Source organism: Biomphalaria glabrata, chromosome 1 (genome assembly GCF_947242115.1).
Source record: "Biomphalaria glabrata chromosome 1, xgBioGlab47.1, whole genome shotgun sequence".
In the NCBI taxonomy this organism is placed as follows: Eukaryota; Metazoa; Mollusca; class Gastropoda; family Planorbidae; genus Biomphalaria; species Biomphalaria glabrata.
Window position 1 is genome coordinate 8593305 of NC_074711.1, and position 72089 is coordinate 8665393.

Below are 72089 nucleotides of genomic sequence, written 5' to 3' on the forward strand. Positions count from 1 at the left end.
TGCCATAAGTAGGTTGAGCATGTTTCACTTTCGTATAGCGAAATGCTCATCACACAGGTCCGGTAGACTAGGGCTTTAGTATTGTTAGCCAGCAATATGTTCTCAACAATTTCTAGTGGTTGGCCATTAAAGATTACGTGAGATGCAGTATTTGTGCTCGGAACTAGTATCTTAGTCTTACTTTGACTAATATTTAAGCTGAACTTCTGGCAAGCAGCAGGTAGTTTTGTCAACCAGGGGCTGAAGCTAAATATCGGAATCGGCCACATTTGCTGCATCATCAGCATACATGAGCTTCCTGATAAGTATCTTTCTAACCTTGGTTTTTACCCGCAGCCTTGATACATTATTTCTTAAGGATCTTGAATGGAGAAATACACACCTTCGTTGATGTCGTTGTACGCATAATGCCGTAGGCCGAGAAGAACATGCCAAACAAATTAGCTGCACACCTAATCTTTCATTTACGTACACTATTTTGAAATACGAACAGTATCACAAGCCGCCCCCTAACACTTTAATCTATTAAATAAAACTCTCCCATTATTTCAATAACCATTACAAGCCGTATGTAACTTGTTCTATCGAGACCAATCATTATAGTGGTCTCAATACTGACTTGTGACAATGCAACGACTATTGGTCTACACATGTGTATTGGCTGAAAGAGGCTTACACATTGAAGTCGAGCAACTAGTTTTTTGTATAAAGCGTTTCAATAGCGATGACTGTAACATTCACACAGTTGTTCCCCCCAACCCTTTCTTTTCCCAACTGGTCCTGACAACTGACTGAATCGCATTGCATTGAGAAACCTTAAAGAATGAAATGGAGTCAATTAAAACAATTAGATAGTTATTTTTAAATATTGAGAGCTCTCTTTTTACCTGCCTGGTTGGACCACTTGGGAGGTCAATTTTGAGTTTCTGTTTTCACACAAACTGTCTTTGTAAACTTGTTTAAAGATTTCTTTGTATTTGCAAACTAAACATGATTTTACAAAGCTTATATCAACTGACTGTGTCTGTATGTGTGGTAAATAAAAAAAGGTTGTTCACGCTATTTCTCCCACACCCAATCTCGGATCAAGGTGAACATTCGCACAATTATTTCTTCTACTTGACAACACAAGAATCAATGTAAAAAAAAAATTAAACAGTTACTTAATTAACTATTAGTAATTAGGGCCAACTTTTTTTTATGGTATCAAACAAGGTAAATAAGTTGTACTTGATTAATATGATGCTATATGTTGTTGCTGTCTTGCGTAGTGCATACATGTCACCATACAGTTCGAGAATTTTTGGTTTTTCAGACCTGTCGAGTCAGAGATCAGCAAGTCTGGGGCAGTCAAACAGAATATGAGACACGGTTTCCGCTTCTTCTACGCAGTCACCGAGATTTTAAATTATGCAGTGAAAATATGAGTTAACAGGACAGTGGCCTGTCCTGCACTGTGCTATGATAGATTATTCTGGCCTGGGCAGCCTCCACCACGGTGAAGTGCGGTCATGGCACCTTATGCGCTCCCAGATTCCGCTATATTAAAATTGTGTTCAAATCGTAATGAAACATAGTAAAAACGCGGAAAAGATTTTGAAAAACAAAATAACAAGAAAGTAGAAATGTAGGATTACTGTTACGAAATAAATAAACATGTTCTTTGTGTCACAAAGGTTTGCACCTCACTCCCCATTGATCTCAAACAGACAACATGCGAAACTACATGAAAAAAAACAAACATAACAGAAGGGGTTTAGGGAAAATGCTGAGCTATGACTGACTGAGCTACTGCACGTTTGTCTGGTGTAGAGGATGTGCCAGTCGTAGTCCACAGCTTATTCTGAACTGATCAGCCGACGCGTTGGAGACTATTGAACGGTCAAGCCATTAAAATATGCTTGCTCTAAACTGGTGGTAACAAAAAAAAAAAAAAGGTATATTGCCTCACTCCACTTTCGTGGATTAAACCCTTACGATAAATAAAATTGTTGTTCATCAGACGTCTGTTCCTCGAGACGCACTCGTGCTCCACTTGTTTTGTTCCAACAAGCGATACACAAGAGTGCACCACGCTTCTGAAATTGAGTCCACGGTAGTATCTGTAGTATGTTGTTTCGACGGAAGTCTTTGACCTAGTTATCTGGCGATGGTGGAGAAAGATTTGTTTGCAGCAACTGAACTGGGTCCCGCGATTGTGCATCTACCATAGGATTGATGTTTTGTTTGTATAATGTTTTACATGTTTCGGATGTTTCGGACCATCGATAAATCCAAAACGACAGTCCAGCGCGCAAACCGCACGACCAGGCAGCCATATGACCTCATTGTTTCCTTGAGTTTTATAATAAGGTGTTCATAAAGCATTCCAATGTACATTTTACAATCACACAACGAGTAAAAGGAGGAATCAAGACCCACAGTTAAAATGTAAAATGTTTGACATGTTTCGGATGTTCCTTCAGAGTTGAAGATAGTTTACTTCCTAGTCCAAACCTCCAGCAGGACGACGGGGGATGGGAGCGGGCAGGGTTTGAACCCTCGACTGTCGATAAATCCGAACGACAGTCCAGCGAGCAAACCACACGACCAGGCTTTGTATTCGTTATGCTATGTTTATGATTGAAATAAAGTTTCTATACACCGCACCTTCGCATACCCCACAAAGCTGACACCAGCCGGTAAAACGAGTATAACCCGCGGGTTATATGTGCGGACATGTGAAGAACGTACAAAACCAAATATTCACATCACAAACTCTTAGACTAAAATTTCATTTCTACACTATGCGAATTGACCTCATTCACCAATCGTAAACAAACAACATTTAGCCTCTATCTCTTCTATATAATTTACGATCTCATGTTTAATTTATGATGGTTGTCACGTGACAGTTTTTCCCCTTTGTTTTATCAATAAGATCACGTGACTAAATGTTGTTTCTTTACGATTGGTAAATGGGGTCCATAGAAGTGCAGCTAAAACAAACTTTGATTTATTTATTGTCAGACATCTATTAAGAAGCGTAACGTAACTATTTTACAAAATTTATCTATGGAGAAGGAGCCAAATCCTGGAGAGATTTCATTTTTCTGAAAGAAAAAAAAAAGAGACAAACATTACCAAGACAGTACTGTACATTTTTTTAACAGACTAGAGAAAATATTTGTACTTCAAATCAAAATCACCACAAAATTAAAGCTACAAAAACATTGACATTTGCTTACGTGATTTAAACACACCCTGTTTTATGCACACGCAACATAACATAAAGGATTTATTCACACACATCATAACATAGTGTTCATATAAATACACATCATAACATAGTTGCTTTATATCCTACCATCATAAGAAGACTAGAGATGAGTGCAGTTGTTCACGTCTCCACGCAAACCCAGTTGAGACCAACACAATTGCCCTATTTTGTCCCTACCGAATGACATTATCTATCGTTAGTCTCTAAGTTTTTTTTTATCGTCTGTTTTTATCGTCATATTTGCTCTAAATCCGCACAACACACATCTGAACAGAGCTGCTTTATCGTCACACAGCATAAAAGTTCTACTAGTGATATAGAAATATAAACTAAAGGTCTTCTAGTTCGGTAGAATTTAGGCCAGTTGTCTACTAGTTCTTTGGAAATCTAAACTAGTGGTCTATTAGTTCTTTAGAAATGTAAAGTAGTGGTATATTAGTTCTGTAGAAATGTAAAGTAGTGACCTATTAGTTCTGTAGAAATGTAAAGAAATGGTCTATTAGTTCTGTAGAAATGTAAAGTAGTGGTCTATTAGTTCTGTAGAAATGTAAAGTAGTGGTCTATTAGTTCTGTAGAAATGTAAAGAAGTGGTATATTAGTTCTTTAGCACTTAGACAAACGAAACATTTTTGATAATAACGTTCATTGCTATTTTAAAATCTAACTGAAGATATAAATAAAAGAAAAACGGTTTTGGACCCATGGCGGCCGACTGAAGTTTTGGGAACACACTCTCTGTAATCTATACTCTAGAGTAAGATGCATGTTTATACTTTATACGTTTGTATGTATGTATGTATGTATGTATGCATGTATGTATGTATGTATGTATGTATGTATGTATGTATGTATGTATGCAGGGGCGGACTGGCTATATTGGCATTGGGGCAAATGCCCGGTGGGCTGGTACCCAAATGGGCCGGTAAGCCACCAAAATGACCGCATCAATGCCACTATGTCACATATTAAATTGTTAAAGGTTTTATAATATTCTCTTATAAAAGACCCTCTGAGCGTCGGGTTTAAAAACAACTCTTACACAGACTCTACACTGTCTACAGTGTAATACCATTTTAATTTAACACATTTTTCGAAATAATGTAAGAGCCTTCATTCGTAGACAGTGCTACTAGTAGGCTTCATTCTTTTAGGGCATATACATACTTAGCGAATAAAAAGCAATAGGGCCTATAAGGATATAAAGATATAGAGTCGACTGTATTCATTTATATCTATACATTATCAAACTTAACATTATGATTTTGAAGACAGGTAGGCCCATCAAATGATATACCTTTGGTGGGCCAAATTGTAGAGAAACGCCCGGGCCGATTTCGACGCCCAGTCCGTAACTGTATGTATGTATGTATGTATTTATGTACGTATGTATGTATGTCCCAAATAGAAATCAAAACTCTTTGACCTATCTTGATAAAACTAGGAATACATGTTTCTTAGATCAAGGCGGAGACCGTAGTATATGCTTGACCTCCCTCCCAAAACCGGAAGACCCTACAAATAGACAAGAAGTAGCTAATTGTAGCTCCATAAAAGAACGAAACTGTTTGACCAATCGGGTAAACCCATCCATTTCACACTTTAATTTTAATTTTGAAACAAGAAAAAATTGTGAAAAAAAAAACAACAAAACATTCTCCATGTTTGACATAGATCTAAATCAGTGTAACAGTGTATACTAATTATTTATATTTCAATCTATTTTTTAAATTATTTCGCCCCCCCTTTAGTACGTTGGCCGATTTGGTGGGGGTGCTGTCATGCGTATCTTTGCTGAAAAGGGAGCAAGTTCCAAAATTTGATCCATGACCTTAGGACAGCGTTTAAGATGCAGGGCGATATCTCAACACATTTATCGGCCTCTCTCTCTTTCCTCTTATTCTCTTTGTCTCTACCTTTCTCCCTTTCTCTCCCACCTTCTCTCTTACTCATTAGATTAGAGACCTATCTCTCCTTTCTCTTTCTTTTCTTCTCTGTTCCTTCTCGACCGAGTCTCTTTCTCCCCCCCCCCCACACACACACACTTTTCTTACTTTTTCAGTTCAATTATCTCTACCAAATCAAAAGTTCCTCTGTTAGCTGAGCCTATTCCAGCACGGGCTCCTACATAAAAACAGAACAAACACAAAGTTATATCAAATGAGATCCTACGAACATTTCTATTCATTTTAATTAAATGTGAAACAATCAATGTATGAAATTTTCAATTCTTTGTATAATATTCTCGTCTGCACATTGGGTGCAAAAAGCAGTTAAACTAAAAAGGTCAGAACTACTTATAATGCGTTCTTGAGCAGGGGTGGGCAAATTACAGCCCGCGAAATCAGGTGTGCCTACGATGTATATATCTAAATTATAAAGCAAATATATTATAAATAATGTCTATATAAACTATTGAAACTGTCTCAAGTTTCTTGTTCTTCTTCTTGAAACTGTCAGGTAGAGTAGAGCCTTCGGCTCTTGGAACTCTAGTCCAGCAAAAGTGAACGAGAGCTCTCTCTCTCACCAGCCAGAATGTGAGAGCAGTGTACACTGTTCTGTCTGGCGGGTGGGTTAGACTCGTGGCAAGAGGCCGCGTACACTATGACCCCCGCGATTTTCCTTTTCTATACCAGGCTATCCGTACGGGACACGCCATTTATGTAACGGCCCCTTGAGGAACAGCGCCTGGATTGTGACAAGGTTGTGGGAGCTTTTTTTACAACTCCGCGCAGTGTAATGAGGATGCTCTCGCACCCCTTTAGACACCCCCACGGGAGTCTTGTTTTGCTATGTTTTAGCCTAATCATTTCCTCCTACGATTGTTTATGTTCCTTGAAGGACTTTGACTTTGTTACTAATATTTCTAACGAAGTGTGGATGACAGATTTCACGACCCTAAATGTACACTTCAAACTAGTAGACCCTAATGCCACTAAGCTAAGTCGTTCTTCTAACGACCTTGAAATTCTAGTACTGGAGACCATTAAAGCCGTCAAGCCCAGTGCTATTTTTTCATATACTGTTGGGTCGGCATTGACAGACTTTAGAAGAGCAGGCTATGGAGCCTACATCGACTTTCTTGGCTCTTACATAGTAAAAAATCTTTGGACCATGTGGTAGTATTTGCAGCTTTGATGCGGAGACCATGGCAGTCTGTGAAGCCTTAAAGGTCATTGACTCTCAACTCGTTGAGTGACATTTGAGGTCAACACAGATTGTTGTGGTCACTGACTCAAAATCTGTACTACAGGCTTTGCAAAGCCCTGAACCATGGCCCCCAAATATCGACACTGCCATCATGGCCTCACACAACATAAAGCAGCGCTATGGCACCCCTGTAACAATGTAGTGGGTACAGAATCACATAGTATATGACTGGCAACATCATTGCAGACTCCTTGGCCCACAAGGGAGGGCATATGCAACCCACTGAAAAGGCTGGATATAATTCATAAAACAGAAATTGAAAAGTGGTTTGAGTGCTGGGTCAAGTCCCTAAAAGCCCTGGAGTCTAGGAGAACATGTGGTGGAGGATGTCCAGGCCTGTGCAAGCTATTATAGCACAGTCTATGGCCAAATTTCTATTTACGGTGCCCCCCCCCCCCCAGCTGCTGGGAAGAAGTGGAAACCGTGCCTCATATTCTGATTGACTGCCCTAGACTTGCTGATCTCCGCCTCGACAGGTCTGGGAAACCAAAAATTCTCGACCTGTATGGTTACGTGTAGGCACTACTTAAGACAGCAGGTTTTTTTTCCCAGGGCTTTGCAAGAGAGGATTTAAGCCTCTCAAGCCCTCACTCAAATGAAGTTTGATGATGATGACGTTTTTCTTGATTACTACAGCAATGGACTGTTTGCACATGAAATATATGTGAATATTAATTATTTTCAAACAAGGTTTTCACATTTTTCCAGGCAAACAAGTGAAACAGATTTTGTCATATTCCATTGCTGAAATGTGAAACTATTTCTATTTTCTATACAGTTGTTTACCGCTGCAGCAGTTAATCTTTGTTTTTATTTCAAGTGAAATGGCTAAAATGACACGATTTATTAGCAAATTTTTAGAATTCAAGAGCAAGTTTTTGATATCACCAGCTCACCATTTAACACAGAAGCTAATTCAGCTCCAGAGGACATAACTCCAAGCAAATAATGAATTGAAAGAGAAGTTCCAGTCATTACTTCTGATTAAATTTTATGAGTGCTAGAAGCTGTATTTCCACACTTAGAACAAACTTATTAGCTAAAATTTCTCATCATTTGGGTCCACATACATCAGTAAACAAGTTGTTTTTGTGTGTGGAAACTAAACAAGTGTAACCACAGGTTGATGCTAACTGATTGGCGTAGCTAGCCTATTATGTGAGGTTTGTGAGAGCCGCACGGGGCATCCAGTGGTGAGGGACATCAAACTCAGAACAAACTTTCTCCGTAAAACTACTCATAGTAATTACATAAATAAAAACCAATGCATTTATTTGTTTTGATAATTTTTTATGTCCTATATTCTTTCTTAAATGAAATTAAATAGAAGCTATAGGAAAGCTTGAATCAAAATGTACCTGACATTTGTTGGGGAAAGTAAAGACGGTGGGTCGTTGTGCTGGAAGCATGACATCCTCGTTAACCGTAGGCCACAGAAACAGGTGACCTTCACAACCTTTGTCCTATAGATCGCAAGCTGTAAAAGGGGAACTACGCCTTACATCTAAAATATGGATCCAAATTTTATGGTGCATTGTCTCGCAGAGCCCCAAAGACGTATTGACCACAAACAAAATAAATAAATTGCCATGCGAAAAAAAGAGGAAGATTTTCAATTAACAGACGAGAAAGAGCCACTGATGGAAATACCTTTATTGGACCGACTAGTTCATAAAATAATAACTCCATAAGAACAATGTCATGATAAATAACAATTTTAGTCGCCTCTATTGAATCCTTAGATGGAAATCAATCTCGATGGTTCTTCCAGCGACATAGATAAAAACAAATTTTTGTCTGCAGGCTTTAAGTAATTGTCGCAGTTTCTCAAAAAAACTCCGAACTTCCAAAACAAGAATCTTTTGAGCTTTAGAGTTTTATAAAAAAAAAAGTGTCAGTCCCCGAATAAGGCTATCTTGATTCCCATATTTTCTTTTTCTATTCTGGTAAGTGTGGCTACGCGCAAATGAATTTTTTTTCCAAACATACTTTGATGAGGAAATACTAACAATCAACGATGACGAATTTACGACTCACTAATTTTGCAACTTTGTCTATTAAACAATACCTAGTGGAAAAAGTGATTTAAATACTAGTATCGAAAATGTGCCGGCAAGAAAGCACGTGAGATTCAATTGTACTTTTTTTTTTGTAAAATATATTCCTAGCGAAATAAAAATGCTTAAATAAGGAATACATTATATTTAAAAATAAGAAACTTTTCTCGGTTTTTTTTTTTTTTTTTTGTTGGAGGGCCTCATGACGAGCTGCCGCACAGAACATCAAATAGCCTAGCTACGCCACTGCATTGCCGTCATAAACCTCATCACAAATAAAAGAAACTGTATACTAATTTGCGCCTGTTGCTGTTGCCACTTAGAAACATTAAGCCGTACATACAATCTTAAAATATTATCACGTTTCCGGCGGCTTCAGTGACGAGAAAAGCCGCGATTAGGTTTGTCCATCTGTCCCTCTGTAAATAACAAATCTTATTTCATCAAGCACTGTGGCTTGCAAAGTTTAGGTGCAACGGCTTTTTTTTTTTAAAAAAAAAGCAAACAGTTTAGTTTATAAAATTAATTATGCAAGCGATAACAAGAACACTATTTAGAATCGTTTTTTTTAGTGGCTCCCAAAAGGGGAATAGACGCTATTAGTTTTGTGTGGGCTGTCTGTTGGTCCATCCGTCTCGTTTATATAGAAAACACAGTAAAAATCCGACATCATAATATTTTAGACCGTTTAAAGTTCTGATGCCACAGATCCTTATTCATTTCTGAAAGCTGAAAATGTAATTTAAAAAAATCAAATATGCAAACATGTTTTTTTTTCATAACAATACACCCTTATTACAACTATTTACTATTGACACATTTATGCAAACGATTAAGGATTTTTGTCAATAATATCCTTTTTTTTTTTTTAAATTTTAGTAAATTCATTCATACTAACTACTACATTTACAAAGAAATGCTGACCTTTTATGAAAAAAAAATCTATGTAGTATGCATAATTTAAAACAACAATTAATAAGTAGTCTTTCATATTACTGCGTTAACTGCAGCTCTGGATTACCACAATGGAACACTTAACTAAAGGATTTTTTTATGGAAATTTTTTTTATTAAGATTTTGAATAAGAGTTTTACAAAGCAATCAGTTAAACCAAGTTCACATCTAACTTCACCTTCACTTTTTATCTCATGGTCTCCTGGACCTTTGGGGCACCACACAAGATCTGTCAACCTTCTTTTTCCATTCTTCTGTCATTTGTCTTTGTCTTTTGTCTTTCATTGTGAAGTTCTTTCTGAAAATTTTGAAACATGCCTATTTACCTGCCTGGGTGGACCACTTCGGGGGCCGCTTTTGAGTTTGTGTTTCCACACAAACTGTCTTCGTAGCCTTGTTTTTTTTTTGTTTTTTTTTTGCTGTTGTTGGTTTTTTTTTTTTGCGCTTAATTTTTGTGTTGTCAATTCTAAACGTGACCGAGTTCTAGATCACCGGGCATCCTATACTATATATAAACATTAGCAGCTTTTCACTATGTAAACAAGTTCCTTTTTTAAACACTCTGGTCTATAGGGAAATAATGTTAAGTTCATTTGTTGTTTTATTTGCCCCCGGTTATCGAGAGCGTCATGTGACAATCGCAATGACCAACCAACTTACGTACCCATTACAGCTGGGTCAACTAAATGCCTCTAAAAAAAAAAAAAGCTGAAATAAAAATTTTGTAATGAATAAGATTTTAACTATAAGTACCTGTGGTTCTATCAAAAGTAGTAGTTTCTGTTTTCAAAAACCTTGCACGATAGCTAAGTTCAACAAACCAATATTCTAACATTCCTTTCTCGTTATGAAACCATTTCATATTTTCTTTTGCGACGTAACGACCCATTTTCAAGAGCACAAGCTTCGTGGCATTTTCTATCTTCTGCCAGCGATCCAGAATATAGTGCGTATAATCGATATTGAAGGATTCGTCATTAGGGTCCAAGATGTTAGTGATGAACTTAAGATTAATTAGCACAGTTGGGGCGTTTCTTTTCAACATCTCCGGAACCTGAAGAACAAACCTCGTCAAGGTTTTGTACATCCTGGCGTAAAAGGACTTGAATTGTATAAACACTTCTAAGTTGAGGAAGAAAAGAAAATCGTACTCGATGTAATAACAATAGGCAATGTAGTGATGTAGTGACCTAATTTAGTTACAAGCGAAACTAACCTCTAGACCATCGGAATGTTTCTCTTAAAATAGTGACATGTAAATGGAGCTATTGGAATGTATATTGAGAAGGCTAAAGTCACATTTTGCAGCTATGGCGAATGAATTTATGTATTTTTTTTTAAAAACAAATTTAAAGGTTAATTTGATTAAATAATTAAATGTATGGACTACATTGCATACGTTCGTGTGTTAAATTTAAAAAAAAACTATCTTTGCGAAGAGGAGATCTAGCCTTCTCAAGACTTTAATAAAATACTCTGAAAGACACAAAGATAAAGGCACATTCCTCGTCCCATATGCTAGGACAAATTTGTACAAATACTCCTTCTTCGCAAGTGCTATTAGAGCATGGAATGGGTTGCCTGCATGACTAAATGCATGACGCGTAGGACGTAATCATCTTCTTTTTTGAAGTAACGTCTGTATTATATAAGAAGATAAGATAAGACTTTCTTTCTGTGCATGCGTTAAGTCTTTGCTCTGCTCATGCGTGACCTGTCGGTCTTATCTCATGTACACATATGATCTCAGTCCAAGAAATAGTAAACCTTTCATAGAGTTGGGCACATTTATTTTGAGGGTTTTAAGTTTTTTTCCTGGCTACTTTACATCTGTCACTGTTCCAGATAGTATTCAAGAAACCTTTATTCTAAGTTTTATTAAGATTTGTCCAACGGTTTTGATGTCTATTCGGGATGTATATACATAAATACATACATACGATTTACTTTATACTTTATATTATAGATTTATTACTTAGTAGACATAAGGTCATTAAAAACATACCTACTTTAATTAGAGAATACATACCTGTTCTTCTCTCTAGGTTTGCTACAAACAAAAACACAAGCAAACTATAAGAAGTATTTTTAAAAAGCTTTTTATAAAGGGGAAGAACTACGACTTTAAATCTATAACTACCAATAATATACACTTTTTTTTTGCTTATTAGATATAAAATAAATAATAAATTTCCCATAAATTATTGACTAATTAACCCATATGTACCCAATTTCTTACAATTAGTTCAATACAGTATCAACTTGATCGGAGAATGCGCGGTACGTGACTTTTTTGGGCCGCCGTTTTGGCGCCGCCGTTTTGGCCCCGCCGTTTTGGCGACGGGACGTTTTGGCGCGAGCCGTTTTGGCGACGGGACGTTTTGGCGAGATATCATTTGACGATAATTTAATAATCACGTAGCTTTTATAACAATGTTTATTTCACTCTACCATAATATTGTATGTATAGTATGAATTCTAACACCGTTCAGCGAATTGTTGGTTTTTTTTTTTAATTATAAAGGTTTTGCCTATTTCATGAATATAGGCCTATAATAAGTCAGATTCCTGAATGGTAATGACATGCTATATGTGAGTTCTGCTAATCGCACTGGATGAAATTTTTGGATTTCTTTCCAAAAGATTTTTTTTATTTGACAATAGTGTAATATACGAACTAGCTAAGTGTCACACTTTAATATAACAAAAACAATGTTAACATCTAAAGCTCTATTACGCTGAATGACGACAATAACTCCACACATAGTAAAGATCAAGACACGGAATGTGGTCAGTACAAACTCTAACGTTAATAGATATATTTTGAGAAATTGGGTAGGGGTGATTTGGGTGACACATCTCGCATTGACGCAGGTAGAGTTAAACAAATGAAGACAAGACCAGCACCGAGCACTGGTCGTTGGCGTCATGAGTCTGGCGATCACCTCCTTGGGAATGGTCATTACACCTATCCCGCCCCCCCCCCTCTTCTGCTCACATTTCACTCCTTGTATATACTCTTTCCTCCACCCCTCCCCTCTGTCACGCGATTTTTGTTTTTAATTTTAAAGTAATATCTTTAAAAACTTTTTGAAAATAAAAGTGTGCCTCTTAATAAGCACACATACACAAGCCAAAATGTTTATTCAAGAAAATGATGTGAAAAACAAACACACATTTACATTTAGTACGTGAAAAATATGTCATAACACAAACACTCATTCTTTTAAAAGAAATAATACAGTAAATGTACATAATGTATTTCACGCCAAAACGTCCCGTCGCCAAAACGGCTCGCTCCAAAACGACCTTCGCGCCAAAACGGCGGGGCCAAAACGGCGTCGCCAAAACGGCGGCGCCAAAACGTCCTGCTTCGAGAATGCGTGAGGGAGAAATAACGTGAACAATTATGTAAGGGGTCTAAACCCAACCAATTAGTCATATCTGTGAATACTGAAGATATAGATTACCTTTTTGCTATTGAGCAATATAATGAACAGCCAGTAATTAATTATCTGATTGGTTAATTTTTTTTGTATTGATTTGTGTCTTATCTGCTTCAATGCATAGCTGGGTGTGGGGGATATAACGATTCCATACTTTTTACCATACAGACAGACAGACAAACAGAGTGAGTTTCTATATAATATTAGTGAAAAATATATAATAACAATATATAAAATAAAAAAACATTTTTTTTTCTGTATCTGTAAGGACCAAAGCCGCTTTAGTCGTAATCTCAAAAAATCAACAAAATATTTTAAAAGCGCTTTTACTTTAGCTATTGGCATCTCGTCTTTACATTTTCATACATGCCGTTAGTTTATAAAAATGATAATAGTAATAATAATACAAGAAGTCCAAGAGTCTATCCTAGTCTACACTTCACCGAACGGAAAGGTGATTGACAGACGTTCTGTGATAATTGACAAAAGTTATTTGACATTCTTAGATATTGACGTCATACTAACTCTGCAGGAGGTCATGGCCGTCCAGTCAAACAGAGTGCTATCAGAGCATGGAATGGGTTGCCTGAGCTAGCCAGGAAAACCAGTGACTTTGCAGAATTTAGCTCATTGGTTAACATGCATGACTGAATGCATGACGCGTAGGACGTAATCGTCTTCTTTTTTGATGTAACGTCTGTATTATAAAAGATAAGATAAGAAGAGGACACGCCCATTTAGTCCTACAAAGCTTATATGAACTCACTATGTCGGTCTGTCTGGTCAAAAGTTTGTACACATTATTTGTCCGACAATTGATCTAGGATCAATCAAAAATTTTGCACAATAATTTATTTTATCTGACAAGTATCAATTGTAAAAATTAACTAATTAGTTTAACATGAAATAGAAACAATAGATAACAGATATACAATCTTCCTAGTAGAGTGGTTACCGCGTTGGCTTGAGAAGCCTGAGAAGACTTTAGCTCACAAGTTCGAATTCAGATCTTTCCCTTAAAAAATAACATTTAAAATCGATCATCCAGATACCCCGCTATTTGGAAGTTAGCTTAAATAACAATAACATTGTTATATCAACCGAGGGGATATTGACAACTGACCTCACAGATACCTTAAAGGCCCTTAACATTTCAAGGAACATTCTCGTCAGAAGGCGGTACTGATGCAGACCTGCCACACCATCAGAAAATACTTTAGTGAAAGATGTTAAAGGGACTACAATGAATTTTGTTTCTCTTTAGCGAAACTCGAACCTGGCAGCGCCAGAGAATGAATACTTATTCGTGGAGATTAAGCGTTTATGGAAATTATATAAGATAACAAAATACCCCATTGTTATATCAACCGAGGGGATAATAACAACTGACCTCACAGATACAGGCAACGAGAATGTTTCTAGTAATGCCAAGGGCCTTGAAGGTATCTGTGAGGTTAGTTGTTATTATCCCCTCGGTTGATATACCGAAACTCGACCCTGGCTTCGCCAGAGAATGAATACTGCTTCTTTTCTAACATAATAATAATAAAAATAACTTTTTTATCATAAAGGAATTTTTTTTTTTTTTTTTTTTTTTTGCAAATTGTGCATATCACATAACAAATCATTATTTAAAAATCAGGTTTATCCACATTTTCATTCAAACAATATATCACATCGTTTGAGAGTTTTTAATGATTTAATTGGAAAGAACGAATTAATGACTGCAATAGTATCTTACTTTTCATCAGTTCTTCCGCCAATGTAACCCTCAATCGAAGCATATCATTTTGCAGCTGACCATATTCTGGTTGACTATATATAAAAGTTAGAAATTTATCAAGTGCATTCGGATACAATTCCATATCTGTCAGGTCCGTCCATTCCTCTTCTAGCCATTGCCTTTCCGTTTGTCGCCATACTTCTCTTCCGCATCCATTTGTCCTACAGACTAATGACAGATAAAGGTAAATACTACTGTAATATTAATGCTATAAAATAGTTCTTTTTTTTATTTCAATAAATCACATTCAAATGCACCGGACACAACATCAGCGCTGTTGGGAACCATTTTGCAAAACATGAATTTTAATCCCTGTTTTATCATCAATCTTTAAAAAAAAAACAAGGTTGGAAAGACAGCTTGTGTGGAAACATAAACCAAAAATTGGCTCCCAAAGTGTTTTACTCATCCAGGTAAAAAGACTGCTTTCAATATTTTGAGAAAGAATCTCAGAAACAATGAACTACAAACTATCAAAAACTATAACCCCATTTTGGTGCATACAAAAAAAAAGAGACGTGTTTTTGTCGAAATTCTTGCCGACTCTCTTGTATTGTTAATTCGACTAACGACTTATGCCTCAGAATATGGATACAAATTTATTTTATTATTATTGCATTGTTAATAATTATATATATATATATTCAATGAACTGAAAGTTATGAAGATACACTTAAATTCTAGGTGTCCCTTACAAAGACCGCAGCACGAATGATAGATGAGAAGCAAAATTTATGCAGCAATAATAACCAACGATAACCTGCTAGCTTATATAAAAAAAACATTGTAAAATCAAACTGTGGCTACATCACAAGGTCCTCAGGGCTCGCAATGACCTTAATTCAGGGAATAAAACAAGAAAAAGGTAAATAGGAAGACAGAGAAAGCGATGGGGAGACAACATCAAAGGCATGAGTGAATGAAATTCTATCAAAGGCAAAAGACAGAGACTAAAGGATAAAGATCGTTGACAGATCTTGTGTGGTGCCCAGACATTCTAATGAATAAATGAAGGTGAAATTAAAAGTAAAAGTGGCCAAGCAGCTGAATACTGCAAGCACAAACAATTCTGATGTTCCCATCAAATTTACAAACATATGAGAGGAAGCTTTCAAAAACTTCTCAGTGACTGAGGTAGAAAAAAGCTGGACGTTTATACGTGATGCTATGTACCAAATATCATCACTGGTCTTAGGGAGACAACACAAAGAAAAATGAAGACTGGTTTGAAGCAAGTCTGCCAGAAATGGAAATAGCCACTAGAAACAAGAGAGTAGCCATGCTTAACAAGAAGGAGTCTTCTGTTAGATCTTCATACAGAATGTCTTGAGGAAGTCGACCTTGTGGCATTCTATGAACGCGGTCAAGCCAGACAAGGCGTCTGCTGTTGATAACAGCGCGGATGTCCTGGCAGCTTGCACTTCGCTGCACTTCCTCATTGGTTATTTTATCTTGCCACCTTATTTTATAAGATCCGCGTCAGGCATTCACATTATTTATAATATAACAAGGGGCCTAACCAGTTTGAACCGTACCGACTGTTTTGTTTGTTTTAAAATGTTTTACATGTTTCGGATGTTTTTTCAGAGTTGAAGATAGTTTACTTCCTAGTCCAAACCTCCCGCAGGACGACGAGGGGTGGGAGCGGGCAGGATTTGAACCCTAGACCATCGATAAATCCGAACGACAGTCCAGCGCGTAAACCGCACGACCAGGCAGCCATACATCGTCTGTAGAACTTTTTTTTAAAGCATTTTCATCATGGTATTATGTAGAGGGAATATTGATAAATTCCATTAAAGTTCGTCAAATTCTGTATTTCAAAACTGATTATGTCATTCTATTTAGTCTAAAAATTATTTTTTTTAAATGCATAGTGTATATCAAAATATAAAGTCATGGTAGAAATCAGACAAAACTTACCCAAATACATGGTGAACGGAATCAGTAGTAGCACACTTCGCGGTATCATGTTGTACGTGTGATTTCTTCTGTTGTGAATTTCTTAAATCAGTATGGTGTCACAAACTGGGTTCCTTTAAGTAGCATTCTCATGACAGGCCATTAATTGAAGGCATTGATTTGTAGTCGAATAACGCGGTCAGCTCAGAAGCGTATACACTTTAAGTTTTCATGGATGTAAACATATAAATTAGATATATCTTTACTTCATTATCAGTCAGAGTGTTTCAACGTAATACGTCGACACAAGAGAGTAGTACATTAAGCAATGGTTGTGTGTTGGAGTTGGTAATAACTCTTTATCTCCGAAATAGATCTCATTCACCAATCGTAAACAAACAACATTTAGCCACGTGATTCTCTATATCGTCTATGCAAATTATGTAATCCATTAAGGCTGTAACGTGATCCGTATTTTTCATGGTTTTATCAATATTATGACGTGGCTAAATGTGTTTATTTACGATTGGTGAATGTGGTCCATTGATTTTCCTCGTTCCGATAGTATTATTTATTCTGCTTTTTGCATTTAAAGATTATAATTCAGTGTTTTATAAATAATCGCTACTTTTTTTTTAGTCTTCTCTTATGAAGGCTTTCTAAATTTAATAATTTGTAAACTTAGTTTTAAGCTAAAGGAAAAATAGATGAAAACAATAAAAGAAAATTATTCATTCAATTCATTAAATATTTTATTGATTACTACATTAGATCATACAGAATATTAAAAAAATCATAATGCATTTCAAAAATACTATACACTAAAATTTGGAATTAAATATATTCAGTAAATAGTTATACATGTAACAAAACATAATTTTAATGCTTACAAAAAAAAACATCAACTAATATTTTATCACATATTTAGTAGTTCAAGTATTTCACTATCTGAACACAAACATTCAGCGGTATTTCCATCCTCGTCTCTCAGATCCACATCTGCATTGTAAGATAATAAACTCTCCACGGCTTCTATGAAACCATTTTGAGCTGCTATCATCAATGCAGTCGTTCCACTCTTGTGGATTGGCTTTCTATAGTTCACGTCCGCGCCGTTTTCCAGCAAAATATTAACTGTGTCACAACAGTAGGACTCTATAGCCAAAATTAGGGCGCTCTTTCCGTCAAAGCCACTGACCTTGTTGACATCAGCGCCCTCCTGAATTAAAGTTGAGACAACTAAAGGCTTATTGAACTGAGCAGCCAACATGAGAGCTGTATAGTCCCATTGGTCTGTGATGTCTATGGCTGCTTTATATTTCAGAAGCTGTCTTACGATGTAGACATTGCCTGCAATAGCTGCGTGCATCAGGGGAGTCATCCCATACCTACTGTCCACGCTGTTGACATCAGCGCCTTTCTTAATAAGGTGAGTAATCACAGCATCCCTGTTGGAAGAGGCAGCAAGTGACAAGGGCAGGTAACCGTTTGCACATTTCTGGTTAACTGATGCCCCATGGTCAATCAAAAGTTTTATAATTTTTGTTTCAGTTAGGAACTCGGCGTCCCATCTTTCTGAGCCAATGACAAGGCTGGGGTGAAATCCTCCCTTCAGCGCCACATGAAGCACGTTGTCTTGTGAAGGCTTAGTGGGAGTTTTGGCACTCGCTTCACATTCCAGCAACAGCTCAACAGTTTGGTAAGAATTAGACAGAACAGCAGCCTTGAGTGGTGTGAAGTCTTCAATGGACGCCTCGTTGACGTCAGCTCCATTACGTAGCAGCAGACACACGATACGGCTATCGCCTGCCAGGCAAGCCTTAATGAATGCCTGCTTCATGATCTTTTTGCCATAGTATGTTGTCCTGCGTATCTGTGTACCAATAATGTTGGCCACAGTCACGTGATCTCCTCTTTCAATTGCTGCATTTATATTCTCCATGGTATATTTCATTTGGTCCTTCAAACACTTGTCGCTGCAGAAAAGAAAACAACACATAAAGTCTTTCAATTAATTACTTTTATTTTATTAGTAAATGTATAAACCTATTCATATAATACATTTTGGCAGAGAAACAAAATTGTTGATCCAAAAATTTAATTTACATATGTGTCAATTTAAATATTCTTAAATCAAATAAGTACTGAAGCGACTATGGGTAAAACTTGTAAAGTACTATGGAGCAACTCATAGAGGACTATGAATCAACACATAGAGCAAGAAGATTTCCCTTTCAGGCCTAGCGACAAATGGGGCAGATGATGTAATGGTAATTTGTTTCTGTGGTTTGTAGTTAACAAGGTTTTTATGTGGTCAGCACAACGACCAACCGCCATTACTTTTCGGCAGCTAATGTCAGGTACCCATTTAAGGTGGGTGCACTCAGAGGCGCCCTAAAAATCCCGAAATAAAAAATCCTAGTATTTACCAGGATTCGAACTCGAGTCCCCAGGTTTGCGAATAATAATTTCAATGAAATTATATTTTTAATTTTTTATTTACTTAAATGCAACTAAAATATGAAAATGTCTATTAATTAAAGAATCAAATTGCTACTGTTATTTTATTAACAACAGTAGTGTGAGAGAATCAGACGATTATTTGGAATTGATAGAGGGATAATTAAGTGTGAAAAACGCTTAGACTTTAACTTTTTCTTTTATTGTATTAGTTTCCTGACTATATTTTATGATTATATGAGAAAAATATGATTAACTTACTTGTCCGAAGCAGAAAATTCTCTTTTCAAGGCTCTAGATTTGTGCAGTGTTGAGTTTAAGCTTTTCTCCATGATATTATCTGCAAAATTAAGAATAAAAATATATTTTAATTAAATTTGAATTTAGATTTCTTACACACTTGCAAACATAAAACAAAATGAATAAATAACATTAACATCGATTATAAAAATAATCGCAGAGGAAAAAAATTTTTTTAAACAATTTCATCTTGGTATAACTTGAATAGTATATTAATCTTGGAATAATCATCTTAAAAGTAATAGCAGGGAGTTTTACATTTAGCAATATTGATAATAGTTTTCAATATTATAATAATATAATAATTTTCTTAGGAAAGTTTGTAATTTATAAGATAATATTATAAGGGGGCGATGTGAGTGAGCGGCAATGCGCTTGTATTTCGAACTGGCGTTCCAGGTTCGAATATTAATGCGGACTAGGATTTTTAATTTCGGGATCTTTGGGCGCCTCTAAGTCCACCCAGCTAGAATGAGTACCTAACATTAGATGGAGAAATGTAAAGGCTAACCACATGATACCCTCGTTAATCGTGGGCCACAGAAACAGATGACCTTTACATTATCTCCCCACAGATTGTAAAGTCTGAATGGGGTAACTATTATACTATATATTTATCTTTTACTGATAGAACACCGTAACTACAACAAACTTTTAAAAATTTGTCTTTTATTTTTGGTCAACACTTAGCAAGGTGACACATCTGCCAGCTAGCTTCTAATTATTAATTTTACAATATAACTAAAGTCATGAAATTTAACTATTGAAAAATAAAAAAAAATGTATATATTTTTAAAATTTTACTTACCAGTGTGAATTTTGATGTTTAAAACTCGGAGATCGTTTCTTAAGCGAGAAATAATTTCCTAATTACTAAAAGTCACAAAAACAATCCAGTACGAATAACATGCGCTGCAAGTCAGAGTAACGAATTGAAGTGTGTTAAAGTCTACACCCGTTTATATAACAACTTTGGTTGTCTACGTCATACCCTGTATTTTTTTGCGCCTTTTAATCACACTGACCACACTGACCAATCCTAATGCTCTATAGAGATAAGACAACAAAAGACAAAGTGTCAAAAGCGACGACTTATGTCATTGCCGCGGTCACAACTCAGGGAACAAAAGATCGCCGCGGTCACAACTCAGGGAACAAAAGATCGCCGCGATCACCACTCGAGGAACAAAAGATCGCCGCAGTTACTGAAGTCCTGTGAGGTCCAGTGCACAATACCTACACTTCAGATACACGGGAAGATTTGTTTATGCAGCTATCAAAATAAACTGACTCTCCAACCCTGGACAATAGAAGGAGCGGCATATAAAAATAAACTACTTGTACAACGTTATACTACAGAACAAAAGCTTATCAGTGAAAAGTTGACATTTGTTTGTGCAGCTATTTAAATAGAGTGGAGTTATCAAACGCGTAGGAAAACAATGAAACAAATTCATAAATTCCACGTCCACAGTGAAAAGTACATAGTTGTGTTTTTTTTTATATTTAAACCAACACAAAACCAAGTAAACAGTTAAACGTCTTTAGGGGTCCGAAAAGAATAAAAAGTTACAAGACTGTCGAACTAGAAAAAAAAATGCAAACCTTATATTAAGAGTAATTGTATCAAAACGTTTGGATCAGTCATTTAATTATTTTGTGATACTTATAGATTTAGACTAACAATTATAAATATGTGAGATTAAATATAATTTTACCTATTGTTTTTGTTTAGCGCAATGTCATGCCTTTTAGCTTTCTCAATGTTTTTATATCCTATCATTAGTTTGGACCAGTTGGGAATAGTAAAGAGGGGGGGGGGGGGAGAGAAAGTGGCAACGGTTATGTAGTTAAATGTAGTTTATAAAGAACAAAATTATGGTACGATTTGAATTTAAACTCTAGGGCTTACGCCTCCTTAAGCCAATACACTAACCACTTTACCAGTTTTAAATGCTTATGAAAAAATAGAATGTTTCTTTTCCTGTTGTCAGTTTCAAACTGTAAAGCAACAATTTAATTCTTTAAACAAAGTATAAAGGGGGACTAATTTAATTTGTACCGACACATTAGTCAATTGCAATATATTTCCTTTGTTCAATACCTTTGTTTTGTTAGGTAAAAGAAATAATTGTGCAAAAATTTCAACTTGAAACAAAATTGTGTGTTGGAGAAAAAACATTTTAAAATTTGTATCAGACAAACAGATAGACAGACAGAGTGAGTTAATTTTTTTTATTCTTTACACATCAGAAAAATATTTATAAAAACTAAATCTTTAAAAAATCCAATGTAATTGTTAGAAAATATTTATCGAACTTGAAATAACATTGACGTGTTTAGATTTGAAACATTTTTAGAATATTTAAAATACCTTGAACACGCTCAACAACCAATTTTATACAGAAGTGAATTTCATTGCTACTGCCTCCATTTTTGTTAATAATGTTGATGATCATTAAGTCTACAAGTCCAAATGTCATCTCTGTCTGTGGTTCCTTTCTGGGAGAATAGGTCACCAACCAGTGGCGTAGCCTCTTTAGGAGCCCATGTATTTGACATTGGCATTGGCGTAATATATAATTTTAATGTAAAAAAAAAAGGTTTCGAGTACTCATTTGGGGGCGCCCCTCTAGTGGGGGCCTAGGGTGATTTTCAAATTCTCCCCCCCCCACCATAGCTACGCAAATGGATCTAAAAGTCAGATAAAGTAAAGCTTATCTGTTTCTTTGGCTGAGGGTTAAACGTCGTGTCATATAGCCAGCACAACGAACTTTATTTTCCTTAACAAAAGATTTCAAAATCCCAGCCATCAACCGAGATCCTTATATAATACAGACGTGACTTCAAAAAAGATGATTACGTCCTACTCGTGATGCTTGATCCCTGGGTCACCTACCGCTTTACCACACTAAAAAAAAAGATTTAGGTTCCACCGAGATTTGAACTCGGATCGCTGGATTCAGAGTCCAGAGTGCTAACCATTACACCATGGAATCGGTGCACATACGGCGTGGAAGATCAGCAAAATCTATAACATTGTCTAATTCTGTGATGACTACAAGAGTGTTTGTGAAAGAATTTGATTATCAAATGATTGTTGATCAATTCACTACCTTCCAGACTTGATTGAAATTTCAGGAGATTTCTTTCTTCGTTGAGCGTTTGAAGAAAACTTTGAATAACATCAATGACTTAAATTCTGTCAAGTCATTGTTTTTTTTCCTGGATGACACAGGCAACTTATTCCATAATAGCACTAGGGAAGAAGGAGCATTTGTACCAATTTGTTCTAGCATATGGAACAAGGAGTGTGCCTTTATCTTTGTGTCTTTCAGAGTATTTTATTAGATTTTGTTTTTGTATTTGAAGATTATGGTTTAGTGTTTTATATATATTGCTTCTTTACTTTTCAGTCTTCTCTCCTGAAGGTTTTCTAAATTTAGTGTTTTTACTAAAGGTGTTACTCTAGCTACATTTAATATTCGTTTGTTATGAATCTCGCTGCTCTATTTTGTGTCTCTTTCAGTTTCTTGATGTTTTTTTTTTTGTTGGGGGGGGGGGGGTAGTTGTCGGGTCTCAAACATAGGATACATACATACAATTCTATTATTGGTCTAACCAAAGTTGAATAACATTTTAGTTTTATGTTCTTATTTGATTTGTAGAAATTTCTTTTATATAAAGTTCCTTAGAGAATTATTTTTTTTTATTAACGAACTGCAAATCAAACCACGTTACTTTCTTCAACCAATCTCGGGTACCCATTAGAGTTGGGTGGACCCTTCACTGAGATTTAAACCTGGGATCAGATCATCAGGACACGATTTAGAGTTGATAAGACCCTAAGCTAAGTTGAGATTTGTAATCATCATAAATTTATTCCTTTGCTTTTTGTTTCTTCAAACAATATTTGGGAGGCCACCAGACAAGTGTTGTGCGTGTGTGTGTGTGTGTGGGGGGGCTTTGCTACAGCTTATGTTGGTAATAGGTAAATTCAGCACTGTCCTCGACCACTCAGTTCGGAATTCAAGGGCATTACCATTAGGCCACCACGCCACCCCCCCTCCCGTTGTGTAAATAATAATTATTATTATTATTGAAAACTTTTAACTACTTGACATTAGTGTAGCTCTGGCACAGTCTAGATTTGTTAAACAAAGACTAAATTCATTGTCAACTGAAAACAAAATGTCAATGGTTATAATGGGCAGGTCCAAAGCAGTACAGCATTCTGACATTTCATAGAAGCTTCTATAAATATGGTTAGTATCAGGGCTTTAAATGTGTTGTGTTAGTTGTCAGACTCCTCTGCTTAGGTATACCGCAATTTGTTATATTTTAAGTTTAGTCCGCTTTCATAGTTGCTTTATCTATTAGTTGTTTTTTTTAACGTTATGACGTTACGATTCTAATCTATTTAAAAGGGGCTTAGCTGGGAATTTTCCATCGTTTGGGGGCCCTAGGGGCTTAACATCTTTTGGGGCCCCTGCATTTTGCGTAAAATTTAATTTTAATGTTAAAGTGGGGGCCTGGGAAGATTTTCAAATTCTCCTCCTCCTCCCCCCTCCCTAGCTACGCCATTGCCACCAACAAGCTTCCTTCAGGCGTGTCGGTTCTGGGCGTGTCTCTCCAACTGTCCCTACGTCCCAGCTGCTTAGCGTCTTCTTCCAAATCGAGACACCCCACCATGCATGAATGGGCCCCAAGGCGTAGTTAGGTGGGGTGGCGGTCTGAATTTGAAAATCTACCCTGGCCCTCATTGGAGGGGACCCCATATGAGGAGTCGGTCCGAAATTTTTCAACATTAATTTTTTTTTTAATGCCATGTTATGTTGCTATTCATTTTTTTTTTTTTGTAAAATACTGGCCATGTTGCATGTATTCCACACATTAGAATTATACATTTATAAAGCACATTATCGTATGTCATGATATTGAATGTCAAATGTATGGCCCTTAAAGAGGCAGAGCCCCCCGCCTCCCGCCCCCCACATCCCCGCTTCCCCAATTTCCTTCCTACGCCATTGACTGGGTCGTCCTCTCAAAATTTAAAAACCAAACACAATTCATTAAGCTCATATTTAAAAGAGTTTCAATCGATAATAAAAATCTAAATAATGTTCTATAAAACAGACTAAAAATGGTTATTTGAAGATATTTTAAAATTTCTCATAGCTTGTTTGTTTTTTGTTTGTAAAATGTCTAACATGTTTCGGATGTTCCTTCAGAGTTGTATTATTATAGCTTTTATATACGCTACTTTCAATCTCATTTGTGGACCAGTGGGTGGAGGGGGTATCTAGGAGTTGGTTTTCCGTGCTGCCTTTAGGCGCTCAGTAAACACATCTCTGCCCGAGTCGGGTGTCGAACCTCAAGCATAGTTCAAGCGCACTTGGCCTCTCGACCACACTTCATACTAATAAAGCGATATTAGAAAATGAAGCAGAAATATAATGAAAGCTAAATAAAAAAAAAAGACTAAGAAAATGAAACAAAAAATAATTTAAAACAAAAACTATGTCAAATACGCCATATAGAAAGATTACTGTTAAACATATTTTCGAATAGATGGTATTTTGATTTTTAGCGGCCCCCGAAAGGGGAAAAGATGCTATTAGTTTTGTGTGAAATGTCTGTCCATCTGTGCGTCTGTTTGTCCGTCCCGTTTAGATCTCGTAAACTAGAAAAGATATTGAAAATCCGACATCACTATATTTTAGACCATTCAAAGATATGATGCAACGGCTACTTTTTTTTTCTGAAAGCGAAAAATCTAATTTTTAAAATCAGTTATGCAAGCAGTTTTTTAAAGATAAAAAGCTAATTAGTATGCATTATAAGTTAGACCTAATTTAAAACGAATAGCAATCTTGTAAATGTCATTTTCGATTAAGAGAGAGATTGTATTATCCGATCATAATTAGATCAGTTATGCCAGGGGAGGTGCGGTGGCTGAGAGGTAAAGCGCTTGGCTTCCGAACCGGGGGTCCCGGGTTCCAATCCTGGTGAAGACTGGGATTTTCGACTTTGGAATCCTTGTGCTCCTCTGAGTCCATCCAGCTCTAATGGGTACCTGACATTAGTTGGGGAAAAGTAAAGGCGGTTGATCGTTGTACTGGCTACATGACACCATCGTTAACCGTAGGACACAAAAACAGATGAACATCATCTGCCCTATAGACCACAAGGTCTGTAAGGAGAACTAGTTAGGCCAGGTTCACATCTAACTTTACATTCACATTCACCTATCCCTTGATCTGCTGGACCGTTGGGGCCCGACACAAGATCTGTTAACTTTCTTTCTCCATTGTTATCCCTCATTTGTCTTTGATATAATTTCATTCGGATGTTCTTTCTGAAAATATTGAAGCCTGCCTGGGTGGACCACTTCGGGGGCCGATTTTAAGTTTGTGTTTCCACACAAACTGTCTTTTGTAACCTTGTTTTTTTCTGTGACCCTCATTTTTCATAGCTTCTCACAACGTGAAATAATTTGTGGTACCACTACTTAAAGTGTGTAGTATTTATAAAGTAAATGATATAAAATGTGTCTCCAGATATTATAGGGGGAAAAATTCACTACATTAAACTAAGTTTCTAAAATAATTGTTCAACTAAATGTGTTTTTCAAACACTTATCTTTATTTCAATATACCACCCCCATTGGCTTAATTAAAAACAAAATTCTGATAATAAAAGATATAATTAATAATTTTGGTAAATAGCTATAATTTAGAGTCCCAATCTCTTGTATTTAATTATAATACAACAGAAGTCTACACAGATTCGTCTTTTTTCCCTATTAAAGTGTGTGTCCGTGTGTGTGGTGAGCTATGCTAGTTTGAAATTTTATATGATTAACTTCCGAGTTGGACTTTAGTGTGGGAAACTACACACAGGTTAAGTGTACACTTTTTTTAAACTCCAACTTTCTTTTTTATTGGACCTTGTCATTATTTTCTTTTAGTTCTTCTACTTTGTACTTTAATTTTACTTTTCATTTCTGTTTATTTTTTTTTTATGTTTATTAATTTAAAAGCAACTTATGTGATTAGAGTAAGTGGTAATCATTTATTAAATTAATGATTGGGTTACCTTTCTTCGATCTTGGGAAATATATACGTTTGATAGAAAAAAAACTTTGTGTCTACAATAGCTTCATTTGAAAGTAGATGAGGTCCTAAAGCAATACCAAGTTTGATGACCTGAAGATCGTCACAAAATGGTCCCGCTCAGTCCCCACCCGAGCCAATCAGGTAATTTAATACCCAAGAGGAATTAGCATTATTAGCTCAAGATTTTAAATAAATTTTAAAAAATTTAAATTTGCAAACAAATATTTTATTAAAATAATAAGTATTTACAATTTTACAAACAGAAATGAATTAATTTTTAATTAGTTTAAAATGCATCAAAATAAAACGTGTATGCCATTATCTGGCTGTTAATTTAACCAGTGCTTACTTATACACGTCACTCACTATACATTTTTTCACAACAACACCTACAACATTTTTTTACGAGAGACATATTCATCATTTCAACAATCTCAGTATTTAAACTTAAACACACCGCTGTATGTCCATCTTCGTCTCTCAAATCAATATCTGCATTGTAGTAGAGTAAAGTGTCCACGGCATCTTTAAAACCATTATGGGCCGCTATCATCAAGGCGGTTGTGCCGCGCTTGTTGAAAGGTTTGCTGAAGTTTACGTCTGCGCCATTTTCAAGTAGAATATTAATTGTGTCGCAACAATTAGATTCTGTAGCCAAAATTAGGGCGCTCTTCCCGTCAAAGCCACTAACCATATTTACATCAGCGCCTTCTTGAATCAAGGCTGAGACAACTAAAGGCTTTTTCAACTGGGCAGCCAACATGAGAGCCGAATAGTCCCCATAGTCCAGAATGTCAATCGTTGCGTTATATTTCAGAAGCTGTCTTACAATGTAGACATTGCCTGCAATAGCTGCGTGCATCAAGGCAGTCATCCCATACCTACTGTCCACGCCGTTGACATCAGCGCCTTTCTTAATGAGGTGAGTGATGACTGCATCCCTGTTGGAAGAGGCAGCGAGTGACAAGGGAGGGTAACCGTCTTTACATTTCTGGTTCACTGACGCTCCATTGTCAATTAAAAGTTTGATTATTTTGGTGTCAATGAAGAAGCTAGGGTCCCATTTTTCTGAACCTATATTGTTGCTATCGTAAAATCCTCTCTTTAGCGCCATATTCAGTACGCTGTCTTTTTTTGGTTTTGTTTGAGTTTTGACCTTAGCTCTACATTCGAGCAAGAATTCAACCGTGTCGTAAGAGTTAGACAGGACTGCAGCCATGAGAGGCGTCATGCCCTTTCTGGACTCATTGACGTCAGCTCCTTTACGGAGCAGAAATCGGACGATGTTTATGTCACCTGCCTCACAAGCTTTCATGAAAACCTTCTGGATAATTTTTCTGCAACTGCAAGTTATCACGTGAATCTGAGTATAAATGATTTTGGCGAAGGCCACATGATCTCTACTTTCAATGGCTGAGAATAGACTTTTCTGCACACTCTTTGCGTTCTTACGATATTTTTTTTCACTGGAAAGAAAAATTTAATTTTAAAATTAAATTTAACAGGTTTTGATATAATGTTATAAAATTTTAGTGTTAATATTTATTTTAAATTTTATAATTATAAAAGTTGAGATTAAATCATTGTTTTTTATTGAGCTCTTTGTAAGATAATGTGCCAACGTTGTTTAGATATATAGACGTTTGGTAGATATACTATTTCAGCTTTTTATGAGTATAGCTTATGATGAGTATAGCTAATGTTTCTAAAAAAGTTTTGAGCATACATGACTAAACTAACACAATAGAAGAAAACACATATTTTTAGAGATTTGTTAATTAAAACAAAAATTAGTGTTTTTTTTAATTCGTTTGACTTTAAAAAAAACGGTGCGTTGCACCAACATGAAAAGTAGTTTTTTTGTAGCTAACTCAATTTAGGCTTTAACAAAAGTAATAAGTTTTATAAAATATAATTAGAAAAATGTTGACATGTCTGACATATTTATTGGTAAAGTTTCTAATAAAGAATTATTTGATATAGATAAAAGAGCCTTAGAGAGAGCGAAAACAAATGATGCTTGGTCTCTAATCCCATTATTGAAATTGGATATTTGTATCAATAGACAATGTTACACATTATTTTTATGTTTTCCCATTTTAAGACTGAACTTTCATAAGAAACCAAACTTACTTGTCTGAAGCATCCAACTCTCTTTTCATGGCTTTGGACTTGGACGGTGTTGAGCAATCACTTTTCTCCATGATATTATCTGCCAAAGATAAATAATTGTACACTACAATACTACATAAAAGACTTTTTTTTCTAAATATTTAATATATATGTAGTTGTTTTGTGTGTGTGTGTGTGTTTTACATTTCTATATATACTGTGTGATAATTTATTTTTAAGTCTATGCCTAATTTATTTTGATATTTTGTAGATCCCTAAGGCTCAAACTAGAACTTAAAAAAAACGATTTGATAAAATTACAGCAACAAAACAGACATATTTTTTTACTTTCTAATGAACGAAAAAATTAGAACTATTCATTTAATTGGTGTAAATTTTTTATCATTTTATAAATACATTATTAAAACTAAAATTTAAGAAAATAAAACAGACTTATAATGTAAGTTTATAAATCTAGGTCCGAATTTACGAATCGTGGGGCCCAATTTTATGTTAGGCCCCTGTTCTTATTTTGTGTACACTATCAACTTTTAGTTAGATCATTATACAAACATTTTGTTATACAACATGCGTAGGATGCAGCTCAATCACAATAGTTGTCTTCATTAAAGTTCTATCAATCGTACGACAGGCCTAATCTAAAGATTTTCCCCCTTTAAGTCCTACACCATTTAAAGCCAGTGACAAGAGCCATGACTGATAGTGATAGGCCTACTCTCTACAGTCTAATGAACATTGTAAATATAAGATCTGAACAAAGACTTGTAGGAGTGAATGGAAAAAAATGCTCATTAAGTTGTTTATCTTACATAAAAAAAAGTGTATATCGTGACTATTGGACAATAAGTAGAAGATAGAAATATTTTAATGATATTTAGATATATTTTTGTCACTTAAATAAAAATACAAAGCTGTTTAACAAAAAAAAATATTATTCTACTTACAAGTTTATTTATTTAATAAGGAAAATCCTAATTATCACCAATCAAGAAAACGTCTAAATTAACAATAAATTACGGCAACTGAACATTACAAGCGCAAGGAAAACTGACGATGTGAAAGTCCAGAAGTCTGTCTCGTTTTATATTGAAGAGCCCTTTGTCTACGTCACACCCTGAATTAAATCACCCTGACCAAACTGACCAATCCTCATGTCATAGAGCGGTAAAATAAGACAACAAAAGCCTAAGTGACCGATTCAACGTCATCGCCGCGGTCACAACTCGAAGAACAAAAGATTGGCGGCGGTCATTGAAATCCTTTCCCCTCAAACTCGCAATACCTGCCCCCCCCCCAAAAAAAAAATGGGTAGATTTGTTTATGTAGTTATCTAAATAAACCGCATTGATCAAACGCAGAAGTCTCGAACCGCGGACATTAAAAGTTGTGACATAAAAACAATATTTCTACCATGTCATGGTACACAACAATGGGCTCATCAAGTAGACATTTGTTTGTTCAGCTATTAAAATAGAGTGGGTTTATCAAACAAATACGAAAACAAAGAAACGAAATCATGGAAGCCACGCACCCACCGTGTCAAGTACATAGGTTTTTTTTTCCTTTACATAACCAAATATTTTAAATTAAAATTTCTAATGTACATTTTAAAAATGATATTACTGGCCAAAATAAATTATCACCATTACAAAATTTGAAGGTTATAAGTCTTTGGTGTCTTTGATAGCTTACGTTTTATTTTATTATACCAATGGAATCAATAAAGTTTACAATTACAAATTTAACTAATAAGAAAATACATTTGTATCTCAACTACGTCAAGCTGATAAAGACTAACTTAAGGATTTCTACGTATTATTCCTAAAATAAAGATTAATATTTTAACGTTCTTCCTTTGAAAAGTAATTTTCATTTTTTTTTTCAAACTCTTTTTCTTATTTAAATGGCGACATTCAGTATTTCAAATGATTTTGTCAGTCCCCCTGCCCTCCCACAGTTTGGTAAAAAAAAATAGTATCGACCAATGATTTTTGGAGACCCCCGAAAGGGGAGTCGACGCTTTTTGTGTGTGTGTGTGGTCTGTCCGTCCGTCCATCCCGTTTAGATCTCATTAACTAGAAAAGATCCGACATCATGATATTTAGACCATTCAAAGCTCTAATGCAAAGGCTAAATATTTCTTTTCTGAAAGCAAAAAATTTTTTTTTTTTTAAAAATAAACAATGCAAGTAGTTTTTTTCATAAAAAATACACCCATTTTACAACTATTCACTATTAATATGGGATATGTATTACTTGAGGCTTTAAATAAGAGATTGAACCATTACAGAACAATTAGATTAATTAGATAATTATTATATGACATATGTAAGGCCAGGTTTACATCTAACTTCTACTTCACTTTCACCTATCCTTTTGTCTTCTGGACATTCGGGGCACCACACAAGATCTGTCATCCTTTTTTTTTCTCCATTCTTATTTGTCATTTGCCTTTAAAGAATTTCATTCTGATATTCTTTCTGAAAATATTGAAACCTGTCTTTTAATCTTCCTAGAACCGATTTTGAGTTTGTGTTTCCACAGTCTTTGTAACCTTTTTTTTATCTAAATGGCGACTTTCAGTATTTCAAATGATTTTGTCAGTCCCCTTTCCCTCCCACAATTAGGTAAAAAAAAAAGCGTGCAGTCTCACAGTGTCTGTCTGTATGTGTGCTAAAAAAGTTTGTTCAAGCTATACCTCCCACACCCCATCTCGCATAAGTTGAAATTGTGCACAATTATTTCTTCTACTAGACAACTCAAGATTCAATGTAAAAAAAAAGTTACTTAATTTAATATTGATAGTTACTTATTTAGTATGGCATCGAACAAAGGAAAAAAATATACTTGATTAATGTGGTGATATAAGTTGTTGCTGTTTTGTGTAGTGCATACATGTCACCATACAAATAGATAATTTTTGGCTTCCCAGACCTGTCCAGACGGAGATCAGCAAGTCTGGGGCAATCAAACAGAATTTGAGGCACGGATTCCTCTTTTTCCTCGCAGTCACCGTAGTCGAAATTTGTCCAAAGCCGTGAAAAATATAAGCCAACAAGACAGTGTATTGTCCTGCACTGTGCTATAATTGATTGCTCAGGCTTGGACAGCCTCCATTACAGGGAAGTGTGGTCAGGGTGCCTCATGCGCTCCGCAATTAAAGACATATGTTGAAAACGTTATGAAACCTAGTTAAAACGCCAGAATTTTAAAAGAGAAAGATCGGAAAAGATTTGGGAGAAAAAAAAACAAAGAAAGTAGAAATGTAGAATTACTGTTAGGAAATAAATAAAAATGTACTTTGTGTCACAAGTGTCACAGGGCTAAATAACTCTACACTCTTGTGAGTGAACCACTAATCTATAGGATTTTATTAAAATATTTATTTTATTTCTAGTTCCTTATTCTGCTAATGCCCTTGTATCTCAACCAGCTGACTAGTCCGTATGTCCTCCAGATAACATTGCGCTCAATGGACTAGTAAGTTTTTTGGCAGTGCACTGAGCAGAGGTTTGGAACTCACTCCCCATTGATCTCAGACAGACAACATACGAAACTACATTAAAAAAAAATGTAAGACCTTTCTGTTTCAAACTTTTTTAGATTAGTTTGTCATTTTAACTCTCGTGTTTATGTTTGTTATGTTATCACAGCGCCTTGTGCCTGCGTTTTGTTTGTTAACAGTGCTCTATAAATTACATTATTATTCATATTCTGTACACCAAAATCATAATATTCTTGCACTTTATGGATTTACCTCTTAATTTGCACAACATGACTTTCGCATTTTACACACTTACATTGAGAGTTCTAGTTGAGTGTTTGTGTGTGTGTGACTGCTAACAGTTAGCATTGTAGCTTCTTTCAAGGTTTTTACTAATGGACTGTGTTATAAAATATGCTGGCAGTTTTCATTTAATTTTGCAAGTTTTATAGTATCTAATTTCTATATCTATTCCATCAAAATTACTGTTTTGTTAAGTTGAATTTTAAATTTAAATTAAAATTTAAGTCTGAGCTATAGTATCATTAGATTTTTTAAATTATAGATAAAATTTGTACAAAAAAACTTCGTTGCCGGTTTCGACCATCCTAAAACGTTCGATACAAATTTACTTTTTTTTAGCAAAATTATTTCTTTAAAAACAAATCTGCATATTTGCAGCCAATATGTATCGTTAATTAAATAGTTATTTCCCTATTTAATATCAAAGAAAACTTATTATTAAATTACTACTAGTTAATTACTTAATTAGCTTTATGTTTTTTATTCGTCTTCTGTTAGGGACAATGAACAATTGTTCAAAGTTTCAACTTGAACCGAAAATGACATGTGGAATCTGTAACTTGAAAAAAATGTGTAATCGACAGATAGTCGGAGTGAGTATATATAAGCTTTGTCAAAAGTAGAAAAGAAAAGTCTACAAAATATCATTATAATTTATTTTTTTTTGTACAAAGTGTGTAATGAGGGAGGGTTAATGGTAATAGGCAATCTTTGAAGACTAATTTGAGATTAAGATGAAAATGTCGATGACGACACTTTACTCGCAAATAACAACAAAATTTTTTGTAACCATAAAACCACTTTTTTAATATTATTTTATATATATATATATTTTGTTTTACTTTTATTTTATTTTTTTTTTTGCATTCTCGTTGTGTTTAACGACTTAGAATTGTGTAGCAACTTAAAAAAAATAGGCTGCAAGTTGGTCATTAAATTATTGTCCATATTTCTTTAAAAATGTTTTTGGTTTTTAGAAATGCATTGATCTACTTTTAGAATACCTGCCTCTATGTTTTAAAACTGTTAAAAAGATGGCTCAAACAATTCCTATGTTGTACAAAAACAATACTTATAATGCAGACTATAAAAATTGGAAAAGGTCTTGAAATTTTGATCACTTCAATCTCGTGAGCTTTCCCTCCACATCAAGCCTGACCCAGGTAATAAGTACCGGCTATAAATTTTATCTAATTCTCTAAATCAAATGGCCTTTACATCATCTGCCCTATAGACCAAACGATCTGAAAGGGGAACTTCAATAAATTGTATGCGTTGCATTAATAGTTCAATGTGGAAAGAAAAAAAAAAGATAAAAGCTTGCAAAAAAAAAAAAAGAAATTATTAAGTTTCTCAAAATTATTTTATTCATTAATACATTAGCAAAAATACAAAAAACAATGACATAGAAATAAAACATAGGAAATTGTGTTATAATGCATCTTAGAATATGTTTGTACCATCATGTGTCTGTTAGTGTTTGTTATACATGTAAAAAAAAACAATATAATACTAACAATATATACAACATCAAATTATCTATTGTGACATGTTTATCATTTCAACAATCTCATCATCTGAACACAAACACACAGCTGTCTTTCCATCCTCGTCTCTCAGGTCAACATCTGCATTGTAATATAATAAACTCTCCACAGCTTCTTTGAAACCATTTTTGGCGGCTATCATCAATGCAGTCGTGCCACGCTTGTGGATAGGCTTTCTGTAGTTCACGTCTGCGCCGATTTCCAGTAGAATATTAATTGTGTCACAACAATTACACTCTGTAGCCAAAATTAAGGCGCTCTTCCCATCAAACCCACTGACTTTGTTGACATCAGCGCCCTCTTCAATTAATGCTAAGACAACTAAATACTTTTTGAACTGAGCAGCCAACATGACAGCCGTATAGTCCCATTTGTCTGTAATGTCCAAATCTGCGTTATACTTCAGCAGCTGTCTCACGATGTAGACATTGCCTGCAATAGCTGCGTACATCAAGGGAGTCATCCCATACTTACTGTCCACGCCGTTGACATCAGCGCCTTTCTTAATGAGGTGAGTGATGACTGCATCCCTGTTGGAAGAGGCAGCAAGTGACAAGGGCAGGTAACCATCTGCACATTTCTGGTTAACTAAAGCTCCGTTGTCAATTAAAAGTTTGATTATTTTGGTGTCAATAAAAAATTTAGGGTCCCATTTTTCTGAGCCTAAGACATTGCTATGGCGAAATCCTCTCTTCAGTGCCATATGTAGTACACTGTCTTGTGTAGGTTTTATTTGAGTTTTGACTGTAGCCCTACATTCAAGTAAGAATTCAACAGTATCGAAAGAGTTAGACAGAACAGCAGCCATGAGAGGCGTGATGTCATCGCTGGACGCCTCGTTGACGTCAGCTCCTTTACGGAGCAGAAATCGGACGATGTTTATGTCGCCTGCATGACAAGCTTTCATGAAAACCTTCTGAATAATCTTTCTGCCACTGCACGTTGTCACGTGGATCTGTGTCTCAATGATTTTGGCGAAGGCTACGTGATCTCTACTTTCAATGGCTGAGACTAGACTCTGCTTCACAATCTTTAAGTTATCCTGATATCTCTTTTCACTGGAGGAGAAACAAAGCGCATAAATGTATTAAAATTTAAATAGACATTGATATAATAGTACAAAGGGTTATAATAAATAGTTATACATACTACACATCTAAAGGCGGTAATTGGATATAGACATTTAAATTTAAGCAGTAAATCTTTATCTAGTATAAAGTGCTTCTATAAGATAGTATTTCTTTCAACTAAACATGCTTTTAAAACCCATATGCCACAGATCTAGATGCTCGAGTGCAAATCAAGACTTGTGAGTGAGTTGTTTGTGTTAGGGGAGAGCAGCCCTAAATAATGAGCACCGCCTTCCGCCCCCCCCCCCCCAACTGTTACATAGAAGATGTGGACTATAACCTCCGTGAATGTGAATAACATAAACATGACAGTTGCAATATAGAAAAGCAAGACAGACAGACAGATAGATAGATAGATAGATAGATAGATAGATAGATAGATAGATAGATAGATAGATAGATAGATAGATAGATAGATAGATAGATAGATAGATAGATAGATACATAGATACATAGATACATACATAGATACATAGATAGATAGATACATAGAAATTGCAGCTTCAAAGCTTATATTCTTCTCTTTTTTAAGACTGGGTTTCGATTAGAAAAGTGACTTACTTATCTGAAGCATCAAACTCTCTTTTCATGGCTTTAGATTTGGGTGGTGTTGAGCAAATACTTTTCTCCATGATATTATCTGTGAAAAAAATTATTATTATAATAATTTATTAATTAATAATAAAAATACGTGTACACTCTACTACATCAAAACACTTTAAAATTGCATAAAAATAATAACATAAATTTCATAAATAATTTATATAAATTCTACGCCTTTTTCGAATGATTTTTTTTATCTCTAATGGTAACACACAAATACACCTTTGTGAAATCATCAATAAAAACAAGATGTTCCATTTTTCTGAATGGCTAGAACACTATTGGCACCAATAAATGACTGATGTAGCCTTCACTCAAGAACTATTTAGTTAAAGGCTTGTCTATAAAATTTCTCAGATAGAAGCAATCCCAAAATAAACAATTACTAGGTGCTAGTCATTACTTTACGTAGCAAACGAAATGAATTCTTACATATTTTTTAGAAATTTATATTTATATAATTTTTCAAAATTGAATTTAAAAAAAAATATTTGTCATAAATCTAATGCCTTAAATCTTATCCGTTACAATCTTACAGACTTTGTAACAAATTTGTTGTAAGACATATACTATCGGGAGTGGGTGGATGACTTAATGAATAAGTTTCTATTTCTTACTTTAAGTAAAACATATATCGTGACACTCGAGGGAGAGGTTCAGGTGGTAGAATTATTTTTTTTTATTTAAAAAAAAATTTCCCTATTATGGGAATGCGGATGCCAAAGCAAAAGTAAATTAATTTAAGTTTTTTAAAAGTATTATAAGGAAAAAAAATATCTACTTACCAGATTATTTCAGAAGCTGTTCACTAAAAATTTCAGAGTCTGTTGGTCACTAAACAAGTACACTTATTATAGTTATCCAGAAACCACATCAATAATTCCGCACTATATGTTGTATTGCAAAGCAACTTTGTGATATGGATGACCAGAAGTCTGTCAAGCTTTATATAGGAGTGTCCTTTGTCTACGTCACATTCTATATTTTTTCTCCCCGACTGAACTGACCAATCCTCATGTCATAGAGCGGTAAGATAAGAGAACAAAAGACCAAGTGTCAAAGACGACTTCTGACGTCATCGCCGCGGTCACTACTGAAGGAACAAAGGATGGCGGCGGTCCTTGTAGTCCTGTCAGCTTCAGTGCACAATACCTGCTCATTACAAACACGGGGAGATTTGTTTATACAGCTATCAAAATAAACTGAATTTATCAAACACCTACGCTTGAAATCATGGACAATAAAGAAGCGTCATACAACACGACAAACATTTATCAACGAGAAGTTGTAATTTGTTTGTGTTACTATCATAATAATGTAATTTATAGAAACAGGTAAGCCCATACCCAAAACAATAGATGACTAGGGAACATAGAGTTTGTTAAGATGATTAAGAAATTTAAGTATCTCTTTCAGTTTTTTTCGATCTATGGGGCTGGTGATGTAAAGGTCAAATGTATATGTGAACAACATTTGACGAGGATGTCGCGTGGCCAGCACAACGACAATTCGCCTTTACGTTCCTCAACTATTTTTAGATTATCATTAGAATAAGTCTCAGTGGCCGTTATAAAAATCCTTAACTTTAAAGTGTAACTTATCACCGAAATTCGAAACTTAGACACGAGGGGGGGGGTGCAGGAGGGCTTACTATATAGGCATTCGGACAAATGTCATGTGGGCTGGAAGAGAATGGTCCTTGCTGTAGCCGATTATTGGATCAATGCTAACGAAAATAAGTCTTTACATGATTTTATATATTTCCTCTTTATGTTAATGGTTATTGACAAGACAATAAATTAATTTGGACACAATCATAGACGATGTATCACGGACTAGTTTGTTGATGTGTATGGAAGGAATACGTTTTTTTGTGTGCCTCACCTTCATTAAGTGTTAAGTCTTATGTTTTACTATTGAGTCATTTCCAATCATTTTAAAATCATGTAATTAAACTTATTTATATACATGTGCGCTTTTGGGTTTTTTGCATGGGGGTACAAGTTTTCAACAATGGCTAAAGACGTATCGCCAACTCTCTTGTTACGGAGAATAAATAAATAAAAAACAGGTGCTTCTTCCCCTTCATGCCTATGTGATATTAAATGCACTGTAAAAATATTTTAAATAGCTTTATACTATATGAAGGTATTGTACATTGTTTCATGAAATAAAAAAAAATTAACATGTAAACAAACAACCACATTGTAAAGTTTATCCGTGCAACACGTCCTTCCATAAGGTTGATCAACTAAATACAAAAGAGCAACTGCAAACTTCAACTGTAGCTGCTACAATAATTTAACTAAAGCTTTTCGTCGCCATGAACAAGCTGGAGATGAAAGCTTATCGTGTAGAGTGCTGACACTCTTCTTCACGTTCCAGCTTTTACACAGCTTTAGGGATGAAGACAAATCAGACGTTAATGAAGAAACTAACAAATTGATGTAAAGCGGTGCTGTATAAAAAACAACAACATGGGTTTTATTCGGTGCGTCAGTCGACTGCCAATTCTCAGTAGCATCAGCTCAATTCCAAATTTGTCTGCCAGCAGTCTCACCTTACTTACAAGAAATAGTTTTCATGTTGATACTAACAGCATTACGTTTATCTGAAAAGTCATTTAGGTCATTGGTAACATGATTAAGTTTCTGAGGCGGACGAAGGCTTCTTAATAATTTATTTTTTACAAATCCTTGTCTGAGCACAGTTCTAAAAGCTAGCCATCACAGGGAAGTCTTGGCAGAGTAGTGTGTCCATAATGTATTCTTTGACACTAGACCCAAGACAGTGTTTCTCTCTGAAAACATGGACAATGTCAATGAAGTCTTCTCGAAGTCTTCTCGAATACAATCTCCAACAACAAAGCAAAGCCCAAAGACACGGCCTGAAAGATATGCAGTTTCATCAACAAAATACCCAGCAAACGCAGTTAATTCTTTATGATGATGTCCTTTTTTTTTACTTTTTGCTGCTGCCAATGCGCCTTTTGACTCCTACGACAGTTAAAAAAGTTCTTATACCTTCTCCCATCGTAAGTTCTATAGAGCGCTAACACGAACCTCAACAATCACCAACAACGAACCAAAGCCCAATGACACGGCCTGAAATATCTGCAGTTTCATCAACAAAATACCCAGCAAATGCAGTTAATTCTTTATGATGATGTCCGTATATTTTTTTTTACATTTTTCTGCTGCCAATGTTCCGTTTTGACTCGGACGACGGTTAAAAAAGTTTGCAAACCCTCTACCATCGTAAGCTTTATAGAGCGCTAACACGAACCGTAACTCCACAAGACCTACATACATTCTATAAAATGACTGAACTCTTCACTATTGTTCAAAGAAATGTAAAAAAAATTATCAACATTGAAAGACAGCTGGCATAGATTTCTCTTCCATGGATAAAAAAAAATATTTATCATATTCTAGGGCTTTAATTAAAGGCGCGGTGGCTGAGCGGTAGAGCGCTTGACTTCCGAACCGTGAACCGGGGTTCGAATCCTAATGCAGCCTGGGATTTTTAATTTCGGGATCTTCAAGCGCCTCTGAGTCCACCCACCTGACATTAGTTAGGGAAAAGTAACGGCGGTTGGTCGTTGTGCTGGCCACATTACACCCTTGTTAACCGTAGGCAAAAGAAACAGATGAAATCATCTGCCCTATAGACCACAAGGTCTGAAAGGGGAACTTTAATATTTTTAGGGTTATCAATTAATGATAATACAAACTATAATTATATGCAAATGAAAGCAGTCGTCGCGACTTACGTGCTATAGAATATTTCACTCTCTAGTGCAAAGAATTGAAGGGCCGTAATATAGCGTACATGGTTGGCCATTAACATTTTAGCCTTTTCTTTTCAGAATCCAAAAGTGGTGCACGTACATTCTTTGCCATCAATTCCTAATAAGCTAAAACTATTCCGCTACAAAATTAATTTATCATTACTTCAGTGGAGGCACTACTTGTTCAGTTGTTACTTAGAAGATAATTGATTTGATGGTGCAAAAAAATTACTTGAATTTCACTACTCAGAATCCAGGAAGGTGCAAGTGCATCCACTTTCACTCCCAAGCGGGCGCTCATGATTTTCTACCTCATTAAGATTACAATTGTACTGTAGATTTGTTTTTTTTTAGATTTTATAGACCCTCCTAATCAATACCTTACGTCAACTAGCGTATGCACGAGCTCAGTCTTTGAAGCTTTATCAAGCATTACATATTAGGAAGACAGATACCAAGGGATACCTATTATGGCTGTCAATATGTGAACTGATTGTAAGAAATGCCAGGGCCGATTTAGGCACCTAGTCCGCCACTGCATCGTACAGTTTGGGAATAAAAAAATGTGCCTAAAAAACATGCCTAATAGACTAAAGATTATAATAAACATGATAATTCAAAATTAACTGCTAATTTTCTAGTTTGTTTTTACAAAGCGTATATAAACTTACTCTGTCTGTCTGCTCTAAATCATTCCCTTACTTCAACTAGCGCATGCACGAGCTCAGTCTTTAAAACTTTATAAAGCTTTACATATTAGGACGACAGATACTAAGGGATACCTATTATGGTTGTCAATATGTGGACTGATTGTAAGAAATGGCAGGGCCGATTTAGGCACCTTGTCCGCCACTGCATGGTACAGTTGGGAAATTTAAAAAAATGTGCCACTCAGCCAACATGCCTAATGGACTAAAGATTATAATAAACATGATGATACAAAATTAACTGCTAATTTTCTGGTTTGTTTTTACAAAGCGTATATAAACTCACTCTGTCTGTCTGGTAAAAAGTTATACTTGTTATCTTTTCGACACCCAATCTCGAATCAAGCTGAAATTTCTTTGCAATTATTTCTTTTACCTGATAACACAAGAATAATTTTAAAAAAATAGTTCATTTGCTCTCGAGCATTGGAAAGAATTTTTACTTTACTGAAGCCTATTTAGTCATCTTTATAGGTCGACTCTCTAAATTGTAATTAACAATTAATAACTATACAATCTTCATTAGGTGTAAATACCTCACTAGGAGAGTCGGCCCGAGGAGGCGTTAGATTTCAGGACGCTCACCTTAAAAAAAAACAATTCCTGTAAAATCCACTCCCTTAATTTAACTCCTCCCTTATTTTTCAAGCTGGTCCAGATAAGTTGTAGGTACATAGCATTGTGGGAGTGGTACGTAGGAGAAGGTATTCAGCTCAAGTCAATAATTTAACATTTCAATTCGTTATTTTTTTCAATAATAATGCAAAAGAAGTATACATAGATTCTTCTTTTTTTTCTGCAAAGTGTATGTGTGTGTGTGTTTGTGTGAGAGAGGGGGGAATATCCTAGTAAAAAATTGAATATGATTAACTTCCGAGTTAGATTATAGTGTGGGAGAGTACACACAAGTGAAGTATACACTTTTTTTTTTAACTTCGACTTTCTCTTTGTCGGACCTGGTCTTTATTTTCTTTTATTTCTAATGGTTTTATTTTAATTTCATTTTCATTTTTTTAAGTTTTATTTTATTTAACAGAACATTTGTGTGATATAGAAGGGGGTCGTTTTATGCATCCGTTAAATCTATAAGATATGGTCAGATTATATATCGAATCATTTATTACATTTAATTAATTAGCAAATTGGTTGATTTTCTTTATTAATATTGATTTTTGTTCTTCTCAGTTAAAAGAAAAAAGTGCAATATTTCAAATAATCCAATTTGTTTATAATAAGTAAACTGTTGCTGGGAGTATTACTGACCTACAAGTGCCGACTAAAATGTTTGTCTGTTGTTATATTATTTTTTGTTTTAGATATTTTTTCTGTTTCAAATTGTGTTTTAACACATCATCAGTTGTGTTTTAATAAACCTTATATCAACTCACCCTGTCCGTCTGTCTGTCTGAAAAAAAATGTGCACACGTGATTTCTCTGTGCGTATGAAAAAATTGTGTACATGAGATTTCTCAGACACCCAGTCACGGATCAAGCTTAAATTGTGCACAATTAATATTCTTTTAATTGACAACACAAAAGCAATTTTTTTTAAATTCATTATGTATCGGTATTAACTTTTTTGTTTTGTATCTAGGAAAATAAAAAGCAATTATAATATTTTCTTGTTATAATTTGTTCAAAAAAAGAAAGAAATAATAGCATTATGAATTTATTTAAGAAAAATTGCAGACCAAAAGAGTGGCTAATAGTCGAAAAGTCCTAATGATTTTAACAATTTTGTTCTTGTGAATTAAAACCAAAGCTACCCTTTCTCTTCTAGCCTCTCTCAGATACTTAAGTACCAGTCTTATCTTATATAATACTGACCTTACTTCCAAAAAAAAAGAGGATTACGTCTTTTGTGTCATGCATCGAGTCATGCATGTTAACAATTGACTTAAATTCTGCCAGGTCACAGAATTTCCTGTCTGGCTCAGTCAACACATTCTATGTTTTAATAGCACTAGGGATGAAGGAGTATTTGTACAAATTTGTCCTAGCATATGAAACGAGAAACATGCCTTTATCTTTGTGTCTTTCTGAGTATTTTATTAGATTTTGTTTTTGTATTTAAAGATTATGCTTCAGTGTTTTATAAATAATTGCTACTTTACTTTTGAGTGTTCTCTTATAAAGGCTATCTAAATTTAAATATTTGTAAACTTAGTTTTCAGCTAAAGGAAAAATAGACAAACAAATAAAAACAATAACAGAAAACTATTCATTCATTTAATTAAATATTTTATTGATTACTACATTAGAGCATACAGAATAAAAAAAATTGCATTTCAAAAATTCATAAGATAAAAAATTTGGCATTTTAATATATTCTGTAAATAGTTATAATTGTAACAAAACATAAATTTATTGCCTAAAAACATCAACTAATTTATTGTCACATATTTAGTAGTTCAAGTATTTCACTATCTGAACACAAACATTCTGCGGTATGTCCATCCTCGTCTCTCAGATCCACATCTGCATTGCAAGATAATAAACTCTCCACGGCTTCTATGAAACCATTTTGAGCGGCTATCATCAATGCAGTCGTCCCACTCTTGTGGATTGGCTTTCTATAGTTCACGTCCGCGCCGTTTTCCAGCAGAATATTAACTGTGTCACAACAGTAGGACTCTATAGCCAAAATTAGGGCGCTCTTTCCGTCAAAGCCACTGACCTTGTTGACATCAGCGCCCTCCTGAATTAAAGTTGAGACAACTAAAGGCTTATTGAACTGAGTAGCCAACATGAGAGCTGTATAGTCCCATTGGTCTGTGATGTCTATGGCTGCTTTATATTTCAGAAGCTGTCTTACGATGTAGACATTGCCTGCAATAGCTGCGTGCATCAATGGAGTCATCCCATACCTACTGTCCACGCTGTTGACATCAGCGCCTTTCTTAATGAGGTGAGTGATGACAGCATCCCTGTTGGAAGAGGCAGCAAGTGACAATGGCAGGTAACCGTTTGCACATTTCTGGTTAACTGAAGCTCCATGGTCAATCAAAAGTTTAATAATTTTTGTATCAGTTAGGAACTCGGCCTCCCATCTTTCTGAGCCTATGACAAGGCTGGGGTGAAATCCTCCCTTCAGCGCCACATGAAGCACGTTGTCTTGTGAAGGCTTTTTAGGAGTTTTGGCACTAGCTTCACATTCCAGAAGCAGCTCAACAGTTTGGTAAGAATTAGACAGAACAGCAGCCTTGATTGGTGTGAAGTCTTCAATGGACGCCTCGTTGACGTCAGCTCCATTACGAAGTAGCAGACACACGATACGGCAATCGCCTGCCAGGCAAGCCTTAATGAATGCCTGCTTCATGATCTTTTTGCCATAGTATGTTGTCCTGCGTATCTGTGTACCAATAATGTTGGCCACACTCACGTGATCTCCTCTTTTAATTGCTGCATTTATATTCTCTATGGTATATTTCATTTGATCCTTCAAACACTTGTCGCTGGAGAAAAAACAACAAATAAAGTATTTCAATTAATTACTTTCATTTTATTAGTAAATGTAAAAACCTATACATATAAAAAATTTGGCAGAGAAACAAAATTGTTGATCCTAAAAATATATTTACATAAGTGTCAATTTAAATATTCTTAAAACAAATCAGTTCTGAAGCGACTATGTGTAAAACTCATAAAGTACTATGGAGCAACTCATAAAGGACTATGAATCAACTCATAAAGGACTATGAATCAACTCAAGAAGAAGTTTTCCCTCTAATGCCTTGCGACAAACAGGGCAGTTGATGTAATGGTAATCTGTTTATTTGGCTTGTAGTTAACAAGGTTTTCATGTGGTCAGCACAACGACCAACCGTCATTATTTTTTTGCCAGCTTATGTCAGTTACCCATTAAAGGTGGGTGCACTCAGAGGCGCCCTAAAAATTCCGAAAAAAAAAATCCCAGTATTCACAAGGATTCGAACTCGAGTCCCCAGGTTTGCGACTAATAATTTCAATCAAATTATATTTTTAATTTTTTATTTACTAGAATGCGAACTAAAACATGAAAATGACTATTAGTTAAAGAATCAAATTGCTACTGTTATTTTATTAACAACAATAGGGTGAGGGAATCACTCAGACGATTATTTGGAATTAATAGAGGGATAATTAAGTGTGAAAAACGCTTAGGCTTTAACTTTTTCTTTTTCTTGTATTAGTTTCCTGACTATATTTTATGATAATATGAGAAAAAGATTAGTAACTTACTTGTCCGAAGCAGAAAATTCTCTTTTCAAGGCTCTAGGTTTGTGCAGTGTTGAGTTTAAGCTTTTCTCCATGATATTATCTGCAAAATTAAAAATATAAATATATTTTAATTAAATTTGAATTTCGATTTCTTACACACTTGCTAACATAAAACAAAATGTTTTGCGTGAATAAATAACATTTTTTTTAACAATTTCATCTTGGTATAACTTGAATAATATATGAATCATGGGATAATCATCTTAAATGTAATAGCAGGGAGTTTTACATTTAGCAATATTGATAATAGTTTTCAATATTATAATAATATAATAATTTTTCTAGAAAAGTTTGTAATTTATAAGATAATATTATAAGGGGTCGATGTGAATGAGCGGCAAACGCTTGTCTTTCGAATTGGCGTTCCAGGTTCGAATATTAATGCGGACTGGGATTTTTAATTTCGGGATCTTTGGGCGCCTCTAAGTCCACCCAGCTAGAATGACTACCTAATTTTAGATGGAGAAACGTAAAGGCTGACCACATGATACCCTCGTTAATCGTGGGCCACAGAAACAGATGACCTTTACATTATCTCCCCACAGATCGTAAAGTCTAAGTGGGTTAACTATTATATTATATATGTATCTTATACTGATAGAACATATTAACTACAATAAACTTTTAAAAGGTTTTCCTCTATTTTAGGTCAACACTTATCAAGGTGACACTTTTGCAAACTAGCTTCCAATTATTAATTTTGCAATATAACTAAAATCATGAAAGTTAACAATTGAAAAATTTAAAAAAATGTATATAACATTTTACTTACCAGTGTGTATTCTGATATTTAAAACTCGGAGATCGTTTCTTATAAGAGAAATAATTTCCAAAATACTAAAAGTCACAAAAACAATCCAGTACGAATAACATGCGCTGCAAGTCAGAGTAACGAATTGAAGTGTGTTAAAGTCTACACACGTTTATATAACAACTTTGGTTGTCTACGTCATATCCTGTATTTTTTTTTTGCGCCCTTTTCATCAGACTGACCACACTGACCAATCCTGATGCTCTATAGAGATAAGACAACAAAAGACAAAGTGTCAAAAGCGACGACTTATGTCACTGCCGCGGTCACAACTCAGGGAACAAAAGATCGCCGTGGTCACCACTTCAGGAACAAAAGAGAGCCGCTGTCACTGAAGTCCTGTGCGGTCCAGTGCACAATACCTACACTTCAGATACACGGGAAGATTTGTTTATGTAGCTATCAAAATAAACTGACTCTCGAATCCTGAACAATAGAAGGAGCGGCATAAAAAAAATAAACTACTTTTACGTTGTTCGACTACAGAACAAAAGCTTATCAGAGAAAAGTTGACATTTGTTTGTACAGCTATTAAAACAGAGTGGATTGAACAAATGCATAAGAAAACACTGAAACAAACGCATAGATTCAACGTCAACAGTGAAAAGTACATAGTTATGTTTTTTATATTCAAAGCAACACAAAACCAAGTACAAAATTAAACGTCTTTTATGGTTCGAAAAGAATAAAAATTCCAAGATTGCCAAACTAGAATAAAAAAAATAGCAAACTTTATATTAAATGTCTTATCTTATCTAATACAGACGTTACTTCAAAAAAAAAAGATGATTACGTCCTACGCGTCATGCATTTAGTCATGCATATTAACCAATGACTTAAATTCTGCCAAGTCACTGGTTTTCCTGGCTAGCTCAGGCAACCCATTCCATGCTCTAATAGCACTAGGGAAGAAGGAGTATTTGTACAAATTTGTCCTAGCATATGGGACGAGGAATGTGCCTTTATCTTTGTATCTTTCAGAGTATTTTATTAAATTTTGTTTTTGTATTTGAAGATTATGGTTCAGTGCTTCATGTATTATTGCTACTTTACTTTTGAGCCTTCTGTCCTGAAGGCTTTCTAAATTTAGTGATTTTACTAAATGTGTTACTCTAGTCAAATGTGAATATTCGTTTGTTATGAATCGCACTGCTCTATTTTGTGTCTGTTCTAGTTTCTTAATGTTTTCTTGAGTTGAGGGGTCCCAAACAGAGGATGCATATTCTATTATTGGCCTAACCAAGGTTAAATAACATTTTAGTTTTATGTTCTTATTTGATTTATGGAAATTTCTTTTAATAAATCCTAATGCTTTGTTTGATTTTTTTGTAGTTTCATCAATATGTGGATTCCATGACAGTTTTTCATTTATTATAACACCTATGTTTTTTGCGTTTTTAGTCTGTGTTACTGGTTTGCCATGAATAAGATAAGTGGAATTAATTTGTTTTAGTTTTTTTGTTACTCTTAACAACTGACATTTTTCTGGGTGGAAAGACATGCTCCAATTTGATTCCCATTTCTGTAATTCATCTAATTCTCTTTGTAAAATATCTGTGTCTTGTGTTGTTTTTATTGTTCTATATATTATGCAATCGTCTGCAAATAATCTGACTTTTGTTCCTGAAGTAATGCAATTTGGTAAATCATTTATGTAAATTAAAAATAGTAGTGGACCCAAGACTGTTCCTTGAGGTACACCTGAGTTTACTGTTATCGGTGTTGATTCAGAGTCATTTATTATTACAGTTTGTTCTCTCCCTATCAGAAAGTCTTTAATCCACTGATGCAGTGGACCATTAATGCCGAAATATTTTAATTTTTTAAGCAAACTATGGTGGTGAACTTTGTCAAAAGCCTTAGAAAAATCTAGTAAGATAGCATCTATTTGTTCACTATTATCTAAACCTTTTGAAAAATCATCAATTAGTCCTATTAGTTGTGTTTCACATGATCTATATTTCCTAAAGCCATGTTGGTATGGTGTGAGGACATTATGTTTGTCTAAGTGGTTTATGATGTTGCTACATATTATGTGTTCTAGGATTTTACATGTGATGCTGGTAAGTGATACTGGTCTGTAGTTTCCTACATGTAATGTAATTGTATCAAAAAGTTTGGATCACTCATTTAATTATTTTGTGATACTATTACAATTGCAATATATTTCCTTTGTTCAATACCATTGTTTTGTTAGGTAAAAGAAATAATGGTGCAAAAATTTAAACTTGAACCAAAATTGGGTTTTGGAGAAAAAACATTTTAAAAAAATATGTATCAGCCAAACAGATAGACAGACAGTGTGAGTTGATTTTTTTTATTCTTTACACATCAGAAAAATATTCATAAAAATTAAATCTTTAAAAAATCCAATGTAATTTTTAGAAAATATTTATCGAACATGAAATAACATTGACTTGTTAAGATTTGAAACATTTTTAGAATATTTAAATTAATTAAAATACCTTGAACACGCTCAACAGTTTATTTTGTAAAGAAGTGGGGGCCTAGGGTGATTTTCAAATTCTCCCCCCCCCCCACCATAGCTACGCAACTGGATCTAAAAGTCAGATAAACTAAAGCTTATCTGTTTCTTTGTCTGAGGGTTAAACGTCGTGTCATGTAGCCAGCACAACGAACTTTATTTTCCTTAACGAAAGATTTCAAACTCCCAGCCATCAACCGAGATCCTTACAGACGTGACTTCAAAAGAGAAGATGATTACGTCCTACTCGTGATGCTCGATCCCTCGGTCACCTACCACACTAAAAAAATATATTCAGGTTCCACCGAGATTTGAACTCGGATCGCTGGATTCAGAGTCCAGAGTGCTAACCCTTAAACCATGGAACCGGTACACATATGGAGTGGAAGATCATTAAAATCTATAACATTGTATAATTCTGTGATGACCACCATAGTGTTTGTGAAAGCAATAGATTATCAAATGATTGTTGATCAATTCACTTCCTAAAAGACTCGATTGTAATTTCAGGAGATTTCTGTCTTCGTTGAGAGTCGTTAAAGAAAACTTTGAATAATGTTAAATTTAAGAAATGTTATACATACAGACGTTATTTCAAACAAGCGTATCCCTATGTCAATCTAGCCATGACATTGTTTTTTCCTGGATGACTCAGGCAACCCATTCCATGATAGCACTAGAGAAGAAGGAGCATTTGTACCAATTTGTTCTAGCATATGGAACAAGGAGTGTACCTTTATCTTTGTGTCTATCTGTGTATATAAGTGGGTGTTATTGTATCTTTAAATTATGATTCAGTGTTTTATATATAATTATATATTATTATATATAATTGGATTTTTTTCTCCCCCGCCCCCTCCCCCCCCTTTCGCGAAAAAAATTTTTGTATGTATGTGTGTGTGTGTTCATAATCTGACCCTTCATTCTTTTGGAACACGTTTATTGTGCCCTAGAATAGGTTCTTCCTGGAGTTAGTGAAAAAATTGTTGACTCCCCGCCATTGCCAGCAAGGGGCTCTGGGGGAGCTCTAGGAGCTCACCTTAGAGCGGGGCGGAGCCCCGCCGCCAAGCACTATTTCTGGCATAGAATGTCAACAAAATGCATATTCTGAGGTATCTACGGTGCATTTTCCTGCTATTAAAAAGTCTTATTTCAAAAATGTATGGGCTGTTTTTACTGACTAAGACCCTGCCGCGCCGTTCGGCGCATTTGCCGTCAAGCTGTTTCCACAAAAATCTGTCACTGGTAATTTCTGAAGCCTCTTCCCACCTGCTCCGAGGACCTCCATGAATGTGTAGCGCCAAGTTGTACTAGGATGTCATCGCAACTCTTATTATGCGTAATTTATTTTGTCGGAGAACATGTCCCGCAAACTTCATGCGACGCTCTGTCACAATTTTACTAAGGGGTCGACTCCTAGTTCGGCATAGGATTTCCTTGACTTAGACCCGGTCTCAATAACTAACTCCTAAAATCTGTCTTAGCCATCTTTGTTGAGCCACATTTAGTGTTTTTCAATTTCGGCAGATGACTATTCACTGTACTTTAATAATGAAGCCCCGCCACTGGTAGAAATGTAACCTCTCTTGGATACGCTCTTGGAATTGGGTGAATGTAGTTTGCTTTAGATTTCATATTGAAAAGTGAAGTTTTATCGTCAAAATCATCTGTTAGAGGTTTTAAACTAAAAATCTCAGGACTTTGTTGTAGTTTTTTAAATTCAAAACCCCATTTAGCTACTATCATATAATTTGGTAACTGTAGTTTGCTTTAGAGTAATATTGAAGATAGAGGTTTTCCACCTCAAAACGCTCTGTAGGCGGATTTTAAACTCAAAACCATCTGGAGGAAAGGAGTTTAAACTCAAAATCGCTTGGCTACGCTCAAAAAATTTAATGTGTAATTTGCTTTTTTTTTATATTAAGAGGTATTTTTTAGCATCAAACCCCTGTGAAGGGGGATATGAACTCAAAACCCCTTTTGGCAACGCTCAGAGCATTTTGAGTGCGTAATTTGCTTTTTTTTTACATTGATGATGTATTTTTTAACTTCAAACCCCGCTGTCGGGGGTTTAAACTCAAAACCCATATGGCTACGCTCTTAGATTTTAGAGTGTATAATTTGTTTTTTTTTTAATTGAAGATGTATTTTTTAGCTTCAAACTCCACTAGAGAGGAGAGTTTAAACTTAAAACTGAGTCAAAACCCATTTAGCTACGCTCATAATATTTTGAGTGCATAATTTGTTTTTTTTTCATATTGAAGAGGGGGTCTATCGTAAATTTTGGATGGGGTTTTAAAATCAAAATCTTTCTTAACTGTGCACTTGGAATTTGGGGATTATCATTTGCATATTTTGTGTGTTTTGTTTTATAGAAGAGGGGATTTAACTACAAAACCCCTGGTAAGGGGGTTTCAAACTCAAAACCCCATGGTAGGGGTTTTAAACTCAAAACCCCTTGTTAGAGGTTTTTAACTCAAAACCCGTGGTAGGGGGTTTTAAACTCAAAACCCCCTGTTAGGGGTTTTAAACTCTAAACCCCATGTTAGTATTTTAAAACTTAAAACCCCTTTAGCTGTATTGGGGCAAGTGATGGATTAGTATTAAAATATCACCTAAAATTAACAAAATCAAAGCAAAAAAACATGTCACTTAAGTCCGTCTCCCCCCCCCCGGTGGTAGGGGGTTTCAAACTCAAAACCCCATGGTAGGGGTTTTAAACTCAAAACCCCTTTGGTTTTGGTTATGCTGGGGCAAGTGATGGTTTAGTATTAAAATCTTACCTAAAAAAAAGAAAATCAAAGCAAAAAATCAGTCACTAAAGTCCGTCTCCTATGGGGGGGGGTTCATTTCGGGGGGGGGGGGGTTTGTACCCCACCCCCCCCCCCTGGCTACGCCCATGATAATTGCTACTTTACTTTTTGTTACTCTAGTCAAATGTGAATATTCGTTTGTTATAAATCTCCCTGCTCTATTTTATGTCTGTTTCAGTTTGTTTTTTTTTTTTTTTTGGGGGGGGGGTAGTTGTAGGGTCTCAAACAAAAGATACATAGGGAATTCTATTATTGGTCTAACCAAGGTTGAATAACATGTTATTGTTATGTTCTTATTTGATTTGTAGAAATTTCTTTTATAGATAGTTTCTTAGAGAATTATTTTTTTTTAAATTAACGAACATCAAACCGCGTTACTTTCTTCAACCAAACTCAGGTACCCATTAGAGTTGTGTGGACTCTTCACTGAGATTTAAACCTGGGGTCAGATCATCAGGACACGATTTAGAGTTTATAAGACCCTAAGCTAAATTGAGATTTGGAGCTCCATGTAATCATCATAAAGCACTTTATTCCTTTGCTTTTTTTTCTTCAAACAATATTTGGGAGGCCACCAGACAAGTGTGTGTGTGTGTGGGGGGGGCTAAGCTACAGCTTTTGTTGGTTATAGGTAAATTCACCACTGTCCTCGACCCATCGGTTCGGAGTTCAAGGTCATTACCATTAGGCCACCACACCTTCCCCCGGTTGTGTAAATAATAATTATTATTATTGAAAACTTTAACTACTTGACATTAGTGTAGCTCTGGCACTGTCTAGATTTGTTAACCAAAAACTAAATTCATTGTCAACTGTACACAAAAATTTCAATGGTTATAATAGGGAGGTCCACAGCAGTACAGCATTCATAGAAGCTTGTATAAATATGATCAGTGCTTCTCTGCTAAGGTATATCGCAATTTCATATATTGTAAGTTTAGTCCGCTTTCATAGTTGCTTTATCTATAAGCGTTTTTTTTTTAATGTTATGACGTTACGATTCTAATCTATTAAAAAGGGGCGTAGTTGGGAATTTTCCATCGTTTGGGGCCCTGGGGATTTACCTCTTTGGGGGCCCCTGCATTTTGCGTAAAATTTAATTTTAATGTAAAAGTGGGGGCCTGGGAAGATTTTCAAATTCTCCCCCCACTCTAGCTACGCCAATGTCACCAACAACCTTCCTTCAGGCGTGTCGGCTCTGGGCGATTCTCTCCAACTGTCCCTAAGTGCCTGCTGCTTAGCGTCTTCTTCCAAATCGAGACACTCCATGTATGAATGGGCCCAAAGTCGTAGCTAGGTGGGGGTGGGGGTCCGAATTTGAAAAATCTCCCCTGGCCTCCATTGGAGGAGATCCCTTGTGAGGGTCCGACATTTTTTAACATTAAATATTTTCTTAAATGCCATGTCATCTTCCTATTCATTTTTGTTTTATAAACTACTGGCAATGTTGCTTGTATTCCACACTTTAGACTTATACATTTCTAAAGCACATTATATTGAATGTCAAATGCTTGGCCCATAATTTTTTTTTAATTTGTCAAATACGCCATATAGAAAGATTACTGTTGCAAAAGAAATAATAAAACTTTATTTGTGCTACAAGCGACAGTGGTTACAAAATCTACAGTGTTGAATAATGCAGAAAAAAAAATTAATAGGACGTAAATGACACTCGTTAAACCTTAAAGTGCTGAGCTTTTTTACAATGAGTGCATACAAAATGGATTTACAATGTTAGAGTTTAGAGACTAAATTACCAGACGCTTCTAAAGGGTTAAAAAAATAATTCATTATAACTACTTCCGTTTTCTGTACACAAGATATGCCACAAATAAACAGAGCTGAAGGAAGTAATGAGATTTAAAAGATAACCACAAGCCCGATAACCCGACAACCAATCGGTCATAGTTGGATTATCTAAAAATAAAAAAAAACTATAAAGAGGACTAATTCAGCTTATACCACCACTTCAGTCAAGTACAATTTATTTACCTTGTTTAAGACACCAAAGAAAATAATTGATTATCTATAGTTAATTTAACTAATCGGTAATTTTTTAAATTGATATTTGTGTTGGCATGTAATTGTGCAAAATTTTCAGCTTATGTTGGAGAAATAGGTGTCCAAACCTTTAACCCAACAGACAGAGTGAGCTGGTATAAGCTTTGTAAAAAATAAGGGACTGCACCGACCTGGTTCGAACTAACCGGAGACGGAGTTTGCTTGGGCTTGTGACCATTGACTACTGGGGTGTTAATGGCGCACTGATGAAATACTTTCGATCAGGACATCTCTACGGTCTGGAAGGTTGCTTCTCTTGGTAATGTGTTGCTGCTTGACGATGTTGCCGTTTCCCGGGCCGCTGGTTTTCATTATTTTCGTCACATTTAAATTCATTATTTTCTCTTTCATAAAAGTTTCATGTGTCTGTATTACTAACATGAGTTTTATATGTCTGTAACATGAGTTTCATGTGTCTGCATTACTAACATGAGTTTCATGTGTCTGTAACATGAGTTTCGTGTGTCTGTATTACTAACATGAGTTTAATGTGTCTGTAACATGAGTTTCATGTGTCTGTATTACTAACATGAGTTTAATGTGTCTGTAACATGAGTTTCATGTGTCTGTAACATGAGTTTCATGTGTCTGTATTACTAACATGAGTTTCATGTGCCTGTATTACTAACAAGAGTTTCATGTGTCTGTATTACTAACATGAGTTTAGTCTCTCATTCGATACTCATGTTAATATTACTTTAAAAGCACATATCTAAAAATTATTTTTAAACATATTTTCTGAATGCTGGTATTTTGCTTTTTTTTTCTATGACCCTCATTTTTCAAAGCTTCTCACAACGTGAACAAATTGTGGTACCGCTATTTAAAGTGTGTAGTATTTAAAAAAGTAAATAATATAAAATGTGTCTCCAGATATTATAGGGTAACAAATTCGCTACATTAAACTAAGTTTCTAAAATAATTGTTCAACTAAATGTGTTTTCAAACACTTTTGAATTATTTCGATATACCACCCCCATTGGCTTAATTAAAAACAAAATTCTGATAATAAAAGATATAGTTAATAATTTTGGTAAATAGCTATAATATAGAGTCCCAATCTCATATTTAAGAATAATGCAAAAGAAGTCTACTCAGATTCGTCTTTTTTTTCTCTTTAAAGTGTGTGTTCGTGTGTGAGGTGGTCTATCCTAGTAAGAAATTTTATATGATTAACTTCCGAGTTGGACTTTAGTGTGGGAAACTACACACAGGTGAAGCGGACACTTTTTTAAATATCCAACTTTCTTTTTTATCGGACCTTGTCATTATTTTATTTTAGTTCTTCTACTTTGTATTTTAATTTTTCTTTTCATTTTTTTTTTATGTATTTTAATTTAAAAGCAACTTATGTGATAAGAGTAAGTGGTAATTATTTATTAAATTAAAAATTGGGTTACCTTTCTTCGATCTTGGGACATATATACGTTTGGAGCAAAAAAAAAATGTGTGACTTCAATAGCTTCATTAGAAAGTAGATGTGGTCCTAAAGCATTACCAAGTTGGATGACATGAAGATCGTCAACAATTGGCCCCTCCCAGTCCCAACCCAAGCCAATCAGGTCATTTAATACCCAAGAGGAATTAGCATTATTAGCTCAAGATTTTAAATCAATTAAAAAAATGTAAATTTGCAAACAAATATTTTATTAAAGTAATAAGTATTTACAATTTTACAAAAATAAATGAATTTAATATTTTAATTAGTTTAAAATGCATCAAAATAAAACGTGTATGCCATTATCTGGCTAATAATTTAACAAGTGCTTACTTATACACGTCACTCACTATACATTATTTCACAACAACACCTACAACATTTTTTTACGAGAGACATATTCATCATTTCAACAATCTCAGTATTTAAACTTAAACACACCGCTGTATGTCCATCTTTGTCTCTCAAATCAATATCTGCATTGTAGTAGAGTAAAGTGTCCACGGCATCTTTAAAACCATTATGGGCCGCTATCATCAAGGCGGTTGTGCCGCGCTTGTTGAAAGGTTTGCTGAAGTTTACGTCTGCGCCATTTTCAAGTAGAATATTAATTGTGTCGCAACAATTAGATTCTGTAGCCAAAATTAGGGCGCTCTTCCCATCAAAGCCACTAAATATATTTACATCAGCGCCCTCTTGAATCAAGGCTGAGACAACTAAAGGCTTTTTCAACTGGGCAGCCAACATGAGAGCCGAATAGTCCCCATCGTCCAGAATGTCAATCGTTGCGTTATATTTCAGAAGCTGTCTTACAATGTAGACATTGCCTGCAATAGCTGCGTGCATCAAAGGAGTCATCCCATACCTACTGTCCACGCCATTGACATCAGCGCCTTTCTTAATAAGGTGAGTGATGACTGCATCCCTGTTGGAAGAGGCAGCAAGTGACAAGGGAGGACAGCCGTCTTTACATTTCTGGTTCACTGACGCTCCATTGTCAATTAAAAGTTTGATTATTTTGGTGTCAATGAAGAAGCTAGGGTCCCATTTTTCTGAACCTATATTGTTGCTATCGTAAAATCCTCTCTTTAGCGCCATATTGAGTACGCTGTCTTTTTTTGGTTTTGTTTGAGTTTTGACCTTAGCTCTACATTCGAGCAAGAATTCAACCGTGTCGTAAGAGTTAGACAGAACTGCAGCCATGAGAGGCGTCATGCCCTTTCTGGACTCATTGACGTCAGCTCCTTTACGGAGCAGAAATCGGACGATGTTTATGTCGCCTGCCTCACAAGCTTTCATGAAAACCTTCTGGATAACCTTTCTGCAACTGCAAGTTGTCACGTGAATCTGAGTATCAATGATTTTGGCGAAGGCCACATGATCTCTACTTTCAATGGCTGAGAATAGACTTTTCTGCACACTCTTTGCGTTCTTACGATATTTTTTTTCACTGGAAAGAAAAATTTAATTTTAAAATTAAATAAAACAGGTTTTGATATAATCTTATAAAATGTTAGTGTTAATATTTATTTTAAATTTTATAATTATTAAAGCTGAGATTAAATCATTGTTTTTTATTGAGCTCTTTGTAAGATATTGTGCCAACGTTGTTTAGATATATAGACGTTTGGTAGATATACTATTTCAGCTTTTTATGAGCATAGCTTATGAGTATAGCTAATGTTTCTAAAAAAGTTTTGAGCATACATGACTAAACTAACACAATAGAAGAAAACACATATTTTTAGAGATTTGTTAATTAAAAGAAAAATTAGTGTTTTTTTTTAATTCGTTTGACTTTTAAAAAAAACGGTGCGTTGCACCTACATGAAAAGTAGTGTTTTTTTTTGTAGCTAACTCAATTTAGGCTTTAACAAAAGTAATAAGTTTTATAAAAATATAATTATAAAAATGTTGACATGTCTGACATATTTATTGGTAAAGTTTCTAATAAAGAATTATTTGATATAGATAAAAGAGCCTAAGAGAGAGCGAAAACAAAGGATGCTTGGTCTCTCATCCCATTATTGAAATTGGATATTTGTATCAATAGACAATGTTACACATTATTTTTATGTTTTCCCATTTTAAGACTGAACTTTCATCAGAAACCAAACTTACTTGTCTGAAGCATCCAACTCTCTTTTCATGGCTTTAGACTTGGACAGTGTTGAGCAATCACTTTTCTCCATGATATTATCTGCCAAAGATAAATAAATGTACACTACAATACTACATAAAAGACTTTTTTTTCTAAATATTTAATATATATGTAGTTGTTTTGTGTGTGTGTGTGTTTTACATTTCTATATATACTGTGTGATAATTTATTTTTAAGTCTATGCCTAATTTATTTTGATATTTTGTAGATCCCTAAGGCTCAAACTAGAACTTAAAAAAAAAAACGATTTGTTAAAATTACAGCAACAAAACAAAAAAATTTTTTTTTACTTTCTAATGAACGAAAAAATTAGAACTATTCATTTAATTGGTGTAAATTTTTTATCATTTTATAAATACATTATTAAAACTAAAATTTAAGAAAATAAAACAGACTTATAATGTAAGTTTATAAATCTAGGTCTGAATTTAGGAATCGTGGAGCCCAATTTCATGTTAGGCCCCTGTTTTAATTTTGTGTACACTATCAACTTTTAGTTAGATCATTATACAAACATTTTGTTATACAACATGCGTAGGAAGCAACTAAATCACAATAGTTATCTTCATTAAAGTTCTATCAATCGTACGACAGGCCTAATCTAAAGATTTTCCCCCTTTAAGTCCTACACCATTTAAAGCCAGTGACAAGAGCCATGACTGATAGTGATAGGCCTACTCTCTACAGTCTAATGAACATTGTAAATATAAGATCTGAACAAAGACTTGTAGGAGTGAATGGAAAAAAATGCTCATTAAGTTGTTTATCTTACATGAAAAAAAGTCTATATCGTGACTATTGGACAATAAGTAGGAGATAGAAATATTTAATGATATTTAGATATATTTTTTCACTTAAATACAAATACAAAGCTGTTTAACAAAAAAAAATATTATTCTACTTACAAGTTTATTTATTTAATAAGGAAAATCCTAATTATCACCAATCAAGAAAACGTCTAAATTAACAATAGATTACGGCAACTGAACACTACAAGCGCAAGGAAAACTGACGATGTGAAAGTCCAGAAGTCTGTCTCGTTTTATATTGCCCTTTGTCTACGTCACACCCTGAATTAAATCGACCTGACCAAACTGACCAATCCTCATGTCATAGAGCGGTAAAATAAGACAACAAAAGCCTAAGTGACCGATTCGACGTCATCGCCGCGGTCACAACTCGAAGAACAAATGATTGGCGGCATCATTGAAATCCTTTCTCCTTAAACTCGCAATACCTGCCCCTCCCCCCAACCCCAAAAATGGGAAGATTTGTTTATGTAGTTATCTAAATAAACCGCATTAATCAAACGCTGAAGTCTCGAACCGCGGACATTAGAAGTTGTGACATAAAAACAGTATTTCTACCATGTCATGGTACACAACAATGGGCTTATCAAGTTGACATTTGTTTGTTCAGTAAAATATCAATTGTAAAATAGAGTGGGTTTATCAAGCAAATACGAAAACAAAGAAACGAAATCATGGAAGCCACGCACACACAGTGTCTAATACATAGTTTTTTTTTCTTTACAAAACCAAATATTTTAAATTAAAATTTCTAATGTACATTTTAAAAATGATATTACTGTCCAAAATAAATTATCACCATTACAAAATTTGAAGGTTAAAAGTCTTTGGTGTCTTTGATAGCTTACGTTTTATTTTATTATACCAATGGAATCAATAAAGTTTACAAGTACAAATTTAACTAATAAGAAAATACATTTGTATCTCAACTACGTCAAGCTGATAAAGACTAACTTAAGGATTTCTACGTATTATTCCTAAAATAAAGATTAATATTTTAACGTTCTTCCTTTGAAAAGTAATTTTCATTTTTTTTTCAAACTCTTTTTCTTATTTAAATGGCGACATTCAGTATTTCAAATGATTTTGTCAGTCCCCCTGACCTCCCACAGTTTGGTAAAAAAAATAGTATCGACCAATGATTTTTGGAGACCCCCGAAAGGGGAGTCGACGCTTTTTTGTGTGTGTGTGGTCTGTCCGTCTGTCCATCCCGTTTAGATCTCATTAACTAGAAAAGATATTGAAAATCCGACATCATGATATTTAGACCATTCAAAGCTCTAATGCAAAGGCTAAATATTTCTTTTCTGAAAGCAAAAAATTTATTTTTTTAAAAAATAAACAATGCAAGTAGTTTTTTTCATTAAAAAATACACCCATTTTACAACTATTCACTATTAATATGGGATATGTATTACTTGAGGCTTTAAATAAGAGATTGAACCATTACAGAACAATTAGATTAATTAGATAATTATTATATGACATATGTAAGGCCAGGTTTACATCTAACTTCTACTTCACTTTCACCTATCCTTTTGTCTTCTGGACATTCGGGGCACCACACAAGATCTGTCATCCTTTTTTTTTCTCCATTCTTATTTGTCATTTGCCTTTAAAGAATTTCCTTCTGATATTCTTTCTGAAAATATTGAAACCTGTCTTTTAATCTTCCTAGAGCCGATTTTGAGTTTGTGTTTCCACAGTCTTTGTAACCTTTTTTTTTATCTAAATAGCGACTTTCAGTATTTCAAATGATTTTGTCAGTCCCCTTTCCCTCCCACAATTAGGTAAAAAAAAAAGCGTGCAGTCTCACAGTGTCTGTCTGTATGTGTGCTAAAAAAGTTTGTTCACGCTATACCTCCCACACCCCATCTCGCATAAGTTGAAATTGTGCACAATTATTTCTTCTACTAGACAACTCAAGATTCAATGTAAAAAAAAAAGTTACTTAATTTAATATTGATAGTTACTTATTTAGTATGGCATCGAACAAAGGAAAAAAAATATACTTGATTAATGTGGTGATATAAGTTGTTGCTGTTTTGTGTAGTGCATACATGTCACCATACAAATAGAAATTTTTGGCTTCCCAGACCTGTCGAGACGGAGATCAGCAAGTCTGGGGCAATCAAACAGAATTTGAGACACGGATTCCTCTTTTTCCTCGCAGTCACCGTAGTCAAAATTTATCCAAAGCCGTGAAAAATATAAGCCAAGAAGACAGTACATTGTCCTGCACTGTGCTATAATTGATTGCTTAGCCCTGGACAGCCTCCATTACGGGGAAGTGTGGTCAGGGTGCCTCATGCGCTCCCAGACTCCGCAATTAAAGACATATGTTGAAAACGTTATAAAACCTAGTTAAAACGCCAGAATTTTAAAAGAGAAAGATCGGAAAAGATTTGGGAAAAAAAACAACAAAGAAAGTAGAAATGTAGAATTACTGTTAGGAAATAAATAAAAATGTACTTTGTGTCACAAGTGTCACAGGGCTAAATAACTCTACACTCTTGTGAGTGAACCACTAATCTATACGATTTATAAAATATTTATTTTATTTCTAGTTCCGTATTCTGCTGATGCCCTTGTATCTCAACCAGCTGACCAGTCCGTATGTCCTCCAGATAACATTGCGCTCAATGGACTAGTAGTTTTTTTTGCAGAGCACTGAGCAGAGGTTTGGAACTCACTCCCCATTGATCTCAGACAGACAACATACGAAACTACATTAAAAAAAAATTTAAGACCTTTCTGTTTCAAACTTTTTTAGATTAGTTTGTCATTTTAACTCTCGTGTTTATGTTTGTTATGTTATCACAGCGCCTTGTGCCTGCGTTTTGTTTGTTAACAGTGCTCTATAAATTACATTATTATTCATATTCTGTACACCAAAATCATAATATTCTTGCACTTTATGGATTTACCACTTAATTTGCACAACATGACTTTCGCATTTTACACACTTACATTGAGAGTTCTAGTTGAGTGTTTGTGTGTATGTGACTGCTAACAGTTAGCATTGTAGCTTCTTTCAAGGTTTTTACAAATGGACTGTGTTATAAAATATGCTGGCAGTTTTCATTTAATTTTGCAAGTTTTATAGTATCTAATTTCTATATCTATTCCATCGAAATTACTGTTTTGTTAAGTTGAATTTTAAATTTAAATTAAAATTTAAGTCTGAGCTATAGTATCATTAGATTTTTTAAATTATAGATGAAAAGTGTACAAAAAAACATTGTTGCCGGTTTCGACCATCCTAAAACGTTCGATACAAATTTACTTTTTTTTAGCAAAATTATTTCTTTAAAAACAAATCTGCATATTTGCAGCCATATGTATCGTTAATTAAATAGTTATTTCCCTATTTAATATCAAAGAAAACTTATTATTAAATTACTACTAGTTAATTACTTAATTAGCTTTATGTTTTTTATTCGTATTCTGTTAGGGACAATGAACAATTGTTCAAAGTTTCAACTTGAACCGAGAATGACATGTGGAATCTATAACTTGAACAAAATGTGTAATCGACAGATAGTCGGAGTGAGTATATATAAGCTTTGTCAAAAGTAGAAAAGAAAAGTCTACAAAATGTCATTATAATTTATTTTTTTTGTACAAAGTGTGTAAGGAGGGAGGGTTAATGGTAATAGGCAATCTTTGAAGACTAATTTGCGATTAAGATAAAAATGTCGATGACGACACTTTACTCGCAAATACCAACAAAATTTTTTGTAACCATAAAGCCACTTTTTAAATATTATTATATATATATATATATATATATATTTTGTTTTACTTTTATTTATTTTTTTTTTTGCATTCTCGTTTGTGTTTAATGACTTAGAATTGTGTAGCAACTTAAAAAAAATAGGCCGCAAGGTGGTTATTAAATTATTGTTCATATTTCTTTGAAAATGCTTGTAGTTTTTAGAAATGCATTGATCTACTTTTAGAATACGTGCCTCTATGTTTTAAAACTGTTAAAAAGATGGCTCAAACAATTCCTGTGTTGTACGAAAACAATACTTATAATGCAGACTATAAAAATTGGAAAAATTGCCGCTGACAGTGGGAAAGGTCTTGAAATTTTGATCACTTCAATCTCGTGAGCTTTCCCTCCATATCAAGCCTGACCCAGGTATTAAGTACCGGCTATAAATTGTATCTAATTCTCTAAATCAAATGACTTTTACATCATCTGCCCTATAGACCAAAAGATCTGAAAGGGAAACTTCTATGAATTTTAGGCGTTGCATTAATAGTTCAATGTGAAAAAAAAAAAGATAAAACCTTGCTAAAAAAAAAAAAAGAAATTAAGTTTTTTTTTTTTATTATTTTATTCATTACTACATTAGCAAAAATACAATAAAACAATGACATAGAAATAAAACATAAGAAATGGTGTTATAATGCATCTGAGAAGATGTTTGTACCATCATGTGGCTGTTTTATTTTATTTATTATTATTATTATTTATTAATTATTTTATTCATTACTACAGTAGTAAACCAAGAAATCAGAGACAGGGTTACTGTAGCGATCGGAGCTCATGACGACCTGCTTACTATTGTGAAAAAACGAAAGCTTAAAACCTTTGGCCACATTACAAGATCTACGGGGCTCGCAAAGACCTTTCTTCAGGGAACAGTGCCAGGAAAAAGAAGAAGAGGCAGACAGAAAAAGCGATGGGAGGACAACATTAAAGAATGGACAGGCCTGCCATTGAGAGAGGTTCTGATCAAGGCAAAAAAAAGGGAGGAATGGAGAAAGACGGTCGACAAATCTTGCCTGGTGCCCCAACGGTCCAACAGACTAAGGGATAGGTAAAGGTAAAGGTAACAGTAGCAAAAATACAATAAAACAATGACATAGAAATAAAACATAGGAAATGGTGTTATAATGCATCTAAGAAGATGTTTGTACCATCATGTGGCTGTTAGTGTTTGTTATACATGTAAAAAAACAACAATATAATACTAACAATATATACAACAATAAATTATCTATTGTGACATGTTTATCATTTCAACAATCTCATCATCTGAACATAAACACACCGCTGTCTTTCCATCCTCGTCTCTCAAGTCAACATCTGCATTGTAGTAGAGTAAAGTGTCAACAGCATCTTTGAAACCATTTTGAGCGGCTATCATCAAGGCAGTCGTGCCACGCTTGTGGATTGGCTTTCTGTAGTTCACGTCTGCTCCGAGTTCCAGTAGAATATTAATTGTGTCACAACAATTTAACTCTGTAGCCAAAATTAAGGGGCTCTTTCCATCAAACCCACTGACTTTGTTGACATCAGCGCCCTCTTCAATTAAGGCTAAGACAACTAAATACTTCTTAAACTGTGCAGACAACATGAGAACCGAATAGTCCCATTTGTCTGTAATGTCCAAATCTGCGTTATACTTCAGTAGCTGTCTCACGATGTAGACATTGCCTGCAATAGCTGCGTGCATCAAGGGAGTCATCCCATACTTACTGTCCACGCCGTTGACATCAGCGCCTTTCTTAATGAGGTGAGTGATGACTGCATCCCTGTTTGAAGAGGCAGCAAGTGATAAGGGCAGGTAACCATCTGCACATTTCTGGTTAACTAAAGCTCCGTTGTCAATTAAAAGTTTGATTATTTTGGTGTCTATGAAAAATTTAGGGTCCCATTTTTCTGAACCTAAGACATTGCTATGGCGAAATCCTCTCTTCAGTGCCATATGTAGTACACTGTTTTGTGTAGGTTTTATTTGAGTTTTGACTGTAGCTCTACATTCGAGCAAAAATTCAACAGTCTCGAAAGAGTTAGACAGAACTGCAGCCATGAGAGGCGTGATATCATCGCTGGACACCTCGTTGACGTCAGCTCCTTTACGGAGCAGAAATCTGACGATGTTTATGTCGCCTGCCAGACAAGCTTTCATGAAAACCTTCTGGATAATCTTTCTTCCACTGCACGTTGTCACGTGAATCTGAGTATCAATGATTTTGGCAAAAGCCACGTGATCTCTACTTTCAATGGCTGAGAAAAGACTCTGCTTCACACTCTTGGGGGGGGTGCAAGTTGTCAACAATGGCCAAAGACGTATCGCCAACTCTCTTGTTACGGAGAATAAATAAAATACAGGTGCTTCTCCCCCTTCATGCCTATGTGATATTTAAAGCACCGTAAAAAAAATTCAAATAGCTTTATACTATATGAAGGTATTGTATATTGTTTCATGAAATAAAAAAAAATTGACATGTAAACAAACAGCCACATTGTAAAGTTTATCCGTGCAACACGTCCTTCCATAAGGTTGATCAAATAAATACAAAAGAACAACTGCAAACTTCAACTGTAGGTGCTAAAACTCAATAATTTAACTAAAGCTTCTCGTCGCCATGAACAAGCTGGAGATGAACGCTTATCGTGTAGAGTGCTGACATTCTTCTTCACGTTCCAGCTTTTACACAGTTTTAGGAATAAAGACAAAACAGACGTTAATGAAGAAACTAACAAATCGATGTAAAGCGGTGTTCTATTTAAAAAAAACATGGGTTTTACTCGGTGCGTCAGTCGACTGCTCACTCTCGGTAGCATCAGCTCAATTCCAAATTTGTCTGCCAGCAGTCTCGCCTTACTTAGAAGAAATAGTTTTCATGATGATACCAACAGCATTACGTTTATCTGAAAAGTCATTTAGGTCATTTATAACATGATTAAGTTTCTGAGGCGGGCAAAGGCTGCTTATGAAATTTTTGTTACAAATCCTTGTCTGAGCACAGAGATCATATGGAAGCCATCGTAGTCTTGGCAGAGTAGTGTGTCCATAATGTATTCTTTGACACTAGACACAAGACAGTGCTTCTCTCTTAACAACAGGGACAATGTCAATGAAGTCGACTTGAATACAATCGCCAACAACAGACCAAAGCCAAATGACACGGCCTGAGATATCTGCTGTTTTATCAACAAAATACCCAGCAAATGCAGTTAATTCTTTATGATGTTCGTATTTTTTTTTTTTAATTTTTGCCGCTGCCTATGCTCCGTTTTGACTCGGACGACGGTTAAAAAAGTTCTTATATCCTCTGCCATCGTAAGCTTTATAGAGCGCTAACACGAACCTCAACTTCACAAGACCTATATACATTTAATAAAATGACTGCACTCTTCACTATTGTTCAAAGAAATTTTAAAAAATTATCAAAATCGAAAGACAGCTGGCATAGATTTCTCTTCCATGGATGAAAAAAAACATTTATCATATTCTAGAGCTTGAATTAGAGGTGCGGTGGCTGAGCGGTAAAGCGCTTGACTTTTGAACCGGGGACCGTGGTTCAAATCCTGGTGAAGACTGGGATTTTTAATTTAGGGATCTTCTGGTGCCTCTGAGTCCACCCAGCTTAAATTAACCTGACATTAGTTTAGGAAAATTATTGTCGGTTGGTCATTGTGCTGGCCACATGACACCCTTGTTAACCGTAGGTCAAAGAAACAGAAGACCTTTACATCATCTGCCCTATAGACAAAAGTTCTGAAAGGAGAAGTTTACATTTTTAGGGCTTTAATTAATGATAAAAAAATTATAATTATATGCAAATGAAAGCAGTCGTCACGACTAACGTGCCGTAGATTATTTCACTCTATAGTGCAAAGAATTGAAAGCCTATAATGGGGCGTACATGGTTGGCCATTAATTGTTTAGCCTCTTCTTCTTTTCAGAATCAAAAGGGGTGCACGCACTTTCATGGCCATCAATTCCTGATAAGTTAAAACTATTCAGCTACGACATTAATTTATCATTACTTCAGTGGAAGCACTACTTGTTCCGTTGCTACTTAGAAGATAATTAATTTGATGGTGCAAAGAAAATTACTTGAATTTCACTACTCAGAATCCAGGAAGGTGCAAGTGCACTCACTTTCACCCCTAGCGGGCGCCCATGCTTATCTACGTCATGAAGAATACAATTGTACTGCAGATTTGTTTTTTAGATTTTTTAGAGCCTCTAAATCAGGGGATCTCAACCCGTGGGTCGCGACCCCTTTAAGGGTCGATTGACGATTTGCCAGGGGTCGCCTAAGATTATCGAAAATAAGGATTGTTTCGGTTTTTTCCTCTATTGATGTGTGTGTTAGAGGGTGGTTAGTGAGAGATTGTAAAAAGGGGTCGCCGAGCTTAAAAGGTTGAGAACAGCTGCTCTAAATCATTACCTTACTTCAACTAGCGCATGCACGAGCTCAGTCTTTAAAACTTTATAAAGCTTTACATATTAGGACGACAGATACTAAGGGATACCTATTATGGCTGTCAATAAGTGGACTGATTGTAAAAAATGCCAGGGCAGATTTAGGCACCTAGTCCGACACTGCATGGTACAGTTTGGAAATAAAAAAAATGTGCCACTCAGCCAACATTTCTAATTGACTTAAGATTATAATAAACATGATGATACAAAATTAACTGCTTATATTCTGTGTTTTTTTTTACAAAGCGTATATAAACTCACTCTGTCTGTCTGGTAAAAAGCTATACATGTTATCTTTTCGACACCGAATCTCTAATCAAGCTGAAATTTCTTGCAATTATTTTATTTAACTGATAACACAAGAATGATTTTTTTAAATAGTTTATTTGCTCTCGAGCATTGGAAATAATTTTTACTTTACTGAAGCCTATTTAGTCATTTTTATAGGTCAACTCTCTAAATTGTAATAAACAATTAATAACTATACAATCTTCATTAGGTGTAAATACCTTACTAGGAGAGTCGGCCCTAGGAGGCGTTAGATTTCAGGACGCTCACTCAGGTGTCCCTAAATTTACCTCCTCCCTTATTTTTCCAGCTGGTCCAGATAAGTTATAGGTACATAGCATTGTGGAAGGAGTATGTGGGAGCTGGTATTCAGCTCAAGTCAATAAATTAACATTTTAATTCGTTTTTTTTAAGTAATAATGCAAAAGAAGTATACATAGATTCTTCTTTTTTTTCTGCAAAGTGTGTGTATCTGTGTGTGTGTGTTTGTGTGAGGGAGGGGGGACTACCATAGTAAGAAATTGAATATGATTCACTTCCGAGTTAGACTATAGTGTGGGAGAGTGGACATTATGAAGCGTACACTTTTTTTTAAAACTCCACCTTTCTCTTTGTAGGACATTGTCTTTATTTTCTTTTATTTCTAATGGTTTTATTTTAATTTCATTTTCATTTTTTAAAGTTTTATTTTATTTAACAGAACATTTGTGTGATATAGTAGGGGGTCGTTTTATGCATTTGTTAAATCTATAAGATATGGTCCGATTATGTATCGAATTATTTATTTTATTTAATTAATTATTAAATTGGTTGATTTTCTTTATTAATTTTGATTTTTTTTTTCTTTTCTGTTAAAAGAAAACAGGTGCAATATTTCAAATAATCCAATTTGTTTATAATATGTAAACTGTTGCTGGGAGTATTACTAACCTACAAGTGCCGACTAAAATTGTTTGTCTGTTGTTTTATTATTTTTTGTTTTAGATATTTTTTCTGTTTCAAATTTTGTTTTCACACATCATCAGTTGTGTTTTAATAAATCTTATATCAACTCACCCTGTCTGTCTGTCTGTCTGAAAAAAATGTGCACACGTGATTTCTACCAAAGCTTATCTTAACTTCCTCTGTGCGTATGAAAAAATTGTGTACACGAGATTTCTCAGCCACCAAGCCACGGATCAAGCTTAAATTGTGCACAATTTATATTTTTTTTATTGACAACACAAAAGCAATTTTTTTAAAATTAATTATGTATCGGTATTAACTTTATTGTTTTGTATCTAGAAAATGAAAAGCAATTGTAATATTTTTTTGTTATAATTTGTTCAAAAAAAAAGAAAGAAATAATAGCATTATGAATTTATTTAACAAAAATTGCAGACCGAAAGAGTGGCTGATAGTCGAAAAGTCCTAATGGTTTTAACAATTTTGTTCTTGTGAATTAAAACCAAAGCTACCGTTTCTCTTCTAGCCTCTCTCAGATACTTTAGTACCAGTCAAAATTTTTTGTTCTTATCGTCTATAATACTGACTTAACTTCCAAAAAAAAAGAGGATTACGTCTTTTGTGTCATGCATCGAGTCATGCATGTTAACAATTGACTTAAATTCTGCCAGGTCACAGAATTTCCTGTCTGGCTCAGTAAACCCATCCCATGTTTTAATAGCACTAGGGATGAAGGAGTATTTGTACAAATTTGTCCTAACATATGGAACGATGAACATGCCTCATCTTTGTGTCTTTTTGAGTATTTTATTAGATTTTGTTTTTTATATCTAAAGATTATGTTTCAGTATTTTATGTATAATTGCTACTTTACTTGTGAGTCTTCTCTTATAAAGGTTATCTAAATTTAAGTATTTGTAAACTTAGTTTTAATCTAAAGGAAAAAAAGACAAACAAATAAAAACAATAAAAAAAAAACTATTCATTCAATTCATTAAATATTTTATTGAGTACTATATTAGAGCATACAAAATATAAAAAAATCATAATGCATTTCAGAAATTCTGTACACTATAAAATTTGGCTTTTAATATATTCAGTAAAAAGTTATACATGTAACAAAACATAATTTTAATGGCTACAAATAAAACATCAACTAATGTATTGTCACATATTTAGTAGTTCAAGTATTTCACTATCTGAACACAAACATTCAGCGGAATGTCCATCCTCGTCTCTCAGAACCACATCTGCATTGTAAGATAATAAACTCTCCACGGCTTCTATGAAACCATTTTGAGCGGCTATCATCAAGGCAGTCGTCCCACTCTTGTGGATTGGCTTTCTATAGTTCACGTCTGCGCCGTTTTCCAGCAGAATATTAACTGTGTCACAACAGTAGGACTCTATAGCCAAAATTAGGGCGCTCTTTCCGTCAAAGCCACTGACCTTGTTAACATCAGCGCCTTCTTGAATTAAGGCTGAGACAACTAAAGGCTTATTGAACTGAGCAGCCAACATGAGAGCTGTATAGTCCCATTGGTCTGTGATGTCTATGGCTGCTTTATATTTCAGAAGCTGTCTTACGATGTAGACATTGCCTGCAATAGCTGCGTGCATCAGGGGAGTCATCCCATACCTACTGTCCACGCCGTTGACATCAGCGCCTTTCTTAATGAGGTGAGTGATGACTGCATCCCTGTTGGAAGAGGCAGCAAGTGACAAGGGCAGGTAACCGTTGGCACATTTCTGGTTTACTGAAGCTCCATGGTCAATCAAAAGTTTTATAATTTTTGTATCAGTTAGGAACTCGGCGTCCCATCTTTCTGAGCCTATGACAAGGCTGGGTTGAAATCCTCCTTTCAGCGCCACATGAAGCACGTTGTCTTGTGAAGGCTTAGTAGGAGTTTTGGCACACGCTTCGCATTCAAGCAACAGCTCAGCTGTTTGGTAAGAATTAGACAGAACAGCAGCCTTGAGTGGTGTGAAGTCTTCAATGGACGCCTCGTTGACGTCAGCTCCATTACGAAGCAGCAGACACAAGATACGGCAATCGCCTGCCAGGCAAGCCTTAATGAATGCCTGCTTCATGATCTTTTTGCCATAGTATGTTGTCCTGCGTATCTGTGTACCAATAATGTTGGCCACAGTCACGTGATCTCCTCTTTCAATTGCTGCATTTATATTCTCCATGGTATATTTCATTTGGTCCTTCAAACACTTGTCGCTGCAGAAAAGAAAACAACACATAAAGTCTTTCAATTAATTACTTTTATTTTATTAGTAAATGTATAAACCTATACATATAAAACATTTTGGCAGAGAAACAAAATTGTTGATCAAAAAATTTAATTTACATAAGTGTCAATTTAAATATTCTTAAATCAAATCAGTACTGAAGCGACTATGGGTAAAACTTGTAAAGTACTATGGAGCAACTCATAGAGGACTATGAATCAACACATAGAGCAAGAAGGTTTCCCTTTCAGGCCTAGCGACAAATGTGGCAGATGATGTAATGGTAATTTGTTTCTGTAGTCTGTAGTTAAAAAGGTTTTTATGTGGTCAGCACAACGACCAACTGCCATTACTTTTCGACAGCTAATGTCAGGTACCCATTTAAGGTGGGTGCACTCAGAGGCGCTTTAAAAATCCCGAAATAAAAAATCCCAGTATTTACAAGTATTCGAACTCGAGTCCCCAGGTTTGCGAATAATAATTTCAATGAAATTATATTTTTAATTTTTTTTTTAATTAAATGCAACTAAAATATGAAAATGACTATTAATTAGAGAATCAAATTGCTACTGTTATTTTATTAACAACAGTAGTGTGAGAGAATCACTCAGACGATTATTTGGAATTGCTAGAGGGATAATTAAGTGTGAAAAACGCTTAGACTTTAACTTTTTCTTTTATTGTATTAGTTTCCTGACTATATTTTATGATTATATGAGAAAAAGATTAGTAACTTACTTGTCCGAAGCAGAAAATTCGCTTTTCAAGGCTCTAGATTTGTGCAGTGTTGAGTTTAAGCTTTTCTCCATGATATTATCTGCAAAATTAAGAATAAAAATATATTATAATTAAATTTGAATTTCATCTTGGTATAATTTGAATAGTATATGAATCATCTTAAATGTAATAGCATGAAGTTTTACATTTAGCAATATTGGTAATAGTTTTCAATATTATAATAATATAATAATTTTCTTAGGAAAGTTTGTAATTTATAAGATAATATTATAAGGGGGCGATGTGAGTGAGCGGCAAAGCGCTTGTCTTTCGAACTGGCGTTCCAGGTTCGAATCTTAATGTGGACTGGGATTTTTAATTTTGGGATCTTTGGGCGCCTCTAAGTCCACCCAGCTAGAATGAGTACCTAACATTAGATGGAGAAAAGTAAAAGCTAACCACATGATACCCTCGTTAATCGTGGGCCACAGAAACAGATGACCTTTACATTATCTCCCCACAGATTGTCAAGTCTGAATGGGGTAACTATTATACTATATATTTATCTTTTACTGATAGAACATGGTAACTACAACAAAAATTTTTAAAAATGTGTCTTTTATTTTTGGTCAACACTTATCAAGGTGACACATCTGCCAGCTAGCTTCTAATTATTAATTTTACAATATAACTAAAGTAATGAAAGTTATCTATTGAAAAATAAAAAAATATATATTTTTTAAAAATTTTACTTACCAGTGTGAATTATGATGTTTAAAACTCGGAGATCGTTTCCTAAGCGAGAAATAATTTCCAAATTACTAAAAGTCACAAAAACAATCCAGTACGAATAACATGCGCTGCAAGTCAGAGTAACGAATTGAAGTGTGTTAAAGTCTACACCCGTTTATATACCACCTTTGGTTGTCTACGTCATACCCTGTATTTTTTTTTGCGCCTTTTTATCACACTGACCACACTGACCAATCCTAATGCTCTATAGAGATAAGACAACAAAGTGTCAAAAGCGACGACTTATGTCATTTCCGCGGTCACAACTTAGAGAACAAAAGATCGCCGCGGTCACCACTCGAGGAACAAAAGATCGCCGCGGTCACAACTCAGGGAACAAAAGATCGCCGCGGTACCACTCGAGGAACACAAGATCGCTGCGGTCACCACTCGAGGAACAAAAGATCGCCGCAGTTACTGAAGTCCTGTGAGGTCCAGTGCACAATACCTACACTTCAGATACACGGGAAGATTTGTTTATGCAGCTATCAAAATAAAATGACTCTCCAACCCTGGACAATAGAAGGAGCGGCATAAAAAAATAAACTACTTGTACAACGTTATACTACAGAACAAAAGCTTATCAGTGAAAAGTTGACATTTGTTTGTGCAGCTATTTAAATAGAGTGGATTTATCAAACGCGTAGGAAAACAATGAAACAAATTCATAGATTCCACGTCCACAGTGAAAAGTACATAGTTGTGTTTTTTTTTACATTTAAACCAGCACAAAACCAAGTAAACAATTAAACGTCTTTAGGGGTCCGAAAAGAATAAAAATTTACAAGACTGTCGAACTAGAAAAAAAATGCAAACCTTATATTAAGTGTAATTGTATCAAAACGTTTGGATCAGTCTTTTAATTATTTTGTGATACTAATAGATTTAGACTAAACATTATAAATATGTGAGATTAAACATAATTTTACCAATTGTTTTTGTTTAGCGCAATGGCATGCCTTTTAGCTTTCTCAATGTTTTTATATCCTATCATTAGTTTGGACCAGTTGGGAATAGTAAAGAGAGGGGGTGTGGGGGAGAGAGAAAGTGGCAAAGATTATGTAGTTAAATGTTGTTTATAAAGAACAAAATTATGGTACGATTTGAATTTGAACTCGAGGGCTTACGCCTCCTCAAGCCGTTACACTAACCACTGTACCAGTTTTAAATGCTTATGAAAAATAGAATGTTTCTTTACCTGTTGTCAGTTTCAAACTGTAAAGCAACAACCTAAGTCTTTAAACAACATATAAAGGGGGACTAATTTAATTTGTACCGACACATTAGTCAATTGCAATATATTTCCTTTGTTCAATACCTTTGTTTTGTTAGGTAAAAAAAAATAATTGTGCAAAAATTTCAACTTGAACCAAAATTGTGTGTTGGAGAAAAAACATTTTAAAATTTGTATCATACAAACAGATAGACAGACAGAGTGAGTTGATTTTTTTTATTCTTTACACATCAGAAAAATATTTATAAAAATTAAATCTTTAAAAAATCCAATGTAATTTTTAGAAAATACTTATCGAACATGAAATAACATTGACTTGTTTAGATTTGAAACATTTTTAGAATATTTAAAATACCCTGAACACGCTCAACAACCTATTGTATACAGAAGTGAATTTCATTGCTACAGCTTATGCTGGTAATAGGTAAATTCAGCACTGTCCTCGACCCCTCGGTTCTGAATTCAAGGGCATTACCATTAGGCCACCACGCCCCCCCCCGTTGTGTAAATAATAATTATTATTATTATTGAAAACTTTAACTGCTTGTCATTAGTGTAGCTCTGGCACAGTCTAGATTTGTTAACCAAAAACTAAATTCATTGTCAACTGAAAACAA

The 72089-nt window shown here is 34.9% G+C and overlaps 2 protein-coding genes and 2 non-coding genes across 5 annotated transcripts; all 4 read right to left on the reverse strand.

Moving 5' to 3' along the window:
• Positions 1 to 2913: 2913 nt before the first annotated feature.
• Positions 2914 to 16880, reverse strand: LOC129924594 (uncharacterized). Of its 2 annotated transcripts, XM_056020453.1 has the most exons (6): positions 16630 to 16861; positions 14665 to 14874; positions 11507 to 11527; positions 10231 to 10599; positions 5311 to 5380; positions 2932 to 3092 (listed from the first exon to the last, which is right to left on the reverse strand). In XM_056020453.1, the coding sequence occupies exons 1-6, from the start codon at positions 16676 to 16678 to the stop codon at positions 3053 to 3055; spliced, it is 759 nt and encodes a 252-aa protein (XP_055876428.1). In that variant the 5' UTR covers positions 16679 to 16861; the 3' UTR covers positions 2932 to 3052. The 2 variants fall into 2 exon arrangements, with proteins under 2 accessions (XP_055876436.1, XP_055876428.1); XM_056020461.1 differs by lacking the exon at positions 10231 to 10599 and having other exon boundaries at positions 2914 to 3092; positions 16630 to 16880.
• Positions 16881 to 17524: 644 nt separating this feature from the next.
• LOC129924287 (ankyrin repeat domain-containing protein 50-like) lies at positions 17525 to 35715 on the reverse strand. The gene is made up of 6 exons (XM_056018533.1): positions 35645 to 35715; positions 33996 to 35011; positions 28620 to 28698; positions 26880 to 27952; positions 19330 to 19408; positions 17525 to 18584 (listed from the first exon to the last, which is right to left on the reverse strand). Exons 1-6 carry the CDS (start codon positions 35713 to 35715, stop codon positions 17525 to 17527), a joined length of 3378 nt encoding a protein of 1125 aa, XP_055874508.1.
• On the reverse strand, positions 22296 to 22367 carry Trnaq-cug (transfer RNA glutamine (anticodon CUG)). Its single transcript has one exon. It is a non-coding gene; the product is annotated as a tRNA-Gln (tRNA).
• Positions 35716 to 48035: 12320 nt separating the features above from the next.
• On the reverse strand, positions 48036 to 48107 carry Trnaq-cug (transfer RNA glutamine (anticodon CUG)). Its single transcript has one exon. It is a non-coding gene; the product is annotated as a tRNA-Gln (tRNA).
• Positions 48108 to 72089: the final 23982 nt, after the last annotated feature.

What these genes read in the sequence shown, in the direction of transcription:
- LOC129924287 (XM_056018533.1), bottom strand. Translation starts at nt 35,715, where the DNA reads ATGGAGAAAAGTATTTGCTCAACACCACCCAAATCTAAAGCCATGAAA. An exon ending in GAGTTGGATGCTTCAGACAA is followed by an intron (nt 27,953 to 28,619) that starts GTAAGTTTGGTT and finishes TTTTCTTTCCAG; the next exon opens with TGAAAAAAAATATCGTAAGA. An exon ending in GAATTTTCTGCTTCGGACAA is followed by an intron (nt 18,585 to 19,329) that starts GTAAGTTAATCA and finishes TCTTTTCTGCAG; the next exon opens with CGACAAGTGTTTGAAGGACC.
- LOC129924594 (XM_056020453.1), bottom strand. Translation starts at nt 16,678, where the DNA reads ATGATACCGCGAAGTGTGCTACTACTGATTCCGTTCACCATGTATTTG. An exon ending in AAACCTAGAGAGAAGAACAG is followed by an intron (nt 10,600 to 11,506) that starts GTATGTATTCTC and finishes TCCTCAACTTAG; the next exon opens with AAGTGTTTATACAATTCAAG. An exon ending in TACTTTTGATAGAACCACAG is followed by an intron (nt 5,381 to 10,230) that starts GTACTTATAGTT and finishes GTTTTTATGTAG; the next exon opens with GAGCCCGTGCTGGAATAGGC.